Source organism: Chrysoperla carnea, assembly GCF_905475395.1.
Source record: "Chrysoperla carnea chromosome X unlocalized genomic scaffold, inChrCarn1.1 SUPER_X_unloc_6, whole genome shotgun sequence".
Lineage (NCBI taxonomy): Eukaryota > Metazoa > Arthropoda > Insecta > Neuroptera > Chrysopidae > Chrysoperla > Chrysoperla carnea.
Genome location: NW_025408189.1, coordinates 80,361 through 152,449, shown reverse-complemented (window position 1 = coordinate 152,449; position 72,089 = coordinate 80,361). Strand labels below are relative to the sequence as shown.

The following is a 72,089-nucleotide window of genomic DNA, read 5'->3' as shown; positions in this document are numbered from 1 at the left end:
TTTATTAATATGTATCAAAAGAAGAGAGTAACGTATTGATATAATATCAAAGGATACTGATTATTTAAATAACGAATACGTCATATATTGTTTGTGTAACGAAGTTCACTTGGCCATCTAGTTTAAAATAACATTTTCAATAGAAAGTTTATATGCTTTGTTTTTTTTTTTTCTTTAATTATTAAAAAAATAAATTGAAATTTAATTCAATCAAATTTTATAATAATTTTAAAAAAATTTTTCCTTTTAAAAAATATTTTGTGATGTTGTGATAATATGTATTAATACAAGTGCATCCTGATACTTTTATCTCTAGTAAAGGTATGAGTATCATGAACAGTTTTGTTATCTAATGATATTATTTTGATAATATTTTGTGTATATTCTTATAATATTTTGTCTAAATATCATCATAATACAATATTATTTTGATAATATTTTATGAATATTCTTATAATATGTTACCTAAATGTCATCATAATATGATGAATTATTTCCATAATAACATATAAAAAAAGAAAAAAAAAAAAGAATCATTAATTTATAATTATTTAAATTGATTCTTTAAAAAAATATTATAATATATTATTTATAAAAATAATTTTTACTCTTATTTTAAATAAATTTGTGGCCTTTTATTAAAAGGCCTATGATCGATGTATTATTATTATAAAAATTAATGCAATGTTTTTAATTTATGCTTTCTTTTCAGTTTTCTTTGGTAATAACACTGCTTGAATGTTTGGTAATACACCACCTTGAGCAATTGTTACACCAGATAATAATTTATTTAATTCTTCATCATTACGAATTGCCAATTGTAAATGACGTGGAATGATACGTGTTTTTTTGTTATCACGGGCAGCATTACCAGCTAACTCGAGAACTTCTGCAGCCAAATATTCCATAACAGCAGCCAAATATACTGGGGCACCAGCACCTACTCGTTCAGCATAATTTCCTTTTCGTAATAATCTGTGAATTCTTCCAACAGGAAATTGTAATCCTGCTCGGCTTGATCTTGACTTTGCCTTTCCCTTTACTTTACCACCTTTACCTCGTCCAGACATAGCGAATAAATTTATTTAATTAATACTTTTTTTTGTAAATATAATCACACAGATGTGTACGTTACGGGGATTGTAACATAAATGTTTAAAATGTTATTTGGGTATTTTAATTTATAATATTTATAAAATATAAAACTTTAAAAATAAACCAATCACCTTATAGTATTATTTTCAGCCAATCAGAGAGTAGTATTCATTTTTATTGTTATATCCATCTTCGCGTATATAATACGCTAGTTGTATACACGACACGCTCATACATATACTGACTGGTGTTCTGTAACTATCTGTGTATATTAATTGTTTGTAACAATGCCACCAAAAACAAGTGGAAAAGCAGCAAAAAAAGCTGGCAAAGCTCAAAAAAATATATCAAAGAGTGATAAGAAAAAGAAGAGGAAGCGCAAGGAATCATATGCAATTTACATTTACAAAGTATTAAAACAAGTGCATCCTGATACTGGTATCTCTAGTAAAGCTATGAGTATCATGAACAGTTTTGTTAATGATATTTTTGAACGTATTGCTGCTGAAGCATCACGTTTAGCACATTATAATAAACGTTCAACAATCACAAGTCGGGAAATTCAAACCGCAGTTCGATTATTATTACCTGGTGAATTGGCAAAGCACGCTGTTAGTGAAGGTACTAAAGCTGTTACAAAATATACAAGTTCAAAATAAATAAATCGAAAATATTATTTAATTGATAACATAAAAATACATCAACATATAAAAACGGCTCTCTTTTTAAGAGAGCCATCAAATTTTTTAAATAAGAGTAAATTATTTTTATATATACAAAAAAATAAAATAAACAATTATTAATATCATATTTAATATAAAATTTTATATATTAATAGCTTGAATATATCTATTATTAGTATATCAATATTATTAATTTTAAATATAATAAAGGATATCGCGGAATATATATCGTAAATCAGTGTAATGCAAATGCATTACATTACCTTTATTATTTTCATTTTACATTTACTACTTGTTTATGTACGCTTATAATTATTAGAAAAATATTTTTAATAATTTTAAAAAATAAATGAAATAATAAAAATTTAATAATAAATTATTTATTGAAAGTATAAAAAATGGTATAGCAAAATCTTTATTTTCTTTGATTAAGGCGAAATGTTTTATTAGTTATAAATTCGATAATCTCCTATCGATACTTGTTACTCTTAACTTATATATATAAAAAATATAATAGTATATTAATTTATAATAAAATTTTTTCAAAAATTCAATAAGTTATTGTAAAATAAAATAGATAATATACAAATTATAAGTTATTATTGCAGATATATTACAATAAAAAAAAAAAATAAATAAAAATATTTGGTAATGTATGTTATAAACAAAATAATTTGTTGTAAACAAATTATATAATATGTTATATTTATTAACAAATTTATTTACTCTTATATAAATAAAATTAGTGGCTTCCCAAAAAGGAAAGCCTGTTTAAATTTATCGGATGTATTAAATATTCTTTAATAAATTTACTAAATATTTTAAGTAAATTATTATATTTTCTTAACCTCCAAAACCATACAAAGTACGACCTTGTCGTTTTAATGCATATACAACATCCATAGCTGTAACTGTTTTACGTTTTGCGTGTTCAGTATATGTAACAGCATCCCGAATAACATTTTCAAGGAATACTTTAAGTACACCACGTGTTTCTTCATAAATTAAACCAGAGATACGTTTTACTCCACCTCGTCGTGCTAAACGACGAATTGCAGGTTTTGTAATACCTTGGATATTATCACGCAAAACTTTTCTATGACGTTTTGCACCCCCTTTTCCAAGACCCTTTCCACCTTTTCCTCTGCCAGTCATTTTAATAAAAAATTATTTACAATATTTTAACGAACGGATAACACGTGTGTTAACCTCACAAGTATTGTAATGTATGTGAGCGCCGGTACAATTGTGCCTTTTTATATAAAGCATTAAAGATTTTTTAAGCCACGCCTATACAATTTGATTAGTCCATACTCTGATAGCTATCCAATAGGATATGACAACAAAAATTTTGAAATTTCATATAAATATAAATACAACACATTTATTTCGCATTTAAACATTTGACTTTGTAGTATCAAATTGTCGAATATAATTTTTAAAATTGTGTGTTTTTTTGTAAAAACATTATTATTTGAAAATGGCTAGAACCAAGCAAACTGCACGTAAATCAACTGGTGGTAAAGCACCAAGAAAACAATTAGCAACGAAAGCTGCACGTAAAAGTGCACCAGCAACTGGTGGAGTAAAAAAACCACACAGATATCGTCCTGGTACAGTAGCTTTACGAGAAATTCGTCGTTATCAAAAAAGTACTGAATTGTTAATTCGTAAATTACCATTCCAACGTTTAGTACGTGAAATTGCACAAGATTTTAAAACCGATTTACGTTTTCAAAGTTCAGCTGTTATGGCATTACAAGAAGCTAGTGAAGCCTATTTAGTAGGTTTATTTGAAGATACCAATTTATGCGCAATTCATGCAAAGCGTGTTACAATTATGCCTAAGGATATACAATTGGCAAGACGTATTCGTGGAGAACGTGCATAAGCGTTTTAAATGACAATTTAAAAAAAAAAAAACAAATAAGAAATATTTTCGGTCCTATATATAGGACCAACATATATTATTAAATAAGAGTATATTATTTTTATTAAAAAATATATATATATATATATATATATAAATTATTGAAATAAAATTAAACATTATTAAAATTTTGTTATAATTATAAGCGATTGCTATTTCTAAAAATAAATAAATTTCATAAAATTTATATTATTTTATATTCATTTGAAATATTAAAAAAACTTCTCGCTTTAAAGTAACCATGATATGAGTTATAAATGCAATAAAATTTTATACAAAAAATAATATTTATTTGTTGACGAATAATATAAAAGGTTTACATTTCTAAATAACATATATTTATATATGGTGTGTAAAAAAAAAGAAAAGAAGAAAAATAATATATATTTTTAATATAAAAAGGCAACCGCACACAGTGTTCCCAAGCGGTCACCCATCCAAGTACTGACTGTGCCCAATGTTGCTTAACTTCGGTGATCGGACGAGAACCGGTGTTTTCAACGTGGTATGGCTGTTGCCAGTAATAAATGAAAATTTTTACAAATATATATTTTTCATAAATATCATTAATATTAAAGTATATTATTAAAATTTTCAATGAAGTAATCAATTTAAATATATACTTATTTATTATACCATATATTTTAAATAAAAATGCAACCGCACACAGTATTCTCAAGTGGCCACCCATCCGTGGTACTGACTGTGGCAAATGTTTCTAAACTATTATTTTATAAAATATTTATACAAAAAATAATTTACTCTTATCAAATATTAATTTGTGGCCTGTATTAAGGCCTATGTTATTTTCATTTTTTAGCAAAAATAATGAAATATTTCAATATATTATTAAAGTAACAGATCATTTCTTTTTTGGTGCTGCTTTTTTAATTTTTGTAGGAGATGATTTGGCAACAGAAGCTTTCTTAGCTTTTGGTGCTTTCGGTTTACGAGCAGGGCTACTTTTGGCAGCGGATTTTGTACTTTTTGCTGGTTTTGCTTTAACTGGTGCTTTTTTTGATGCCGCTGATGATTTTGCAGTAACTTTTTTAGCAGCAGTTGATGATGATGGAGTCGCTTTTTTTGCTTTAGGCTTTTTGGCTGCCAATGATGTAGTTGTGGCTTTCTTTTCTTTTGGTGCCCGTTTACTTTTAGCACTCTTTGCTGAACCTTTTGCTCCACTTTCTTTTTTGGATACTTTTGATTTAGCTGAAGAATTAGATGAAGCGGAAGCAGCCAATTTGAATGAACCAGATGCACCTTTACCTTTAGTTTGTACCAAGGCTCCCTCAGTTACAGCAGCTTTTAAATATTTTTTAATAAATGGTGAAATTTTATCAGAATCCACTTTATAATTTGCAGCTAAATATTTTTTAATTGCTTGTAATGATGAACCACCACGTTCTTTTAAATTTTTAATTGCGTTAACAACCATTTCTGATGTACGTGGATGTGTTGGTTTTGAATGTTGTTTTGTACGTTTAGCACCAGAAGCTGTTGCTTTTTTTGTTGGTGTTGTAGAAGCAGCAGTAACCGCAGTTGCTGCAACAGCTGTAGAATTTTCTTCGGCCATATTTTTTTACTTTATAAAAATAATGTATTTATTATAAATATTTAAATGATAAAATATAATAATTCTATCAAATAAAAAATAAAGGTTTTCAATTATATCATTATTCACAATAATATAAGTCCCTATGTAAGTCAAAGTACCATGTAGAAAACACATAAAAATTAAATAGTATTTCTAATTTACTGTCGTAGTAAACATGATTTATTTTTTCAATTTCTATAATATATAAAATAATAAATTATAAATTTAATAATAATATTTATTTTATAAATTAAAATATATTTAATTTTTTTATTAACAATTATTAATAAACATAGTTTAATATTAATTATTTCAATCATACAAAACAATAATATTTTTAAGGTAAACTTAAAAAGTATATATTTTTATTTTTTATTTAATATCGATTTATTATAAATTATTAGTATATAAATAATTAAAAAATTTAATATATAAATATATATATTATAGTATAAGATTTCATTTTTAGAAAAACTTTTTTTGTCAATAATGAAAACGTATTATTATGAAATGTGTTAATCGAACATTGACAAAATATATTTCATTAGAAAATACTTTTATTTATGCATTAATATCAATAATTAACTATTAAATTAATTTTTTCATAATTATATAAAGAAATTTTATACTGATATAAGTATTTATATATTATAATATTTATTTTAAATATAAAAAAATTTATGACAAAATATATTATTAGAGTATTTGTTGAGATTAATATAAGATTATTTTAAATAAGAATTAATTTATATAATTATTAAAATATTATTAATTTTATGTTATGTAATTTTAATAAAAATAAATAATAATAATAATAAATATACAAATTTTTTAACAATTTAAATTTTATATGATCTAAATAATTTTGTTAAGTACGATATGAGAAATCATTGTAAGCTTCGTTAAGAAACTTTGTAATATAAAATAATAATAATAATATTAAATATATAAATAAATAAAATAAATTTGATATATATTTTTAGTTCATTCTGTGTATAAATCAAAGGATACCGAATAATTGGTAACGGATGCGATATATTATAGTATCGAGTATTAAAACATAATATATAAATTTATCTTGTTATTCAAATTTTTTGTTACTTAACTTATGTATTTAGAAAATTTATAATATTATTTATATAATTGACATAAAATCTTATAAATTGAAATTTTATTAATATGTATCAAAAGAAGAGAGTAACGTATTGATATAATATCAAAGGATACTGATTATTTAAATAACGAATACGTCATATATTGTTTGTGTAACGAAGTTCACTTGGCCATCTAGTTTAAAATAACATTTTCAATAGAAAGTTTATATGCTTTTTTTTTTTTTTTCTTTAATTATTAAAAAAATAAATTGAAATTTAATTCAATCAAATTTTATAATAATTTTAAAAAAATTTTTCCTTTTAAAAAATATTTTGTGATGTTGTGATAATATGTATTAATACAAGTGCATCCTGATACTTTTATCTCTAGTAAAGGTATGAGTATCATGAACAGTTTTGTTATCTAATGATATTATTTTGATAATATTTTGTGTATATTCTTATAATATTTTGTCTAAATATCATCATAATACAATATTATTTTGATAATATTTTATGAATATTCTTATAATATGTTACCTAAATGTCATCATAATATGATGAATTATTTCCATAATAACATATAAAAAAAAAAAAAAAAAAAAGAATCATTAATTTATAATTATTTAAATTGATTCTTTAAAAAAATATTATAATATATTATTTATAAAAATAATTTTTACTCTTATTTTAAATAAATTTGTGGCCTTTTATTAAAAGGCCTATGATCGATGTATTATTATTATAAAAATTAATGCAATGTTTTTAATTTATGCTTTCTTTTCAGTTTTCTTTGGTAATAACACTGCTTGAATGTTTGGTAATACACCACCTTGAGCAATTGTTACACCAGATAATAATTTATTTAATTCTTCATCATTACGAATTGCCAATTGTAAATGACGTGGAATGATACGTGTTTTTTTGTTATCACGGGCAGCATTACCAGCTAACTCGAGAACTTCTGCAGCCAAATATTCCATAACAGCAGCCAAATATACTGGGGCACCAGCACCTACTCGTTCAGCATAATTTCCTTTTCGTAATAATCTGTGAATTCTTCCAACAGGAAATTGTAATCCTGCTCGGCTTGATCTTGACTTTGCCTTTCCCTTTACTTTACCACCTTTACCTCGTCCAGACATAGCGAATAAATTTATTTAATTAATACTTTTTTTTGTAAATATAATCACACAGATGTGTACGTTACGGGGATTGTAACATAAATGTTTAAAATGTTATTTGGGTATTTTAATTTATAATATTTATAAAATATAAAACTTTAAAAATAAACCAATCACCTTATAGTATTATTTTCAGCCAATCAGAGAGTAGTATTCATTTTTATTGTTATATCCATCTTCGCGTATATAATACGCTAGTTGTATACACGACACGCTCATACATATACTGACTGGTGTTCTGTAACTATCTGTGTATATTAATTGTTTGTAACAATGCCACCAAAAACAAGTGGAAAAGCAGCAAAAAAAGCTGGCAAAGCTCAAAAAAATATATCAAAGAGTGATAAGAAAAAGAAGAGGAAGCGCAAGGAATCATATGCAATTTACATTTACAAAGTATTAAAACAAGTGCATCCTGATACTGGTATCTCTAGTAAAGCTATGAGTATCATGAACAGTTTTGTTAATGATATTTTTGAACGTATTGCTGCTGAAGCATCACGTTTAGCACATTATAATAAACGTTCAACAATCACAAGTCGGGAAATTCAAACCGCAGTTCGATTATTATTACCTGGTGAATTGGCAAAGCACGCTGTTAGTGAAGGTACTAAAGCTGTTACAAAATATACAAGTTCAAAATAAATAAATCGAAAATATTATTTAATTGATAACATAAAAATACATCAACATATAAAAACGGCTCTCTTTTTAAGAGAGCCATCAAATTTTTTAAATAAGAGTAAATTATTTTTATATATACAAAAAAATAAAATAAACAATTATTAATATCATATTTAATATAAAATTTTATATATTAATAGCTTGAATATATCTATTATTAGTATATCAATATTATTAATTTTAAATATAATAAAGGATATCGCGGAATATATATCGTAAATCAATGTAATGCATTTGCATTACATTACCTTTATTATTTTCATTTTACATTTACTACTTGTTTATGTACGCTTATAATTATTAGAAAAATATTTTTAATAATTTTAAAAAATAAATGAAATAATAAAAATTTAATAATAAATTATTTATTGAAAGTATAAAAAATGGTATAGCAAAATCTTTATTTTCTTTGATTAAGGCGAAATGTTTTATTAGTTATAAATTCGATAATCTCCTATCGATACTTGTTACTCTTAACTTATATATATAAAAAATATAATAGTATATTAATTTATAATAAAATTTTTTCAAAAATTCAATAAGTTATTGTAAAATAAAATAGATAATATACAAATTATAATTTATTATTGCAGATATATTACAATAAAAAAAAAAAATAAATAAAAATATTTGGTAATGTATGTTATAAACAAAATAATTTGTTGTAAACAAATTATATAATATGTTATATTTATTAACAAATTTATTTACTCTTATATAAATAAAATTAGTGGCTTCCCAAAAAGGAAAGCCTGTTTAAATTTATCGGATGTATTAAATATTCTTTAATAAATTTACTAAATATTTTAAGTAAATTATTATATTTTCTTAACCTCCAAAACCATACAAAGTACGACCTTGTCGTTTTAATGCATATACAACATCCATAGCTGTAACTGTTTTACGTTTTGCGTGTTCAGTATATGTAACAGCATCCCGAATAACATTTTCAAGGAATACTTTAAGTACACCACGTGTTTCTTCATAAATTAAACCAGAGATACGTTTTACTCCACCTCGTCGTGCTAAACGACGAATTGCAGGTTTTGTAATACCTTGGATATTATCACGCAAAACTTTTCTATGACGTTTTGCACCCCCTTTTCCAAGACCCTTTCCACCTTTTCCTCTGCCAGTCATTTTAATAAAAAATTATTTACAATATTTTAACGAACGGATAACACGTGTGTTAACCTCACAAGTATTGTAATGTATGTGAGCGCCGGTACAATTGTGCCTTTTTATATAAAGCATTAAAGATTTTTTAAGCCACGCCTATACAATTTGATTAGTCCATACTCTGATAGCTATCCAATAGGATATGACAACAAAAATTTTGAAATTTCATATAAATATAAATACAACACATTTATTTCGCATTTAAACATTTGACTTTGTAGTATCAAATTGTCGAATATAATTTTTAAAATTGTGTGTTTTTTTGTAAAAACATTATTATTTGAAAATGGCTAGAACCAAGCAAACTGCACGTAAATCAACTGGTGGTAAAGCACCAAGAAAACAATTAGCAACGAAAGCTGCACGTAAAAGTGCACCAGCAACTGGTGGAGTAAAAAAACCACACAGATATCGTCCTGGTACAGTAGCTTTACGAGAAATTCGTCGTTATCAAAAAAGTACTGAATTGTTAATTCGTAAATTACCATTCCAACGTTTAGTACGTGAAATTGCACAAGATTTTAAAACCGATTTACGTTTCCAAAGTTCAGCTGTTATGGCATTACAAGAAGCTAGTGAAGCCTATTTAGTAGGTTTATTTGAAGATACCAATTTATGCGCAATTCATGCAAAGCGTGTTACAATTATGCCTAAGGATATACAATTGGCAAGACGTATTCGTGGAGAACGTGCATAAGCGTTTTAAATGACAATTAAAAAAAAAAAAAACAAATAAGAAATATTTTCGGTCCTATATATAGGACCAACATATATTATTAAATAAGAGTATATTATTTTTATTAAAAAATATATATATATATATATATATATAAATTATTGAAATAAAATTAAACATTATTAAAATTTTGTTATAATTATAAGCGATTGCTATTTCTAAAAATAAATAAATTTCATAAAATTTATATTATTTTATATTCATTTGAAATATTAAAAAAACTTCTCGCTTTAAAGTAACCATGATATGAGTTATAAATGCAATAAAATTTTATACAAAAAATAATATTTATTTGTTGACGAATAATATAAAAGGTTTACATTTCTAAATAACATATATTTATATATGGTGTGTAAAAAAAAAGAAAAGAAGAAAAATAATATATATTTTTAATATAAAAAGGCAACCGCACACAGTGTTCCCAAGCGGTCACCCATCCAAGTACTGACTGTGCCCAATGTTGCTTAACTTCGGTGATCGGACGAGAACCGGTGTTTTCAACGTGGTATGGCTGTTGCCAGTAATAAATGAAAATTTTTACAAATATATATTTTTCATAAATATCATTAATATTAAAGTATATTATTAAAATTTTCAATGAAGTAATCAATTTAAATATATACTTATTTATTATACCATATATTTTAAATAAAAATGCAACCGCACACAGTATTCTCAAGTGGCCACCCATCCGTGGTACTGACTGTGGCAAATGTTTCTAAACTATTATTTTATAAAATATTTATACAAAAAATAATTTACTCTTATCAAATATTAATTTGTGGCCTGTATTAAGGCCTATGTTATTTTCATTTTTTAGCAAAAATAATGAAATATTTCAATATATTATTAAAGTAACAGATCATTTCTTTTTTGGTGCTGCTTTTTTAATTTTTGTAGGAGATGATTTGGCAACAGAAGCTTTCTTAGCTTTTGGTGCTTTCGGTTTACGAGCAGGGCTACTTTTGGCAGCGGATTTTGTACTTTTTGCTGGTTTTGCTTTAACTGGTGCTTTTTTTGATGCCGCTGATGATTTTGCAGTAACTTTTTTAGCAGCAGTTGATGATGATGGAGTCGCTTTTTTTGCTTTAGGCTTTTTGGCTGCCAATGATGTAGTTGTGGCTTTCTTTTCTTTTGGTGCCCGTTTACTTTTAGCACTCTTTGCTGAACCTTTTGCTCCACTTTCTTTTTTGGATACTTTTGATTTAGCTGAAGAATTAGATGAAGCGGAAGCAGCCAATTTGAATGAACCAGATGCACCTTTACCTTTAGTTTGTACCAAGACTCCCTCAGTTACAGCAGCTTTTAAATATTTTTTAATAAATGGTGAAATTTTATCAGAATCCACTTTATAATTTGCAGCTAAATATTTTTTAATTGCTTGTAATGATGAACCACCACGTTCTTTTAAATTTTTAATTGCGTTAACAACCATTTCTGATGTACGTGGATGTGTTGGTTTTGAATGTTGTTTTGTACGTTTAGCACCAGAAGCTGTTGCTTTTTTTGTTGGTGTTGTAGAAGCAGCAGTAACCGCAGTTGCTGCAACAGCTGTAGAATTTTCTTCGGCCATATTTTTTTACTTTATAAAAATAATGTATTTATTATAAATATTTAAATGATAAAATATAATAATTCTATCAAATAAAAAATAAAGGTTTTCAATTATATCATTATTCACAATAATATAAGTCCCTATGTAAGTCAAAGTACCATGTAGAAAACACATAAAAATTAAATAGTATTTCTAATTTACTGTCGTAGTAAACATGATTTATTTTTTCAATTTCTATAATATATAAAATAATAAATTATAAATTTAATAATAATATTTATTTTATAAATTAAAATATATTTAATTTTTTTATTAACAATTATTAATAAACATAGTTTAATATTAATTATTTCAATCATACAAAACAATAATATTTTTAAGGTAAACTTAAAAAGTATATATTTTTATTTTTTATTTAATATCGATTTATTATAAATTATTAGTATATAAATAATTAAAAAATTTAATATATAAATATATATATTATAGTATAAGATTTCATTTTTAGAAAAACTTTTTTTGTCAATAATGAAAACGTATTATTATGAAATGTGTTAATCGAACATTGACAAAATATATTTCATTAGAAAATACTTTTATTTATGCATTAATATCAATAATTAACTATTAAATTAATTTTTTCATAATTATATAAAGAAATTTTATACTGATATAAGTATTTATATATTATAATATTTATTTTAAATATAAAAAAATTTATGACAAAATATATTATTAGAGTATTTGTTGAGATTAATATAAGATTATTTTAAATAAGAATTAATTTATATAATTATTAAAATATTATTAATTTTATGTTATGTAATTTTAATAAAAATAAATAATAATAATAATAAATATACAAATTTTTTAACAATTTAAATTTTATATGATCTAAATAATTTTGTTAAGTACGATATGAGAAATCATTGTAAGCTTCGTTAAGAAACTTTGTAATATAAAATAATAATAATAATATTAAATATATAAATAAATAAAATAAATTTGATATATATTTTTAGTTCATTCTGTGTATAAATCAAAGGATACCGAATAATTGGTAACGGATGCGATATATTATAGTATCGAGTATTAAAACATAATATATAAATTTATCTTGTTATTCAAATTTTTTGTTACTTAACTTATGTATTTAGAAAATTTATAATATTATTTATATAATTGACATAAAATCTTATAAATTGAAATTTTATTAATATGTATCAAAAGAAGAGAGTAACGTATTGATATAATATCAAAGGATACTGATTATTTAAATAACGAATACGTCATATATTGTTTGTGTAACGAAGTTCACTTGGCCATCTAGTTTAAAATAACATTTTCAATAGAAAGTTTATATGCTTTTTTTTTTTTTTTTTTTAATTATTAAAAAAATAAATTGAAATTTAATTCAATCAAATTTTATAATAATTTTAAAAAAATTTTTCCTTTTAAAAAATATTTTGTGATGTTGTGATAATATGTATTAATACAAGTGCATCCTGATACTTTTATCTCTAGTAAAGGTATGAGTATCATGAACAGTTTTGTTATCTAATGATATTATTTTGATAATATTTTGTGTATATTCTTATAATATTTTGTCTAAATATCATCATAATACAATATTATTTTGATAATATTTTATGAATATTCTTATAATATGTTACCTAAATGTCATCATAATATGATGAATTATTTCCATAATAACATATAAAAAAAAAAAAAAAAAAAAGAATCATTAATTTATAATTATTTAAATTGATTCTTTAAAAAAATATTATAATATATTATTTATAAAAATAATTTTTACTCTTATTTTAAATAAATTTGTGGCCTTTTATTAAAAGGCCTATGATCGATGTATTATTATTATAAAAATTAATGCAATGTTTTTAATTTATGCTTTCTTTTCAGTTTTCTTTGGTAATAACACTGCTTGAATGTTTGGTAATACACCACCTTGAGCAATTGTTACACCAGATAATAATTTATTTAATTCTTCATCATTACGAATTGCCAATTGTAAATGACGTGGAATGATACGTGTTTTTTTGTTATCACGGGCAGCATTACCAGCTAACTCGAGAACTTCTGCAGCCAAATATTCCATAACAGCAGCCAAATATACTGGGGCACCAGCACCTACTCGTTCAGCATAATTTCCTTTTCGTAATAATCTGTGAATTCTTCCAACAGGAAATTGTAATCCTGCTCGGCTTGATCTTGACTTTGCCTTTCCCTTTACTTTACCACCTTTACCTCGTCCAGACATAGCGAATAAATTTATTTAATTAATACTTTTTTTTGTAAATATAATCACACAGATGTGTACGTTACGGGGATTGTAACATAAATGTTTAAAATGTTATTTGGGTATTTTAATTTATAATATTTATAAAATATAAAACTTTAAAAATAAACCAATCACCTTATAGTATTATTTTCAGCCAATCAGAGAGTAGTATTCATTTTTATTGTTATATCCATCTTCGCGTATATAATACGCTAGTTGTATACACGACACGCTCATACATATACTGACTGGTGTTCTGTAACTATCTGTGTATATTAATTGTTTGTAACAATGCCACCAAAAACAAGTGGAAAAGCAGCAAAAAAAGCTGGCAAAGCTCAAAAAAATATATCAAAGAGTGATAAGAAAAAGAAGAGGAAGCGCAAGGAATCATATGCAATTTACATTTACAAAGTATTAAAACAAGTGCATCCTGATACTGGTATCTCTAGTAAAGCTATGAGTATCATGAACAGTTTTGTTAATGATATTTTTGAACGTATTGCTGCTGAAGCATCACGTTTAGCACATTATAATAAACGTTCAACAATCACAAGTCGGGAAATTCAAACCGCAGTTCGATTATTATTACCTGGTGAATTGGCAAAGCACGCTGTTAGTGAAGGTACTAAAGCTGTTACAAAATATACAAGTTCAAAATAAATAAATCGAAAATATTATTTAATTGATAACATAAAAATACATCAACATATAAAAATGGCTCTCTTTTTAAGAGAGCCATCAAATTTTTTAAATAAGAGTAAATTATTTTTATATATACAAAAAAATAAAATAAACAATTATTAATATCATATTTAATATAAAATTTTATATATTAATAGCTTGAATATATCTATTATTAGTATATCAATATTATTAATTTTAAATATAATAAAGGATATCGCGGAATATATATCGTAAATCAGTGTAATGCAAATGCATTACATTACCTTTATTATTTTCATTTTACATTTACTACTTGTTTATGTACGCTTATAATTATTAGAAAAATATTTTTAATAATTTTAAAAAATAAATGAAATAATAAAAATTTAATAATAAATTATTTATTGAAAGTATAAAAAATGGTATAGCAAAATCTTTATTTTCTTTGATTAAGGCGAAATGTTTTATTAGTTATAAATTCGATAATCTCCTATCGATACTTGTTACTCTTAACTTGTATATATAAAAAATATAATAGTATATTAATTTATAATAAAATTTTTTCAAAAATTCAATAAGTTATTGTAAAATAAAATAGATAATATACAAATTATAAGTTATTATTGCAGATATATTACAATAAAAAAAAAAAATAAATAAAAATATTTGGTAATGTATGTTATAAACAAAATAATTTGTTGTAAACAAATTATATAATATGTTATATTTATTAACAAATTTATTTACTCTTATATAAATAAAATTAGTGGCTTCCCAAAAAGGAAAGCCTGTTTAAATTTATCGGATGTATTAAATATTCTTTAATAAATTTACTAAATATTTTAAGTAAATTATTATATTTTCTTAACCTCCAAAACCATACAAAGTACGACCTTGTCGTTTTAATGCATATACAACATCCATAGCTGTAACTGTTTTACGTTTTGCGTGTTCAGTATATGTAACAGCATCCCGAATAACATTTTCAAGGAATACTTTAAGTACACCACGTGTTTCTTCATAAATTAAACCAGAGATACGTTTTACTCCACCTCGTCGTGCTAAACGACGAATTGCAGGTTTTGTAATACCTTGGATATTATCACGCAAAACTTTTCTATGACGTTTTGCACCCCCTTTTCCAAGACCCTTTCCACCTTTTCCTCTGCCAGTCATTTTAATAAAAAATTATTTACAATATTTTAACGAACGGATAACACGTGTGTTAACCTCACAAGTATTGTAATGTATGTGAGCGCCGGTACAATTGTGCCTTTTTATATAAAGCATTAAAGATTTTTTAAGCCACGCCTATACAATTTGATTAGTCCATACTCTGATAGCTATCCAATAGGATATGACAACAAAAATTTTGAAATTTCATATAAATATAAATACAACACATTTATTTCGCATTTAAACATTTGACTTTGTAGTATCAAATTGTCGAATATAATTTTTAAAATTGTGTGTTTTTTTGTAAAAACATTATTATTTGAAAATGGCTAGAACCAAGCAAACTGCACGTAAATCAACTGGTGGTAAAGCACCAAGAAAACAATTAGCAACGAAAGCTGCACGTAAAAGTGCACCAGCAACTGGTGGAGTAAAAAAACCACACAGATATCGTCCTGGTACAGTAGCTTTACGAGAAATTCGTCGTTATCAAAAAAGTACTGAATTGTTAATTCGTAAATTACCATTCCAACGTTTAGTACGTGAAATTGCACAAGATTTTAAAACCGATTTACGTTTTCAAAGTTCAGCTGTTATGGCATTACAAGAAGCTAGTGAAGCCTATTTAGTAGGTTTATTTGAAGATACCAATTTATGCGCAATTCATGCAAAGCGTGTTACAATTATGCCTAAGGATATACAATTGGCAAGACGTATTCGTGGAGAACGTGCATAAGCGTTTTAAATGACAATTTAAAAAAAAAAAAACAAATAAGAAATATTTTCGGTCCTATATATAGGACCAACATATATTATTAAATAAGAGTATATTATTTTTATTAAAAAATATATATATATATATATATATATAAATTATTGAAATAAAATTAAACATTATTAAAATTTTGTTATAATTATAAGCGATTGCTATTTCTAAAAATAAATAAATTTCATAAAATTTATATTATTTTATATTCATTTGAAATATTAAAAAAACTTCTCGCTTTAAAGTAACCATGATATGAGTTATAAATGCAATAAAATTTTATACAAAAAATAATATTTATTTGTTGACGAATAATATAAAAGGTTTACATTTCTAAATAACATATATTTATATATGGTGTGTAAAAAAAAAGAAAAGAAGAAAAATAATATATATTTTTAATATAAAAAGGCAACCGCACACAGTGTTCCCAAGCGGTCACCCATCCAAGTACTGACTGTGCCCAATGTTGCTTAACTTCGGTGATCGGACGAGAACCGGTGTTTTCAACGTGGTATGGCTGTTGCCAGTAATAAATGAAAATTTTTACAAATATATATTTTTCATAAATATCATTAATATTAAAGTATATTATTAAAATTTTCAATGAAGTAATCAATTTAAATATATACTTATTTATTATACCATATATTTTAAATAAAAATGCAACCGCACACAGTATTCTCAAGTGGCCACCCATCCGTGGTACTGACTGTGGCAAATGTTTCTAAACTATTATTTTATAAAATATTTATACAAAAAATAATTTACTCTTATCAAATATTAATTTGTGGCCTGTATTAAGGCCTATGTTATTTTCATTTTTTAGCAAAAATAATGAAATATTTCAATATATTATTAAAGTAACAGATCATTTCTTTTTTGGTGCTGCTTTTTTAATTTTTGTAGGAGATGATTTGGCAACAGAAGCTTTCTTAGCTTTTGGTGCTTTCGGTTTACGAGCAGGGCTACTTTTGGCAGCGGATTTTGTACTTTTTGCTGGTTTTGCTTTAACTGGTGCTTTTTTTGATGCCGCTGATGATTTTGCAGTAACTTTTTTAGCAGCAGTTGATGATGATGGAGTCGCTTTTTTTGCTTTAGGCTTTTTGGCTGCCAATGATGTAGTTGTGGCTTTCTTTTCTTTTGGTGCCCGTTTACTTTTAGCACTCTTTGCTGAACCTTTTGCTCCACTTTCTTTTTTGGATACTTTTGATTTAGCTGAAGAATTAGATGAAGCGGAAGCAGCCAATTTGAATGAACCAGATGCACCTTTACCTTTAGTTTGTACCAAGGCTCCCTCAGTTACAGCAGCTTTTAAATATTTTTTAATAAATGGTGAAATTTTATCAGAATCCACTTTATAATTTGCAGCTAAATATTTTTTAATTGCTTGTAATGATGAACCACCACGTTCTTTTAAATTTTTAATTGCGTTAACAACCATTTCTGATGTACGTGGATGTGTTGGTTTTGAATGTTGTTTTGTACGTTTAGCACCAGAAGCTGTTGCTTTTTTTGTTGGTGTTGTAGAAGCAGCAGTAACCGCAGTTGCTGCAACAGCTGTAGAATTTTCTTCGGCCATATTTTTTTACTTTATAAAAATAATGTATTTATTATAAATATTTAAATGATAAAATATAATAATTCTATCAAATAAAAAATAAAGGTTTTCAATTATATCATTATTCACAATAATATAAGTCCCTATGTAAGTCAAAGTACCATGTAGAAAACACATAAAAATTAAATAGTATTTCTAATTTACTGTCGTAGTAAACATGATTTATTTTTTCAATTTCTATAATATATAAAATAATAAATTATAAATTTAATAATAATATTTATTTTATAAATTAAAATATATTTAATTTTTTTATTAACAATTATTAATAAACATAGTTTAATATTAATTATTTCAATCATACAAAACAATAATATTTTTAAGGTAAACTTAAAAAGTATATATTTTTATTTTTTATTTAATATCGATTTATTATAAATTATTAGTATATAAATAATTAAAAAATTTAATATATAAATATATATATTATAGTATAAGATTTCATTTTTAGAAAAACTTTTTTTGTCAATAATGAAAACGTATTATTATGAAATGTGTTAATCGAACATTGACAAAATATATTTCATTAGAAAATACTTTTATTTATGCATTAATATCAATAATTAACTATTAAATTAATTTTTTCATAATTATATAAAGAAATTTTATACTGATATAAGTATTTATATATTATAATATTTATTTTAAATATAAAAAAATTTATGACAAAATATATTATTAGAGTATTTGTTGAGATTAATATAAGATTATTTTAAATAAGAATTAATTTATATAATTATTAAAATATTATTAATTTTATGTTATGTAATTTTAATAAAAATAAATAATAATAATAATAAATATACAAATTTTTTAACAATTTAAATTTTATATGATCTAAATAATTTTGTTAAGTACGATATGAGAAATCATTGTAAGCTTCGTTAAGAAACTTTGTAATATAAAATAATAATAATAATATTAAATATATAAATAAATAAAATAAATTTGATATATATTTTTAGTTCATTCTGTGTATAAATCAAAGGATACCGAATAATTGGTAACGGATGCGATATATTATAGTATCGAGTATTAAAACATAATATATAAATTTATCTTGTTATTCAAATTTTTTGTTACTTAACTTATGTATTTAGAAAATTTATAATATTATTTATATAATTGACATAAAATCTTATAAATTGAAATTTTATTAATATGTATCAAAAGAAGAGAGTAACGTATTGATATAATATCAAAGGATACTGATTATTTAAATAACGAATACGTCATATATTGTTTGTGTAACGAAGTTCACTTGGCCATCTAGTTTAAAATAACATTTTCAATAGAAAGTTTATATGCTTTTTTTTTTTTTTTCTTTAATTATTAAAAAAATAAATTGAAATTTAATTCAATCAAATTTTATAATAATTTTAAAAAAATTTTTCCTTTTAAAAAATATTTTGTGATGTTGTGATAATATGTATTAATACAAGTGCATCCTGATACTTTTATCTCTAGTAAAGGTATGAGTATCATGAACAGTTTTGTTATCTAATGATATTATTTTGATAATATTTTGTGTATATTCTTATAATATTTTGTCTAAATATCATCATAATACAATATTATTTTGATAATATTTTATGAATATTCTTATAATATGTTACCTAAATGTCATCATAATATGATGAATTATTTCCATAATAACATATAAAAAAAAAAAAAAAAAAAAGAATCATTAATTTATAATTATTTAAATTGATTCTTTAAAAAAATATTATAATATATTATTTATAAAAATAATTTTTACTCTTATTTTAAATAAATTTGTGGCCTTTTATTAAAAGGCCTATGATCGATGTATTATTATTATAAAAATTAATGCAATGTTTTTAATTTATGCTTTCTTTTCAGTTTTCTTTGGTAATAACACTGCTTGAATGTTTGGTAATACACCACCTTGAGCAATTGTTACACCAGATAATAATTTATTTAATTCTTCATCATTACGAATTGCCAATTGTAAATGACGTGGAATGATACGTGTTTTTTTGTTATCACGGGCAGCATTACCAGCTAACTCGAGAACTTCTGCAGCCAAATATTCCATAACAGCAGCCAAATATACTGGGGCACCAGCACCTACTCGTTCAGCATAATTTCCTTTTCGTAATAATCTGTGAATTCTTCCAGCAGGAAATTGTAATCCTGCTCGGCTTGATCTTGACTTTGCCTTTCCCTTTACTTTACCACCTTTACCTCGTCCAGACATAGCGAATAAATTTATTTAATTAATAATTTTTTTTGTAAATATAATCACACAGATGTGTACGTTACGGGGATTGTAACATAAATGTTTAAAATGTTATTTGGGTATTTTAATTTATAATATTTATAAAATATAAAACTTTAAAAATAAACCAATCACCTTATAGTATTATTTTCAGCCAATCAGAGAGTAGTATTCATTTTTATTGTTATATCCATCTTCGCGTATATAATACGCTAGTTGTATACACGACACGCTCATACATATACTGACTGGTGTTCTGTAACTATCTGTGTATATTAATTGTTTGTAACAATGCCACCAAAAACAAGTGGAAAAGCAGAAAAAAAAGCTGGCAAAGCTCAAAAAAATATATCAAAGAGTGATAAGAAAAAGAAGAGGAAGCGCAAGGAATCATATGCAATTTACATTTACAAAGTATTAAAACAAGTGCATCCTGATACTGGTATCTCTAGTAAAGCTATGAGTATCATGAACAGTTTTGTTAATGATATTTTTGAACGTATTGCTGCTGAAGCATCACGTTTAGCACATTATAATAAACGTTCAACAATCACAAGTCGGGAAATTCAAACCGCAGTTCGATTATTATTACCTGGTGAATTGGCAAAGCACGCTGTTAGTGAAGGTACTAAAGCTGTTACAAAATATACAAGTTCAAAATAAATAAATCGAAAATATTATTTAATTGATAACATAAAAATACATCAACATATAAAAATGGCTCTCTTTTTAAGAGAGCCATCAAATTTTTTAAATAAGAGTAAATTATTTTTATATATACAAAAAAATAAAATAAACAATTATTAATATCATATTTAATATAAAATTTTATATATTAATAGCTTGAATATATCTATTATTAGTATATCAATATTATTAATTTTAAATATAATAAAGGATATCGCGGAATATATATCGTAAATCAGTGTAATGCAAATGCATTACATTACCTTTATTATTTTCATTTTACATTTACTACTTGTTTATGTACGCTTATAATTATTAGAAAAATATTTTTAATAATTTTAAAAAATAAATGAAATAATAAAAATTTAATAATAAATTATTTATTGAAAGTATAAAAAATGGTATAGCAAAATCTTTATTTTCTTTGATTAAGGCGAAATGTTTTATTAGTTATAAATTCGATAATCTCCTATCGATACTTGTTACTCTTAACTTGTATATATAAAAAATATAATAGTATATTAATTTATAATAAAATTTTTTCAAAAATTCAATAAGTTATTGTAAAATAAAATAGATAATATACAAATTATAAGTTATTATTGCAGATATATTACAATAAAAAAAAAAAATAAATAAAAATATTTGGTAATGTATGTTATAAACAAAATAATTTGTTGTAAACAAATTATATAATATGTTATATTTATTAACAAATTTATTTACTCTTATGTAAATAAAATTAGTGGCTTCCCAAAAAGGAAAGCCTGTTTAAATTGATCGGATGTATTAAATATTCTTTAATAAATTTACTAAATATTTTAAGTAAATTATTATATTTTCTTAACCTCCAAAACCATACAAAGTACGACCTTGTCGTTTTAATGCATATACAACATCCATAGCTGTAACTGTTTTACGTTTTGCGTGTTCAGTATATGTAACAGCATCCCGAATAACATTTTCAAGGAATACTTTAAGTACACCACGTGTTTCTTCATAAATTAAACCAGAGATACGTTTTACTCCACCTCGTCGTGCTAAACGACGAATTGCAGGTTTTGTAATACCTTGGATATTATCACGCAAAACTTTTCTATGACGTTTTGCACCCCCTTTTCCAAGACCCTTTCCACCTTTTCCTCTGCCAGTCATTTTAATAAAAAATTATTTACAATATTTTAACGAACGGATAACACGTGTGTTAACCTCACAAGTATTGTAATGTATGTGAGCGCCGGTACAATTGTGCCTTTTTATATAAAGCATTAAAGATTTTTTAAGCCACGCCTATACAATTTGATTAGTCCATACTCTGATAGCTATCCAATAGGATATGACAACAAAAATTTTGAAATTTCATATAAATATAAATACAACACATTTATTTCGCATTTAAACATTTGACTTTGTAGTATCAAATTGTCGAATATAATTTTTAAAATTGTGTGTTTTTTTGTAAAAACATTATTATTTGAAAATGGCTAGAACCAAGCAAACTGCACGTAAATCAACTGGTGGTAAAGCACCAAAAAAACAATTAGCAACGAAAGCTGCACGTAAAAGTGCACCAGCAACTGGTGGAGTAAAAAAACCACACAGATATCGTCCTGGTACAGTAGCTTTACGAGAAATTCGTCGTTATCAAAAAAGTACTGAATTGTTAATTCGTAAATTACCATTCCAACGTTTAGTACGTGAAATTGCACAAGATTTTAAAACCGATTTACGTTTCCAAAGTTCAGCTGTTATGGCATTACAAGAAGCTAGTGAAGCCTATTTAGTAGGTTTATTTGAAGATACCAATTTATGCGCAATTCATGCAAAGCGTGTTACAATTATGCCTAAGGATATACAATTGGCAAGACGTATTCGTGGAGAACGTGCATAAGCGTTTTAAATGACAATTTAAAAAAAAAAAAACAAATAAGAAATATTTTCGGTCCTATATATAGGACCAACATATATTATTAAATAAGAGTATATTATTTTTATTAAAAAATATATATATATATATATATATATAAATTATTGAAATAAAATTAAACATTATTAAAATTTTGTTATAATTATAAGCGATTGCTATTTCTAAAAATAAATAAATTTCATAAAATTTATATTATTTTATATTCATTTGAAATATTAAAAAAACTTCTCGCTTTAAAGTAACCATGATATGAGTTATAAATGCAATAAAATTTTATACAAAAAATAATATTTATTTGTTGACGAATAATATAAAAGGTTTACATTTCTAAATAACATATATTTATATATGGTGTGTAAAAAAAAAGAAAAGAAGAAAAATAATATATATTTTTAATATAAAAAGGCAACCGCACACAGTGTTCCCAAGCGGTCACCCATCCAAGTACTGACTGTGCCCAATGTTGCTTAACTTCGGTGATCGGACGAGAACCGGTGTTTTCAACGTGGTATGGCTGTTGCCAGTAATAAATGAAAATTTTTACAAATATATATTTTTCATAAATATCATTAATATTAAAGTATATTATTAAAATTTTCAATGAAGTAATCAATTTAAATATATACTTATTTATTATACCATATATTTTAAATAAAAATGCAACCGCACACAGTATTCTCAAGTGGCCACCCATCCGTGGTACTGACTGTGGCAAATGTTTCTAAACTATTATTTTATAAAATATTTATACAAAAAATAATTTACTCTTATCAAATATTAATTTGTGGCCTGTATTAAGGCCTATGTTATTTTCATTTTTTAGCAAAAATAATGAAATATTTCAATATATTATTAAAGTAACAGATCATTTCTTTTTTGGTGCTGCTTTTTTAATTTTTGTAGGAGATGATTTGGCAACAGAAGCTTTCTTAGCTTTTGGTGCTTTCGGTTTACGAGCAGGGCTACTTTTGGCAGCGGATTTTGTACTTTTTGCTGGTTTTGCTTTAACTGGTGCTTTTTTTTATGCCGCTGATGATTTTGCAGTAACTTTTTTAGCAGCAGTTGATGATGATGGAGTCGCTTTTTTTGCTTTAGGCTTTTTGGCTGCCAATGATGTAGTTGTGGCTTTCTTTTCTTTTGGTGCCCGTTTACTTTTAGCACTCTTTGCTGAACCTTTTGCTCCACTTTCTTTTTTGGATACTTTTGATTTAGCTGAAGAATTAGATGAAGCGGAAGCAGCCAATTTGAATGAACCAGATGCACCTTTACCTTAAGTTTGTACCAAGGCTCCCTCAGTTACAGCAGCTTTTAAATATTTTTTAATAAATGGTGAAATTTTATCAGAATCCACTTTATAATTTGCAGCTAAATATTTTTTAATTGCTTGTAATGATGAACCACCACGTTCTTTTAAATTTTTAATTGCGTTAACAACCATTTCTGATGTACGTGGATGTGTTGGTTTTGAATGTTGTTTTGTACGTTTAGCACCAGAAGCTGTTGCTTTTTTTGTTGGTGTTGTAGATGCAGCAGTAACCGCAGTTGCTGCAACAGCTGTAGAATTTTCTTCGGCCATATTTTTTTACTTTATAAAAATAATGTATTTATTATAAATATTTAAATGATAAAATATAATAATTCTATCAAATAAAAAATAAAGGTTTTCAATTATATCATTATTCACAATAATATAAGTCCCTATGTAAGTCAAAGTACCATGTAGAAAACACATAAAAATTAAATAGTATTTCTAATTTACTGTCGTAGTAAACATGATTTATTTTTTCAATTTCTATAATATATAAAATAATAAATTATAAATTTAATAATAATATTTATTTTATAAATTAAAATATATTTAATTTTTTTATTAACAATTATTAATAAACATAGTTTAATATTAATTATTTCAATCATACAAAACCATAATATTTTTAAGGTAAACTTAAAAAGTATATATTTTTATTTTTTATTTAATATCGATTTATTATAAATTATTAGTATATAAATAATTAAAAAATTTAATATATAAATATATATATTATAGTATAAGATTTCATTTTTAGAAAAACTTTTTTTGTCAATAATGAAAACGTATTATTATGAAATGTGTTAATCGAACATTGACAAAATATATTTCATTAGAAAATACTTTTATTTATGCATTAATATCAATAATTAACTATTAAATTAATTTTTTCATAATTATATAAAGAAATTTTATACTGATATAAGTATTTATATATTATAATATTTATTTTAAATATAAAAAAATTTATGACAAAATATATTATTAGAGTATTTGTTGAGATTAATATAAGATTATTTTAAATAAGAATTAATTTATATAATTATTAAAATATTATTAATTTTATGTTATGTAATTTTAATAAAAATAAATAATAATAATAATAAATATACAAATTTTTTAACAATTTAAATTTTATATGATCTAAATAATTTTGTTAAGTACGATATGAGAAATCATTGTAAGCTTCGTTAAGAAACTTTGTAATATAAAATAATAATAATAATATTAAATATATAAATAAATAAAATAAATTTGATATATATTTTTAGTTCATTCTGTGTATAAATCAAAGGATACCGAATAATTGGTAACGGATGCGATATATTATAGTATCGAGTATTAAAACATAATATATAAATTTATCTTGTTATTCAAATTTTTTGTTACTTAACTTATGTATTTAGAAAATTTATAATATTATTTATATAATTGACATAAAATCTTATAAATTGAAATTTTATTAATATGTATCAAAAGAAGAGAGTAACGTATTGATATAATATCAAAGGATACTGATTATTTAAATAACGAATACGTCATATATTGTTTGTGTAACGAAGTTCACTTGGCCATCTAGTTTAAAATAACATTTTCAATAGAAAGTTTATATGCTTTTTTTTTTTTTTTCTTTAATTATTAAAAAAATAAATTGAAATTTAATTCAATCAAATTTTATAATAATTTTAAAAAAATTTTTCCTTTTAAAAAATATTTTGTGATGTTGTGATAATATGTATTAATACAAGTGCATCCTGATACTTTTATCTCTAGTAAAGGTATGAGTATCATGAACAGTTTTGTTATCTAATGATATTATTTTGATAATATTTTGTGTATATTCTTATAATATTTTGTCTAAATATCATCATAATACAATATTATTTTGATAATATTTTATGAATATTCTTATAATATGTTACCTAAATGTCATCATAATATGATGAATTATTTCCATAATAACATATAAAAAAAAAAAAAAAAAAAAGAATCATTAATTTATAATTATTTAAATTGATTCTTTAAAAAAATATTATAATATATTATTTATAAAAATAATTTTTACTCTTATTTTAAATAAATTTGTGGCCTTTTATTAAAAGGCCTATGATCGATGTATTATTATTATAAAAATTAATGCAATGTTTTTAATTTATGCTTTCTTTTCAGTTTTCTTTGGTAATAACACTGCTTGAATGTTTGGTAATACACCACCTTGAGCAATTGTTACACCAGATAATAATTTATTTAATTCTTCATCATTACGAATTGCCAATTGTAAATGACGTGGAATGATACGTGTTTTTTTGTTATCACGGGCAGCATTACCAGCTAACTCGAGAACTTCTGCAGCCAAATATTCCATAACAGCAGCCAAATATACTGGGGCACCAGCACCTACTCGTTCAGCATAATTTCCTTTTCGTAATAATCTGTGAATTCTTCCAACAGGAAATTGTAATCCTGCTCGGCTTGATCTTGACTTTGCCTTTCCCTTTACTTTACCACCTTTACCTCGTCCAGACATAGCGAATAAATTTATTTAATTAATACTTTTTTTTGTAAATATAATCACACAGATGTGTACGTTACGGGGATTGTAACATAAATGTTTAAAATGTTATTTGGGTATTTTAATTTATAATATTTATAAAATATAAAACTTTAAAAATAAACCAATCACCTTATAGTATTATTTTCAGCCAATCAGAGAGTAGTATTCATTTTTATTGTTATATCCATCTTCGCGTATATAATACGCTAGTTGTATACACGACACGCTCATACATATACTGACTGGTGTTCTGTAACTATCTGTGTATATTAATTGTTTGTAACAATGCCACCAAAAACAAGTGGAAAAGCAGCAAAAAAAGCTGGCAAAGCTCAAAAAAATATATCAAAGAGTGATAAGAAAAAGAAGAGGAAGCGCAAGGAATCATATGCAATTTACATTTACAAAGTATTAAAACAAGTGCATCCTGATACTGGTATCTCTAGTAAAGCTATGAGTATCATGAACAGTTTTGTTAATGATATTTTTGAACGTATTGCTGCTGAAGCATCACGTTTAGCACATTATAATAAACGTTCAACAATCACAAGTCGGGAAATTCAAACCGCAGTTCGATTATTATTACCTGGTGAATTGGCAAAGCACGCTGTTAGTGAAGGTACTAAAGCTGTTACAAAATATACAAGTTCAAAATAAATAAATCGAAAATATTATTTAATTGATAACATAAAAATACATCAACATATAAAAATGGCTCTCTTTTTAAGAGAGCCATCAAATTTTTTAAATAAGAGTAAATTATTTTTATATATACAAAAAAATAAAATAAACAATTATTAATATCATATTTAATATAAAATTTTATATATTAATAGCTTGAATATATCTATTATTAGTATATCAATATTATTAATTTTAAATATAATAAAGGATATCGCGGAATATATATCGTAAATCAGTGTAATGCAAATGCATTACATTACCTTTATTATTTTCATTTTACATTTACTACTTGTTTATGTACGCTTATAATTATTAGAAAAATATTTTTAATAATTTTAAAAAATAAATGAAATAATAAAAATTTAATAATAAATTATTTATTGAAAGTATAAAAAATGGTATAGCAAAATCTTTATTTTCTTTGATTAAGGCGAAATGTTTTATTAGTTATAAATTCGATAATCTCCTATCGATACTTGTTACTCTTAACTTGTATATATAAAAAATATAATAGTATATTAATTTATAATAAAATTTTTTCAAAAATTCAATAAGTTATTGTAAAATAAAATAGATAATATACAAATTATAATTTATTATTGCAGATATATTACAATAAAAAAAAAAAATAAATAAAAATATTTGGTAATGTATGTTATAAACAAAATAATTTGTTGTAAACAAATTATATAATATGTTATATTTATTAACAAATTTATTTACTCTTATATAAATAAAATTAGTGGCTTCCCAAAAAGGAAAGCCTGTTTAAATTTATCGGATGTATTAAATATTCTTTAATAAATTTACTAAATATTTTAAGTAAATTATTATATTTTCTTAACCTCCAAAACCATACAAAGTACGACCTTGTCGTTTTAATGCATATACAACATCCATAGCTGTAACTGTTTTACGTTTTGCGTGTTCAGTATATGTAACAGCATCCCGAATAACATTTTCAAGGAATACTTTAAGTACACCACGTGTTTCTTCATAAATTAAACCAGAGATACGTTTTACTCCACCTCGTCGTGCTAAACGACGAATTGCAGGTTTTGTAATACCTTGGATATTATCACGCAAAACTTTTCTATGACGTTTTGCACCCCCTTTTCCAAGACCCTTTCCACCTTTTCCTCTGCCAGTCATTTTAATAAAAAATTATTTACAATATTTTAACGAACGGATAACACGTGTGTTAACCTCACAAGTATTGTAATGTATGTGAGCGCCGGTACAATTGTGCCTTTTTATATAAAGCATTAAAGATTTTTTAAGCCACGCCTATACAATTTGATTAGTCCATACTCTGATAGCTATCCAATAGGATATGACAACAAAAATTTTGAAATTTCATATAAATATAAATACAACACATTTATTTCGCATTTAAACATTTGACTTTGTAGTATCAAATTGTCGAATATAATTTTTAAAATTGTGTGTTTTTTTGTAAAAACATTATTATTTGAAAATGGCTAGAACCAAGCAAACTGCACGTAAATCAACTGGTGGTAAAGCACCAAGAAAACAATTAGCAACGAAAGCTGCACGTAAAAGTGCACCAGCAACTGGTGGAGTAAAAAAACCACACAGATATCGTCCTGGTACAGTAGCTTTACGAGAAATTCGTCGTTATCAAAAAAGTACTGAATTGTTAATTCGTAAATTACCATTCCAACGTTTAGTACGTGAAATTGCACAAGATTTTAAAACCGATTTACGTTTCCAAAGTTCAGCTGTTATGGCATTACAAGAAGCTAGTGAAGCCTATTTAGTAGGTTTATTTGAAGATACCAATTTATGCGCAATTCATGCAAAGCGTGTTACAATTATGCCTAAGGATATACAATTGGCAAGACGTATTCGTGGAGAACGTGCATAAGCGTTTTAAATGACAATTTAAAAAAAAAAAAACAAATAAGAAATATTTTCGGTCCTATATATAGGACCAACATATATTATTAAATAAGAGTATATTATTTTTATTAAAAAATATATATATATATATATATATATAAATTATTGAAATAAAATTAAACATTATTAAAATTTTGTTATAATTATAAGCGATTGCTATTTCTAAAAATAAATAAATTTCATAAAATTTATATTATTTTATATTCATTTGAAATATTAAAAAAACTTCTCGCTTTAAAGTAACCATGATATGAGTTATAAATGCAATAAAATTTTATACAAAAAATAATATTTATTTGTTGACGAATAATATAAAAGGTTTACATTTCTAAATAACATATATTTATATATGGTGTGTAAAAAAAAAGAAAAGAAGAAAAATAATATATATTTTTAATATAAAAAGGCAACCGCACACAGTGTTCCCAAGCGGTCACCCATCCAAGTACTGACTGTGCCCAATGTTGCTTAACTTCGGTGATCGGACGAGAACCGGTGTTTTCAACGTGGTATGGCTGTTGCCAGTAATAAATGAAAATTTTTACAAATATATATTTTTCATAAATATCATTAATATTAAAGTATATTATTAAAATTTTCAATGAAGTAATCAATTTAAATATATACTTATTTATTATACCATATATTTTAAATAAAAATGCAACCGCACACAGTATTCTCAAGTGGCCACCCATCCGTGGTACTGACTGTGGCAAATGTTTCTAAACTATTATTTTATAAAATATTTATACAAAAAATAATTTACTCTTATCAAATATTAATTTGTGGCCTGTATTAAGGCCTATGTTATTTTCATTTTTTAGCAAAAATAATGAAATATTTCAATATATTATTAAAGTAACAGATCATTTCTTTTTTGGTGCTGCTTTTTTAATTTTTGTAGGAGATGATTTGGCAACAGAAGCTTTCTTAGCTTTTGGTGCTTTCGGTTTACGAGCAGGGCTACTTTTGGCAGCGGATTTTGTACTTTTTGCTGGTTTTGCTTTAACTGGTGCTTTTTTTGATGCCGCTGATGATTTTGCAGTAACTTTTTTAGCAGCAGTTGATGATGATGGAGTCGCTTTTTTTGCTTTAGGCTTTTTGGCTGCCAATGATGTAGTTGTGGCTTTCTTTTCTTTTGGTGCCCGTTTACTTTTAGCACTCTTTGCTGAACCTTTTGCTCCACTTTCTTTTTTGGATACTTTTGATTTAGCTGAAGAATTAGATGAAGCGGAAGCAGCCAATTTGAATGAACCAGATGCACCTTTACCTTTAGTTTGTACCAAGGCTCCCTCAGTTACAGCAGCTTTTAAATATTTTTTAATAAATGGTGAAATTTTATCAGAATCCACTTTATAATTTGCAGCTAAATATTTTTTAATTGCTTGTAATGATGAACCACCACGTTCTTTTAAATTTTTAATTGCGTTAACAACCATTTCTGATGTACGTGGATGTGTTGGTTTTGAATGTTGTTTTGTACGTTTAGCACCAGAAGCTGTTGCTTTTTTTGTTGGTGTTGTAGAAGCAGCAGTAACCGCAGTTGCTGCAACAGCTGTAGAATTTTCTTCGGCCATATTTTTTTACTTTATAAAAATAATGTATTTATTATAAATATTTAAATGATAAAATATAATAATTCTATCAAATAAAAAATAAAGGTTTTCAATTATATCATTATTCACAATAATATAAGTCCCTATGTAAGTCAAAGTACCATGTAGAAAACACATAAAAATTAAATAGTATTTCTAATTTACTGTCGTAGTAAACATGATTTATTTTTTCAATTTCTATAATATATAAAATAATAAATTATAAATTTAATAATAATATTTATTTTATAAATTAAAATATATTTAATTTTTTTATTAACAATTATTAATAAACATAGTTTAATATTAATTATTTCAATCATACAAAACAATAATATTTTTAAGGTAAACTTAAAAAGTATATATTTTTATTTTTTATTTAATATCGATTTATTATAAATTATTAGTATATAAATAATTAAAAAATTTAATATATAAATATATATATTATAGTATAAGATTTCATTTTTAGAAAAACTTTTTTTGTCAATAATGAAAACGTATTATTATGAAATGTGTTAATCGAACATTGACAAAATATATTTCATTAGAAAATACTTTTATTTATGCATTAATATCAATAATTAACTATTAAATTAATTTTTTCATAATTATATAAAGAAATTTTATACTGATATAAGTATTTATATATTATAATATTTATTTTAAATATAAAAAAATTTATGACAAAATATATTATTAGAGTATTTGTTGAGATTAATATAAGATTATTTTAAATAAGAATTAATTTATATAATTATTAAAATATTATTAATTTTATGTTATGTAATTTTAATAAAAATAAATAATAATAATAATAAATATACAAATTTTTTAACAATTTAAATTTTATATGATCTAAATAATTTTGTTAAGTACGATATGAGAAATCATTGTAAGCTTCGTTAAGAAACTTTGTAATATAAAATAATAATAATAATATTAAATATATAAATAAATAAAATAAATTTGATATATATTTTTAGTTCATTCTGTGTATAAATCAAAGGATACCGAATAATTGGTAACGGATGCGATATATTATAGTATCGAGTATTAAAACATAATATATAAATTTATCTTGTTATTCAAATTTTTTGTTACTTAACTTATGTATTTAGAAAATTTATAATATTATTTATATAATTGACATAAAATCTTATAAATTGAAATTTTATTAATATGTATCAAAAGAAGATAGTAACGTATTGATATAATATCAAAGGATACTGATTATTTAAATAACGAATACGTCATATATTGTTTGTGTAACGAAGTTCACTTGGCCATCTAGTTTAAAATAACATTTTCAATAGAAAGTTTATATGCTTTTTTTTTTTTTTTCTTTAATTATTAAAAAAATAAATTGAAATTTAATTCAATCAAATTTTATAATAATTTTAAAAAAATTTTTCCTTTTAAAAAATATTTTGTGATGTTGTGATAATATGTATTAATACAAGTGCATCCTGATACTTTTATCTCTAGTAAAGGTATGAGTATCATGAACAGTTTTGTTATCTAATGATATTATTTTGATAATATTTTGTGTATATTCTTATAATATTTTGTCTAAATATCATCATAATACAATATTATTTTGATAATATTTTATGAATATTCTTATAATATGTTACCTAAATGTCATCATAATATGATGAATTATTTCCATAATAACATATAAAAAAAAAAAAAAAAAAAAGAATCATTAATTTATAATTATTTAAATTGATTCTTTAAAAAAATATTATAATATATTATTTATAAAAATAATTTTTACTCTTATTTTAAATAAATTTGTGGCCTTTTATTAAAAGGCCTATGATCGATGTATTATTATTATAAAAATTAATGCAATGTTTTTAATTTATGCTTTCTTTTCAGTTTTCTTTGGTAATAACACTGCTTGAATGTTTGGTAATACACCACCTTGAGCAATTGTTACACCAGATAATAATTTATTTAATTCTTCATCATTACGAATTGCCAATTGTAAATGACGTGGAATGATACGTGTTTTTTTGTTATCACGGGCAGCATTACCAGCTAACTCGAGAACTTCTGCAGCCAAATATTCCATAACAGCAGCCAAATATACTGGGGCACCAGCACCTACTCGTTCAGCATAATTTCCTTTTCGTAATAATCTGTGAATTCTTCCAACAGGAAATTGTAATCCTGCTCGGCTTGATCTTGACTTTGCCTTTCCCTTTACTTTACCACCTTTACCTCGTCCAGACATAGCGAATAAATTTATTTAATTAATACTTTTTTTTGTAAATATAATCACACAGATGTGTACGTTACGGGGATTGTAACATAAATGTTTAAAATGTTATTTGGGTATTTTAATTTATAATATTTATAAAATATAAAACTTTAAAAATAAACCAATCACCTTATAGTATTATTTTCAGCCAATCAGAGAGTAGTATTCATTTTTATTGTTATATCCATCTTCGCGTATATAATACGCTAGTTGTATACACGACACGCTCATACATATACTGACTGGTGTTCTGTAACTATCTGTGTATATTAATTGTTTGTAACAATGCCACCAAAAACAAGTGGAAAAGCAGCAAAAAAAGCTGGCAAAGCTCAAAAAAATATATCAAAGAGTGATAAGAAAAAGAAGAGGAAGCGCAAGGAATCATATGCAATTTACATTTACAAAGTATTAAAACAAGTGCATCCTGATACTGGTATCTCTAGTAAAGCTATGAGTATCATGAACAGTTTTGTTAATGATATTTTTGAACGTATTGCTGCTGAAGCATCACGTTTAGCACATTATAATAAACGTTCAACAATCACAAGTCGGGAAATTCAAACCGCAGTTCGATTATTATTACCTGGTGAATTGGCAAAGCACGCTGTTAGTGAAGGTACTAAAGCTGTTACAAAATATACAAGTTCAAAATAAATAAATCGAAAATATTATTTAATTGATAACATAAAAATACATCAACATATAAAAATGGCTCTCTTTTTAAGAGAGCCATCAAATTTTTTAAATAAGAGTAAATTATTTTTATATATACAAAAAAATAAAATAAACAATTATTAATATCATATTTAATATAAAATTTTATATATTAATAGCTTGAATATATCTATTATTAGTATATCAATATTATTAATTTTAAATATAATAAAGGATATCGCGGAATATATATCGTAAATCAGTGTAATGCAAATGCATTACATTACCTTTATTATTTTCATTTTACATTTACTACTTGTTTATGTACGCTTATAATTATTAGAAAAATATTTTTAATAATTTTAAAAAATAAATGAAATAATAAAAATTTAATAATAAATTATTTATTGAAAGTATAAAAAATGGTATAGCAAAATCTTTATTTTCTTTGATTAAGGCGAAATGTTTTATTAGTTATAAATTCGATAATCTCCTATCGATACTTGTTACTCTTAACTTGTATATATAAAAAATATAATAGTATATTAATTTATAATAAAATTTTTTCAAAAATTCAATAAGTTATTGTAAAATAAAATAGATAATATACAAATTATAAGTTATTATTGCAGATATATTACAATAAAAAAAAAAATAAATAAAAATATTTGGTAATGTATGTTATAAACAAAATAATTTGTTGTAAACAAATTATATAATATGTTATATTTATTAACAAATTTATTTACTCTTATATAAATAAAATTAGTGGCTTCCCAAAAAGGAAAGCCTGTTTAAATTTATCGGATGTATTAAATATTCTTTAATAAATTTACTAAATATTTTAAGTAAATTATTATATTTTCTTAACCTCCAAAACCATACAAAGTACGACCTTGTCGTTTTAATGCATATACAACATCCATAGCTGTAACTGTTTTACGTTTTGCGTGTTCAGTATATGTAACAGCATCCCGAATAACATTTTCAAGGAATACTTTAAGTACACCACGTGTTTCTTCATAAATTAAACCAGAGATACGTTTTACTCCACCTCGTCGTGCTAAACGACGAATTGCAGGTTTTGTAATACCTTGGATATTATCACGCAAAACTTTTCTATGACGTTTTGCACCCCCTTTTCCAAGACCCTTTCCACCTTTTCCTCTGCCAGTCATTTTAATAAAAAATTATTTACAATATTTTAACGAACGGATAACACGTGTGTTAACCTCACAAGTATTGTAATGTATGTGAGCGCCGGTACAATTGTGCCTTTTTATATAAAGCATTAAAGATTTTTTAAGCCACGCCTATACAATTTGATTAGTCCATACTCTGATAGCTATCCAATAGGATATGACAACAAAAATTTTGAAATTTCATATAAATATAAATACAACACATTTATTTCGCATTTAAACATTTGACTTTGTAGTATCAAATTGTCGAATATAATTTTTAAAATTGTGTGTTTTTTTGTAAAAACATTATTATTTGAAAATGGCTAGAACCAAGCAAACTGCACGTAAATCAACTGGTGGTAAAGCACCAAGAAAACAATTAGCAACGAAAGCTGCACGTAAAAGTGCACCAGCAACTGGTGGAGTAAAAAAACCACACAGATATCGTCCTGGTACAGTAGCTTTACGAGAAATTCGTCGTTATCAAAAAAGTACTGAATTGTTAATTCGTAAATTACCATTCCAACGTTTAGTACGTGAAATTGCACAAGATTTTAAAACCGATTTACGTTTCCAAAGTTCAGCTGTTATGGCATTACAAGAAGCTAGTGAAGCCTATTTAGTAGGTTTATTTGAAGATACCAATTTATGCGCAATTCATGCAAAGCGTGTTACAATTATGCCTAAGGATATACAATTGGCAAGACGTATTCGTGGAGAACGTGCATAAGCGTTTTAAATGACAATTAAAAAAAAAAAAAACAAATAAGAAATATTTTCGGTCCTATATATAGGACCAACATATATTATTAAATAAGAGTATATTATTTTTATTAAAAAATATATATATATATATATATATATATAAATTATTGAAATAAAATTAAACATTATTAAAATTTTGTTATAATTATAAGCGATTGCTATTTCTAAAAATAAATAAATTTCATAAAATTTATATTATTTTATATTCATTTGAAATATTAAAAAAACTTCTCGCTTTAAAGTAACCATGATATGAGTTATAAATGCAATAAAATTTTATACAAAAAATAATATTTATTTGTTGACGAATAATATAAAAGGTTTACATTTCTAAATAACATATATTTATATATGGTGTGTAAAAAAAAAGAAAAGAAGAAAAATAATATATATTTTTAATATAAAAAGGCAACCGCACACAGTGTTCCCAAGCGGTCACCCATCCAAGTACTGACTGTGCCCAATGTTGCTTAACTTCGGTGATCGGACGAGAACCGGTGTTTTCAACGTGGTATGGCTGTTGCCAGTAATAAATGAAAATTTTTACAAATATATATTTTTCATAAATATCATTAATATTAAAGTATATTATTAAAATTTTCAATGAAGTAATCAATTTAAATATATACTTATTTATTATACCATATATTTTAAATAAAAATGCAACCGCACACAGTATTCTCAAGTGGCCACCCATCCGTGGTACTGACTGTGGCAAATGTTTCTAAACTATTATTTTATAAAATATTTATACAAAAAATAATTTACTCTTATCAAATATTAATTTGTGGCCTGTATTAAGGCCTATGTTATTTTCATTTTTTAGCAAAAATAATGAAATATTTCAATATATTATTAAAGTAACAGATCATTTCTTTTTTGGTGCTGCTTTTTTAATTTTTGTAGGAGATGATTTGGCAACAGAAGCTTTCTTAGCTTTTGGTGCTTTCGGTTTACGAGCAGGGCTACTTTTGGCAGCGGATTTTGTACTTTTTGCTGGTTTTGCTTTAACTGGTGCTTTTTTTGATGCCGCTGATGATTTTGCAGTAACTTTTTTAGCAGCAGTTGATGATGATGGAGTCGCTTTTTTTGCTTTAGGCTTTTTGGCTGCCAATGATGTAGTTGTGGCTTTCTTTTCTTTTGGTGCCCGTTTACTTTTAGCACTCTTTGCTGAACCTTTTGCTCCACTTTCTTTTTTGGATACTTTTGATTTAGCTGAAGAATTAGATGAAGCGGAAGCAGCCAATTTGAATGAACCAGATGCACCTTTACCTTTAGTTTGTACCAAGGCTCCCTCAGTTACAGCAGCTTTTAAATATTTTTTAATAAATGGTGAAATTTTATCAGAATCCACTTTATAATTTGCAGCTAAATATTTTTTAATTGCTTGTAATGATGAACCACCACGTTCTTTTAAATTTTTAATTGCGTTAACAACCATTTCTGATGTACGTGGATGTGTTGGTTTTGAATGTTGTTTTGTACGTTTAGCACCAGAAGCTGTTGCTTTTTTTGTTGGTGTTGTAGAAGCAGCAGTAACCGCAGTTGCTGCAACAGCTGTAGAATTTTCTTCGGCCATATTTTTTTACTTTATAAAAATAATGTATTTATTATAAATATTTAAATGATAAAATATAATAATTCTATCAAATAAAAAATAAAGGTTTTCAATTATATCATTATTCACAATAATATAAGTCCCTATGTAAGTCAAAGTACCATGTAGAAAACACATAAAAATTAAATAGTATTTCTAATTTACTGTCGTAGTAAACATGATTTATTTTTTCAATTTCTATAATATATAAAATAATAAATTATAAATTTAATAATAATATTTATTTTATAAATTAAAATATATTTAATTTTTTTATTAACAATTATTAATAAACATAGTTTAATATTAATTATTTCAATCATACAAAACAATAATATTTTTAAGGTAAACTTAAAAAGTATATATTTTTATTTTTTATTTAATATCGATTTATTATAAATTATTAGTATATAAATAATTAAAAAATTTAATATATAAATATATATATTATAGTATAAGATTTCATTTTTAGAAAAACTTTTTTTGTCAATAATGAAAACGTATTATTATGAAATGTGTTAATCGAACATTGACAAAATATATTTCATTAGAAAATACTTTTATTTATGCATTAATATCAATAATTAACTATTAAATTAATTTTTTCATAATTATATAAAGAAATTTTATACTGATATAAGTATTTATATATTATAATATTTATTTTAAATATAAAAAAATTTATGACAAAATATATTATTAGAGTATTTGTTGAGATTAATATAAGATTATTTTAAATAAGAATTAATTTATATAATTATTAAAATATTATTAATTTTATGTTATGTAATTTTAATAAAAATAAATAATAATAATAATAAATATACAAATTTTTTAACAATTTAAATTTTATATGATCTAAATAATTTTGTTAAGTACGATATGAGAAATCATTGTAAGCTTCGTTAAGAAACTTTGTAATATAAAATAATAATAATAATATTAAATATATAAATAAATAAAATAAATTTGATATATATTTTTAGTTCATTCTGTGTATAAATCAAAGGATACCGAATAATTGGTAACGGATGCGATATATTATAGTATCGAGTATTAAAACATAATATATAAATTTATCTTGTTATTCAAATTTTTTGTTACTTAACTTATGTATTTAGAAAATTTATAATATTATTTATATAATTGACATAAAATCTTATAAATTGAAATTTTATTAATATGTATCAAAAGAAGAGAGTAACGTATTGATATAATATCAAAGGATACTGATTATTTAAATAACGAATACGTCATATATTGTTTGTGTAACGAAGTTCACTTGGCCATCTAGTTTAAAATAACATTTTCAATAGAAAGTTTATATGCTTTTTTTTTTTTTTTCTTTAATTATTAAAAAAATAAATTGAAATTTAATTCAATCAAATTTTATAATAATTTTAAAAAAATTTTTCCTTTTAAAAAATATTTTGTGATGTTGTGATAATATGTATTAATACAAGTGCATCCTGATACTTTTATCTCTAGTAAAGGTATGAGTATCATGAACAGTTTTGTTATCTAATGATATTATTTTGATAATATTTTGTGTATATTCTTATAATATTTTGTCTAAATATCATCATAATACAATATTATTTTGATAATATTTTATGAATATTCTTATAATATGTTACCTAAATGTCATCATAATATGATGAATTATTTCCATAATAACATATAAAAAAAAAAAAAAAAAAAAGAATCATTAATTTATAATTATTTAAATTGATTCTTTAAAAAAATATTATAATATATTATTTATAAAAATAATTTTTACTCTTATTTTAAATAAATTTGTGGCCTTTTATTAAAAGGCCTATGATCGATGTATTATTATTATAAAAATTAATGCAATGTTTTTAATTTATGCTTTCTTTTCAGTTTTCTTTGGTAATAACACTGCTTGAATGTTTGGTAATACACCACCTTGAGCAATTGTTACACCAGATAATAATTTATTTAATTCTTCATCATTACGAATTGCCAATTGTAAATGACGTGGAATGATACGTGTTTTTTTGTTATCACGGGCAGCATTACCAGCTAACTCGAGAACTTCTGCAGCCAAATATTCCATAACAGCAGCCAAATATACTGGGGCACCAGCACCTACTCGTTCAGCATAATTTCCTTTTCGTAATAATCTGTGAATTCTTCCAACAGGAAATTGTAATCCTGCTCGGCTTGATCTTGACTTTGCCTTTCCCTTTACTTTACCACCTTTACCTCGTCCAGACATAGCGAATAAATTTATTTAATTAATACTTTTTTTTGTAAATATAATCACACAGATGTGTACGTTACGGGGATTGTAACATAAATGTTTAAAATGTTATTTGGGTATTTTAATTTATAATATTTATAAAATATAAAACTTTAAAAATAAACCAATCACCTTATAGTATTATTTTCAGCCAATCAGAGAGTAGTATTCATTTTTATTGTTATATCCATCTTCGCGTATATAATACGCTAGTTGTATACACGACACGCTCATACATATACTGACTGGTGTTCTGTAACTATCTGTGTATATTAATTGTTTGTAACAATGCCACCAAAAACAAGTGGAAAAGCAGCAAAAAAAGCTGGCAAAGCTCAAAAAAATATATCAAAGAGTGATAAGAAAAAGAAGAGGAAGCGCAAGGAATCATATGCAATTTACATTTACAAAGTATTAAAACAAGTGCATCCTGATACTGGTATCTCTAGTAAAGCTATGAGTATCATGAACAGTTTTGTTAATGATATTTTTGAACGTATTGCTGCTGAAGCATCACGTTTAGCACATTATAATAAACGTTCAACAATCACAAGTCGGGAAATTCAAACCGCAGTTCGATTATTATTACCTGGTGAATTGGCAAAGCACGCTGTTAGTGAAGGTACTAAAGCTGTTACAAAATATACAAGTTCAAAATAAATAAATCGAAAATATTATTTAATTGATAACATAAAAATACATCAACATATAAAAATGGCTCTCTTTTTAAGAGAGCCATCAAATTTTTTAAATAAGAGTAAATTATTTTTATATATACAAAAAAATAAAATAAACAATTATTAATATCATATTTAATATAAAATTTTATATATTAATAGCTTGAATATATCTATTATTAGTATATCAATATTATTAATTTTAAATATAATAAAGGATATCGCGGAATATATATCGTAAATCAGTGTAATGCAAATGCATTACATTACCTTTATTATTTTCATTTTACATTTACTACTTGTTTTTGTACGCTTATAATTATTAGAAAAATATTTTTAATAATTTTAAAAAATAAATGAAATAATAAAAATTTAATAATAAATTATTTATTGAAAGTATAAAAAATGGTATAGCAAAATCTTTATTTTCTTTGATTAAGGCGAAATGTTTTATTAGTTATAAATTCGATAATCTCCTATCGATACTTGTTACTCTTAACTTGTATATATAAAAAATATAATAGTATATTAATTTATAATAAATTTTTTCAAAAAATTCAATAAGTTATTGTAAAATAAAATAGATAATATACAAATTATAAGTTATTATTGCAGATATATTACAATAAAAAAAAAAAATAAATAAAAATATTTGGTAATGTATGTTATAAACAAAATAATTTGTTGTAAACAAATTATATAATATGTTATATTTATTAACAAATTTATTTACTCTTATATAAATAAAATTAGTGGCTTCCCAAAAAGGAAAGCCTGTTTAAATTTATCGGATGTATTAAATATTCTTTAATAAATTTACTAAATATTTTAAGTAAATTATTATATTTTCTTAACCTCCAAAACCATACAAAGTACGACCTTGTCGTTTTAATGCATATACAACATCCATAGCTGTAACTGTTTTACGTTTTGCGTGTTCAGTATATGTAACAGCATCCCGAATAACATTTTCAAGGAATACTTTAAGTACACCACGTGTTTCTTCATAAATTAAACCAGAGATACGTTTTACTCCACCTCGTCGTGCTAAACGACGAATTGCAGGTTTTGTAATACCTTGGATATTATCACGCAAAACTTTTCTATGACGTTTTGCACCCCCTTTTCCAAGACCCTTTCCACCTTTTCCTCTGCCAGTCATTTTAATAAAAAATTATTTACAATATTTTAACGAACGGATAACACGTGTGTTAACCTCACAAGTATTGTAATGTATGTGAGCGCCGGTAAAATCAAAATCAAAATCAAAATCAAAATCAATTTATTTGTCAGTTTATGAATACAATATTTTTAACACATTACAGTGATATTTTTGATATAAGATTATATAGGTTCCTTACTACCCTAATATAAAAGAAAAATATATTTAAGATGATACATAATTTTTTTTTTTAGTTTAAATGAGTTTTAGTTGAGGAAAAATTTTCAAAAACCTCATGAACATTATATAACTTACAACTAACTTATAGACTAAAACTTAAAACTAGTTAACAAAGTAAAAATCTTAAAGAATAACAAAAATAAAATTTTTAATAATAAAATTAACAATTTAAGCAAAACTTAGAAATTTGAACTAAATCTATTGTGGGATTTTTGGTGATGAATCTTTATTGTTCCCACATATAGATTTTACATAAATTACTTAATTATTTCGAAAGGTAGTAAATTTTTTAATTCGTTCTTAGACCTGTTTGTTTTATTTTTTAATGTATTTAATAGAGGATTTGAGTGTTTAGATAATTTATTCTTAGTGTTAAAAACTCTTTGTTTGATTAGATCTTCAATCTTGTCAATGCTAGTGAGTGAGTGGTAGGTGTCGCTGTCATGTTGAGTGTCGCCACCCACCATCAACCTGAGCCACCTATTTTGGTAAGTTTGTAATCTTTTTATTGTTGTTTGCTTGGTTATGGGTCCCCACAAATCGATGGCATATGACAGTGTGCCAACTATACAAGCTTTGTACAGTTGAATTTTCCTGGGAAGAGGAAGGTGAGCGCTTGTCAGAAGTGGTCGTAATTTATTTGCAATTGCTTTAGTCTTGTTAAATCTGTTTTGGGCAGCAGTATGAAAGTTTAATTTTGCATCTAGTTCAATTCCAAGGTATTTAATACATTTCTTAGATTTTATGTTTTTGTCCATGAATTTAATTTGGAGTTGAGGAGTAAATTTTTCTTTGGAGAAAACTATGGCTTCCGTTTTAGCTGAATTAACTTGAATATTATTGTTTTTAAAGTATTTTGAGAGCATATTTAGGGAGTTTTCGATATGAGTTTTAGCACTACTATCTTTTGATCTGTAAAAGCTTGTATAGATGGCAGTGTCATCTGCAAACATACTAATATTGGTTTTAGTAGATTTTGGTATATCGTTTATGAAAATATTGAATAGCGTCGGACCCAAAACCGAGCCCTGAGGGACACCAGCAGGTATTTGTTTTAGATTGGACTTGGTATCATTGATCTTTACATAATAACACCTATTCCTGATATAATTATTGATGATATTTGTTAGATATGATGGTAGATTGAGGTTATGTAGTTTAACAATGAGTTTGTCGTGCCAGACAGAGTCAAAAGCCTTCTCTATGTCCAGGCAAACCATCGCAGTAGACCTTTTCTTTTTAAAATTTGAGAGGATGTGATGTGTAATACGATGTAATTGATGAACAGTGGCATGGCTTCTTTTGAAACCAAATTGTTCGTTTATAATTGTATTGTTGATGTCAAGATGGCGTTGAAGACGTTCTAAAATAATTTTTTCAAATATTTTACCTATCGTTGATAGTAAACTTATGGGACGATAGTTTTGAGGTATATGCGATGGTTTACCTGGTTTAGGTAAAGCAATGACAGTGGCCTCTTTCCATTTCGTTGGAAAATAATTGTTTATAAAACAGAAATTGAATATTATTTTTAAGAGTCTAATAGCTTGAATTGGTAAATTTTTTAGATGGTAATTTTGAATCTGATCATCACCCGATGATTTTTTGTTTTTTAAACGTTTGATTATATTTTTTATTTCGGTATTAGACACAAGATCTATGTCCTCAGGAGAGGTTTCGATTAACAAGATGTCTTGTGCAATGTTTTGAATTTTGTTTTGTACGACTTTTGGGGCTAGATTAGAACTAAGGAGGAATGCACTCTGGAAGGCTTCAGCTAAGAGGTTTGCTTTGTCAGTGTTGTTGTTTACTGGTCGTCCGTTTTCGTCCGCTAATGTGGGGATGTTTTGGCTCGATTTTTTGAATTTTTTTAATTCATTCCAAATCGTAAGGTGATCGAGTTTTTTTAATTTGTCGTTTTTGTCTAGTATATTAATGTCGGCTATTTTTGCTTCTAGAGTTTTTTGTAATGTTTTACGCGTGTTGAGATAAGCACTTTGGGCAGTTTTTTGATATCGATGCCTACAGTATTTTATTAGTTTTTGGAGATGTCTAACTTCGTTATTGATAATTAGTTTGAGTTTGTTGTTTAATGGTTTTTTAGGGATGTATAGACTGTCTGCTTGTAATATGGAGTTTGTGAGTATGGAGATGTATTTGTCAATGTCGGAGTTAGTCAGTATGTTAATTTGCTTGGGAATGTCATTTTGAATATATTTTCTGAATTCCTTCCAGTTTGCACCCTCCAAGTTTGCAATCATACGATGTTGTGGTTTGGGGAGCGTATGTTTGATAATATTTAGCACCGGGAGATGATCAGATTCAGGACCATCTATTATTGAGCAAGTTGGGGTTAGAGTATTTGTGATGGTGACGTCTAACATGGCATCGGGATTAAGTCTGGTGTAGCTACCGGGAATGTTGAATGAAAAATTTAAATTTTCATCAAACCATTCCCCTAGCACAATGCCATTTTTGTTATTTTTTTTGGAATTGGTTAAATTTTTGTTATGTGCATTTAAATCACCCATCATATATAGTTTTGGAATATTATGTGTTATTATGTAAAGATCGTTTTTGTCAAGTACCTGTGATGGTGTGTATACTGCGTATAGGTTGGCTTCCAGGCTGTCAATGTAGATGGCGACACTTTCGATTGTTGTGGTTTGTGGCACTGGTAGTAGATGGTGCTGAATGTTATTTTTGATAATGATAGCGACACCTCCCGCGTTGCCAGTGATTCTGTCATTTCTGTACGTGGTAAAACCTCTAATGGAGAATTTGTGTTTGGGTTTTAGCCACGTTTCTGTAAGAACTAAAATGTCCACTTTTTCACTCACTAGCATTGCTTTAATTGAGTTGATCTTGTTTTTAACACTGCGAATATTGAGGTTCACTATCCTCATTTTAGGTTTGCAGCGAAACTAGCTAGGGCTTGAATTCTAGCCATAGGGTCTGTATTAGCACGCATGATTGATGTTAATTCACGCACTTGAATAATTAGTTGTTTTATGTCACATACACTATTTAAAATATTAAGTTCACTCATTAGAGTTGTAAAGTCACTGTGAGCACTGTTTGAATTTAATGTTGGTTGCTGTGGGTTAATTCCAATATTTGAAGTTGTTTGATGGTTTTGCATTTCCTCTCTTTGGGCAGTACGTTGAGCCCACACGTTGAATTTGGGTGCTGGAGCAGGTATAAATCTTTGTGAATTTTTTAAGCGACGTTCTTCTAATTTTTTCAAGTAACCTACGTATGTAGGACATTTTTTAAAATTGGCCGGATGATCACCCTGACAATTTATACATTTAGGTGTTGTTTGGGTATCTTTTGTGCAATCCTTTGTTTCGTGTTCACCTAAACATTTGACACATTTTGGTTTGAGAAAACAATTTGAGGCACTGTGTCCGAATGCCTGGCAATGAAAACATTGAGTTGGGCCGCTTCCTCTTTGATATTTTGCCCAATAAATTTTAGTTGATAGTAACGTGCTGATACGACGTATTTGTTGGAATGATGTTGTAGATGGAAAATCCACTTTGTATAGATGCTTGTTTTGATTTTTTATGTTCATCTTGAACACATTAGTGGTTGGAACGTTTAGGTCCTCGAGTTCCTCTTGGATTTCTTCGATTGATGCGTTATATAAACCATGTAATACGCAAGAAAATGGTTTATCACTCTTCATTGTATAAGTGTGAAACGGTAATTTTTCGTTTATCAACTGATTTTTGATGTTTAAAAAATCATCGTTAGAATATGTGTGGATTTGTGTTGTTGTACCGACGTTCTTGAGGTGGAAGCCGTTTGGGCAAAATTGTTTAATAAGCTCGGCGAATTTTTTTGGTTTAGGAACCGTTCTGTGTAAAATTATTGGTGGAGGTTTTGGAGCCTTTTTCTCCTTTTTTTCTGGATTTGTTTTAGATGCTGATGGTGTTGCGTTGTTTGGTGTTTGATTATTAATTACTGGATGGCCAACCTTACCTTGCGGTAATTTTGGAAGGCCATCATTAATGTCATCATCATCCGATAGTAATGCCGCGAATTTATTATGTAGTGTTACTTCTTCAGGTGTTGAAGGACGTGGTCTTTTTGATCCTGAACTTGCATTTGAATTTGTACGTATTCTTGAATCACTGTTGTTTTTGGATGTGTTTTTGTTGCGTTTTTCGACAACTTGCCAGTCTGGCGATGTGGAAGCACTCCCACCAGGGAGGCTTTCGTCGTCGTCCATCTGGACGATGTTATGAATTGGTACTTGGTGCACTTTCACAATTGTTCTAGTGGTGTACCTTTACTCTTATTTAAATAAAAAATAAAAATTACTCACAAAAAGTAAAAAATTTTTTATAAAAAATAAGTTACTCTTTTGTATTTTATCAAATACTAGAATAGTATTTATTTCCACTGACTTTGAATTTTACACTTGAAAAATTAAAACTGATCACTTCACTTGATAACATTATATGTGCACTGAACGGTGTTCACTGAACGAGCTGAGCGCCGGTACAATTGTGCCTTTTTATATAAAGCATTAAAGATTTTTTAAGCCACGCCTATACAATTTGATTAGTCCATACTCTGATAGCTATCCAATAGGATATGACAACAAAAATTTTGAAATTTCATATAAATATAAATACAACACATTTATTTCGCATTTAAACATTTGACTTTGTAGTATCAAATTGTCGAATATAATTTTTAAAATTGTGTGTTTTTTTGTAAAAACATTATTATTTGAAAATGGCTAGAACCAAGCAAACTGCACGTAAATCAACTGGTGGTAAAGCACCAAGAAAACAATTAGCAACGAAAGCTGCACGTAAAAGTGCACCAGCAACTGGTGGAGTAAAAAAACCACACAGATATCGTCCTGGTACAGTAGCTTTACGAGAAATTCGTCGTTATCAAAAAAGTACTGAATTGTTAATTCGTAAATTACCATTCCAACGTTTAGTACGTGAAATTGCACAAGATTTTAAAACCGATTTACGTTTCCAAAGTTCAGCTGTTATGGCATTACAAGAAGCTAGTGAAGCCTATTTAGTAGGTTTATTTGAAGATACCAATTTATGCGCAATTCATGCAAAGCGTGTTACAATTATGCCTAAGGATATACAATTGGCAAGACGTATTCGTGGAGAACGTGCATAAGCGTTTTAAATGACAATTTAAAAAAAAAAAAACAAATAAGAAATATTTTCGGTCCTATATATAGGACCAACATATATTATTAAATAAGAGTATATTATTTTTATTAAAAAATATATATATATATATATATATATAAATTATTGAAATAAAATTAAACATTATTAAAATTTTGTTATAATTATAAGCGATTGCTATTTCTAAAAATAAATAAATTTCATAAAATTTATATTATTTTATATTCATTTGAAATATTAAAAAAACTTCTCGCTTTAAAGTAACCATGATATGAGTTATAAATGCAATAAAATTTTATACAAAAAATAATATTTATTTGTTGACGAATAATATAAAAGGTTTACATTTCTAAATAACATATATTTATATATGGTGTGTAAAAAAAAAGAAAAGAAGAAAAATAATATATATTTTTAATATAAAAAGGCAACCGCACACAGTGTTCCCAAGCGGTCACCCATCCAAGTACTGACTGTGCCCAATGTTGCTTAACTTCGGTGATCGGACGAGAACCGGTGTTTTCAACGTGGTATGGCTGTTGCCAGTAATAAATGAAAATTTTTACAAATATATATTTTTCATAAATATCATTAATATTAAAGTATATTATTAAAATTTTCAATGAAGTAATCAATTTAAATATATACTTATTTATTATACCATATATTTTAAATAAAAATGCAACCGCACACAGTATTCTCAAGTGGCCACCCATCCGTGGTACTGACTGTGGCAAATGTTTCTAAACTATTATTTTATAAAATATTTATACAAAAAATAATTTACTCTTATCAAATATTAATTTGTGGCCTGTATTAAGGCCTATGTTATTTTCATTTTTTAGCAAAAATAATGAAATATTTCAATATATTATTAAAGTAACAGATCATTTCTTTTTTGGTGCTGCTTTTTTAATTTTTGTAGGAGATGATTTGGCAACAGAAGCTTTCTTAGCTTTTGGTGCTTTCGGTTTACGAGCAGGGCTACTTTTGGCAGCGGATTTTGTACTTTTTGCTGGTTTTGCTTTAACTGGTGCTTTTTTTGATGCCGCTGATGATTTTGCAGTAACTTTTTTAGCAGCAGTTGATGATGATGGAGTCGCTTTTTTTGCTTTAGGCTTTTTGGCTGCCAATGATGTAGTTGTGGCTTTCTTTTCTTTTGGTGCCCGTTTACTTTTAGCACTCTTTGCTGAACCTTTTGCTCCACTTTCTTTTTTGGATACTTTTGATTTAGCTGAAGAATTAGATGAAGCGGAAGCAGCCAATTTGAATGAACCAGATGCACCTTTACCTTTAGTTTGTACCAAGGCTCCCTCAGTTACAGCAGCTTTTAAATATTTTTTAATAAATGGTGAAATTTTATCAGAATCCACTTTATAATTTGCAGCTAAATATTTTTTAATTGCTTGTAATGATGAACCACCACGTTCTTTTAAATTTTTAATTGCGTTAACAACCATTTCTGATGTACGTGGATGTGTTGGTTTTGAATGTTGTTTTGTACGTTTAGCACCAGAAGCTGTTGCTTTTTTTGTTGGTGTTGTAGAAGCAGCAGTAACCGCAGTTGCTGCAACAGCTGTAGAATTTTCTTCGGCCATATTTTTTTACTTTATAAAAATAATGTATTTATTATAAATATTTAAATGATAAAATATAATAATTCTATCAAATAAAAAATAAAGGTTTTCAATTATATCATTATTCACAATAATATAAGTCCCTATGTAAGTCAAAGTACCATGTAGAAAACACATAAAAATTAAATAGTATTTCTAATTTACTGTCGTAGTAAACATGATTTATTTTTTCAATTTCTATAATATATAAAATAATAAATTATAAATTTAATAATAATATTTATTTTATAAATTAAAATATATTTAATTTTTTTATTAACAATTATTAATAAACATAGTTTAATATTAATTATTTCAATCATACAAAACAATAATATTTTTAAGGTAAACTTAAAAAGTATATATTTTTATTTTTTATTTAATATCGATTTATTATAAATTATTAGTATATAAATAATTAAAAAATTTAATATATAAATATATATATTATAGTATAAGATTTCATTTTTAGAAAAACTTTTTTTGTCAATAATGAAAACGTATTATTATGAAATGTGTTAATCGAACATTGACAAAATATATTTCATTAGAAAATACTTTTATTTATACATTAATATCAATAATTAACTATTAAATTAATTTTTTCATAATTATATAAAGAAATTTTATACTGATATAAGTATTTATATATTATAATATTTATTTTAAATATAAAAAAATTTATGACAAAATATATTATTAGAGTATTTGTTGAGATTAATATAAGATTATTTTAAATAAGAATTAATTTATATAATTATTAAAATATTATTAATTTTATGTTATGTAATTTTAATAAAAATAAATAATAATAATAATAAATATACAAATTTTTTAACAATTTAAATTTTATATGATCTAAATAATTTTGTTAAGTACGATATGAGAAATCATTGTAAGCTTCGTTAAGAAACTTTGTAATATAAAATAATAATAATAATATTAAATATATAAATAAATAAAATAAATTTGATATATATTTTTAGTTCATTCTGTGTATAAATCAAAGGATACCGAATAATTGGTAACGGATGCGATATATTATAGTATCGAGTATTAAAACATAATATATAAATTTATCTTGTTATTCAAATTTTTTGTTACTTAACTTATGTATTTAGAAAATTTATAATATTATTTATATAATTGACATAAAATCTTATAAATTGAAATTTTATTAATATGTATCAAAAGAAGAGAGTAACGTATTGATATAATATCAAAGGATACTGATTATTTAAATAACGAATACGTCATATATTGTTTGTGTAACGAAGTTCACTTGGCCATCTAGTTTAAAATAACATTTTCAATAGAAAGTTTATATGCTTTTTTTTTTTTTTTCTTTAATTATTAAAAAAATAAATTGAAATTTAATTCAATCAAATTTTATAATAATTTTAAAAAAATTTTTCCTTTTAAAAAATATTTTGTGATGTTGTGATAATATGTATTAATACAAGTGCATCCTGATACTTTTATCTCTAGTAAAGGTATGAGTATCATGAACAGTTTTGTTATCTAATGATATTATTTTGATAATATTTTGTGTATATTCTTATAATATTTTGTCTAAATATCATCATAATACAATATTATTTTGATAATATTTTATGAATATTCTTATAATATGTTACCTAAATGTCATCATAATATGATGAATTATTTCCATAATAACATATAAAAAAAAAAAAAAAAAAAAGAATCATTAATTTATAATTATTTAAATTGATTCTTTAAAAAAATATTATAATATATTATTTATAAAAATAATTTTTACTCTTATTTTAAATAAATTTGTGGCCTTTTATTAAAAGGCCTATGATCGATGTATTATTATTATAAAAATTAATGCAATGTTTTTAATTTATGCTTTCTTTTCAGTTTTCTTTGGTAATAACACTGCTTGAATGTTTGGTAATACACCACCTTGAGCAATTGTTACACCAGATAATAATTTATTTAATTCTTCATCATTACGAATTGCCAATTGTAAATGACGTGGAATGATACGTGTTTTTTTGTTATCACGGGCAGCATTACCAGCTAACTCGAGAACTTCTGCAGCCAAATATTCCATAACAGCAGCCAAATATACTGGGGCACCAGCACCTACTCGTTCAGCATAATTTCCTTTTCGTAATAATCTGTGAATTCTTCCAACAGGAAATTGTAATCCTGCTCGGCTTGATCTTGACTTTGCCTTTCCCTTTACTTTACCACCTTTACCTCGTCCAGACATAGCGAATAAATTTATTTAATTAATACTTTTTTTTGTAAATATAATCACACAGATGTGTACGTTACGGGGATTGTAACATAAATGTTTAAAATGTTATTTGGGTATTTTAATTTATAATATTTATAAAATATAAAACTTTAAAAATAAACCAATCACCTTATAGTATTATTTTCAGCCAATCAGAGAGTAGTATTCATTTTTATTGTTATATCCATCTTCGCGTATATAATACGCTAGTTGTATACACGACACGCTCATACATATACTGACTGGTGTTCTGTAACTATCTGTGTATATTAATTGTTTGTAACAATGCCACCAAAAACAAGTGGAAAAGCAGAAAAAAAAGCTGGCAAAGCTCAAAAAAATATATCAAAGAGTGATAAGAAAAAGAAGAGGAAGCGCAAGGAATCATATGCAATTTACATTTACAAAGTATTAAAACAAGTGCATCCTGATACTGGTATCTCTAGTAAAGCTATGAGTATCATGAACAGTTTTGTTAATGATATTTTTGAACGTATTGCTGCTGAAGCATCACGTTTAGCACATTATAATAAACGTTCAACAATCACAAGTCGGGAAATTCAAACCGCAGTTCGATTATTATTACCTGGTGAATTGGCAAAGCACGCTGTTAGTGAAGGTACTAAAGCTGTTACAAAATATACAAGTTCAAAATAAATAAATCGAAAATATTATTTAATTGATAACATAAAAATACATCAACATATAAAAATGGCTCTCTTTTTAAGAGAGCCATCAAATTTTTTAAATAAGAGTAAATTATTTTTATATATACAAAAAAATAAAATAAACAATTATTAATATCATATTTAATATAAAATTTTATATATTAATAGCTTGAATATATCTATTATTAGTATATCAATATTATTAATTTTAAATATAATAAAGGATATCGCGGAATATATATCGTAAATCAATGTAATGCATTTGCATTACATTACCTTTATTATTTTCATTTTACATTTACTACTTGTTTATGTACGCTTATAATTATTAGAAAAATATTTTTAATAATTTTAAAAAATAAATGAAATAATAAAAATTTAATAATAAATTATTTATTGAAAGTATAAAAAATGGTATAGCAAAATCTTTATTTTCTTTGATTAAGGCGAAATGTTTTATTAGTTATAAATTCGATAATCTCCTATCGATACTTGTTACTCTTAACTTGTATATATAAAAAATATAATAGTATATTAATTTATAATAAAATTTTTTCAAAAATTCAATAAGTTATTGTAAAATAAAATAGATAATATACAAATTATAATTTATTATTGCAGATATATTACAATAAAAAAAAAAAATAAATAAAAATATTTGGTAATGTATGTTATAAACAAAATAATTTGTTGTAAACAAATTATATAATATGTTATATTTATTAACAAATTTATTTACTCTTATATAAATAAAATTAGTGGCTTCCCAAAAAGGAAAGCCTGTTTAAATTTATCGGATGTATTAAATATTCTTTAATAAATTTACTAAATATTTTAAGTAAATTATTATATTTTCTTAACCTCCAAAACCATACAAAGTACGACCTTGTCGTTTTAATGCATATACAAGTAACTGTTTTTACGTTTTGCGTGTTCAGTATATGTAACAGCATCCCGAATAACATTTTCAAGGAATACTTTAAGTACACCACGTGTTTCTTCATAAATTAAACCAGAGATACGTTTTACTCCACCTCGTCGTGCTAAACGACGAATTGCAGGTTTTGTAATACCTTGGATATTATCACGCAAAACTTTTCTATGACGTTTTGCACCCCCTTTTCCAAGACCCTTTCCACCTTTTCCTCTGCCAGTCATTTTAATAAAAAATTATTTACAATATTTTAACGAACGGATAACACGTGTGTTAACCTCACAAGTATTGTAATGTATGTGAGCGCCGGTACAATTGTGCCTTTTTATATAAAGCATTAAAGATTTTTTAAGCCACGCCTATACAATTTGATTAGTCCATACTCTGATAGCTATCCAATAGGATATGACAACAAAAATTTTGAAATTTCATATAAATATAAATACAACACATTTATTTCGCATTTAAACATTTGACTTTGTAGTATCAAATTGTCGAATATAATTTTTAAAATTGTGTGTTTTTTTGTAAAAACATTATTATTTGAAAATGGCTAGAACCAAGCAAACTGCACGTAAATCAACTGGTGGTAAAGCACCAAGAAAACAATTAGCAACGAAAGCTGCACGTAAAAGTGCACCAGCAACTGGTGGAGTAAAAAAACCACACAGATATCGTCCTGGTACAGTAGCTTTACGAGAAATTCGTCGTTATCAAAAAGTACTGAATTGTTAATTCGTAAATTACCATTCCAACGTTTAGTACGTGAAATTGCACAAGATTTTAAAACCGATTTACGTTTCCAAAGTTCAGCTGTTATGGCATTACAAGAAGCTAGTGAAGCCTATTTAGTAGGTTTATTTGAAGATACCAATTTATGCGCAATTCATGCAAAGCGTGTTACAATTATGCCTAAGGATATACAATTGGCAAGACGTATTCGTGGAGAACGTGCATAAGCGTTTTAAATGACAATTTAAAAAAAAAAAAACAAATAAGAAATATTTTCGGTCCTATATATAGGACCAACATATATTATTAAATAAGAGTATATTATTTTTATTAAAAAATATATATATATATATATATATAAATTATTGAAATAAAATTAAACATTATTAAAATTTTGTTATAATTATAAGCGATTGCTATTTCTAAAAATAAATAAATTTCATAAAATTTATATTATTTTATATTCATTTGAAATATTAAAAAAACTTCTCGCTTTAAAGTAACCATGATATGAGTTATAAATGCAATAAAATTTTATACAAAAAATAATATTTATTTGTTGACGAATAATATAAAAGGTTTACATTTCTAAATAACATATATTTATATATGGTGTGTAAAAAAAAAGAAAAGAAGAAAAATAATTTATATTTTTAATATAAAAAGGCAACCGCACACAGTGTTCCCAAGCGGTCACCCATCCAAGTACTGACTGTGCCAATGTTGCTTAACTTCGGTGATCGGACGAGAACCGGTGTTTTCAACGTGGTATGGCTGTTGCCAGTAATAAATGAAAATTTTTACAAATATATATTTTTCATAAATATCATTAATATTAAAGTATATTATTAAAATTTTCAATGAAGTAATCAATTTAAATATATACTTATTTATTATACCATATATTTTAAATAAAAATGCAACCGCACACAGTATTCTCAAGTGGCCACCCATCCGTGGTACTGACTGTGGCAAATGTTTCTTAACTATTATTTTATAAAATATTTATACAAAAAATAATTTACTCTTATCAAATATTAATTTGTGGCCTGTATTAAGGCCTATGTTATTTTCATTTTTTAGCAAAAATAATGAAATATTTCAATATATTATTAAAGTAACAGATCATTTCTTTTTTGGTGCTGCTTTTTTAATTTTTGTAGGAGATGATTTGGCAACAGAAGCTTTCTTAGCTTTTGGTGCTTTCGGTTTACGAGCAGGGCTACTTTTGGCAGCGGATTTTGTACTTTTTGCTGGTTTTGCTTTAACTGGTGCTTTTTTTGATGCCGCTGATGATTTTGCAGTAACTTTTTTAGCAGCAGTTGATGATGATGGAGTCGCTTTTTTTGCTTTAGGCTTTTTGGCTGCCAATGATGTAGTTGTGGCTTTCTTTTCTTTTGGTGCCCGTTTACTTTTAGCACTCTTTGCTGAACCTTTTGCTCCACTTTCTTTTTTGGATACTTTTGATTTAGCTGAAGAATTAGATGAAGCGGAAGCAGCCAATTTGAATGAACCAGATGCACCTTTACCTTTAGTTTGTACCAAGGCTCCCTCAGTTACAGCAGCTTTTAAATATTTTTTAATAAATGGTGAAATTTTATCAGAATCCACTTTATAATTTGCAGCTAAATATTTTTTAATTGCTTGTAATGATGAACCACCACGTTCTTTTAAATTTTTAATTGCGTTAACAACCATTTCTGATGTACGTGGATGTGTTGGTTTTGAATGTTGTTTTGTACGTTTAGCACCAGAAGCTGTTGCTTTTTTTGTTGGTGTTGTAGAAGCAGCAGTAACCGCAGTTGCTGCAACAGCTGTAGAATTTTCTTCGGCCATATTTTTTTACTTTATAAAAATAATGTATTTATTATAAATATTTAAATGATAAAATATAATAATTCTATCAAATAAAAAATAAAGGTTTTCAATTATATCATTATTCACAATAATATAAGTCCCTATGTAAGTCAAAGTACCATGTAGAAAACACATAAAAATTAAATAGTATTTCTAATTTACTGTCGTAGTAAACATGATTTATTTTTTCAATTTCTATAATATATAAAATAATAAATTATAAATTTAATAATAATATTTATTTTATAAATTAAAATATATTTAATTTTTTTATTAACAATTATTAATAAACATAGTTTAATATTAATTATTTCAATCATACAAAACAATAATATTTTTAAGGTAAACTTAAAAAGTATATATTTTTATTTTTTATTTAATATCGATTTATTATAAATTATTAGTATATAAATAATTAAAAAATTTAATATATAAATATATATATTATAGTATAAGATTTCATTTTTAGAAAAACTTTTTTTGTCAATAATGAAAACGTATTATTATGAAATGTGTTAATCGAACATTGACAAAATATATTTCATTAGAAAATACTTTTATTTATGCATTAATATCAATAATTAACTATTAAATTAATTTTTTCATAATTATATAAAGAAATTTTATACTGATATAAGTATTTATATATTATAATATTTATTTTAAATATAAAAAAATTTATGACAAAATATATTATTAGAGTATTTGTTGAGATTAATATAAGATTATTTTAAATAAGAATTAATTTATATAATTATTAAAATATTATTAATTTTATGTTATGTAATTTTAATAAAAATAAATAATAATAATAATAAATATACAAATTTTTTAACAATTTAAATTTTATATGATCTAAATAATTTTGTTAAGTACGATATGAGAAATCATTGTAAGCTTCGTTAAGAAACTTTGTAATATAAAATAATAATAATAATATTAAATATATAAATAAATAAAATAAATTTGATATATATTTTTAGTTCATTCTGTGTATAAATCAAAGGATACCGAATAATTGGTAACGGATGCGATATATTATAGTATCGAGTATTAAAACATAATATATAAATTTATCTTGTTATTCAAATTTTTTGTTACTTAACTTATGTATTTAGAAAATTTATAATATTATTTATATAATTGACATAAAATCTTATAAATTGAAATTTTATTAATATGTATCAAAAGAAGAGAGTAACGTATTGATATAATATCAAAGGATACTGATTATTTAAATAACGAATACGTCATATATTGTTTGTGTAACGAAGTTCACTTGGCCATCTAGTTTAAAATAACATTTTCAATAGAAAGTTTATATGTTTTTTTTTTTTTTTTTCTTTAATTATTAAAAAAATAAATTGAAATTTAATTCAATCAAATTTTATAATAATTTTAAAAAAATTTTTCCTTTTAAAAAATATTTTGTGATGTTGTGATAATATGTATTAATACAAGTGCATCCTGATACTTTTATCTCTAGTAAAGGTATGAGTATCATGAACAGTTTTGTTATCTAATGATATTATTTTGATAATATTTTGTGTATATTCTTATAATATTTTGTCTAAATATCATCATAATACAATATTATTTTGATAATATTTTATGAATATTCTTATAATATGTTACCTAAATGTCATCATAATATGATGAATTATTTCCATAATAACATATAAAAAAAAAAAAAAAAAAAAAGAATCATTAATTTATAATTATTTAAATTGATTCTTTAAAAAAATATTATAATATATTATTTATAAAAATAATTTTTACTCTTATTTTAAATAAATTTGTGGCCTTTTATTAAAAGGCCTATGATCGATGTATTATTATTATAAAAATTAATGCAATGTTTTTAATTTATGCTTTCTTTTCAGTTTTCTTTGGTAATAACACTGCTTGAATGTTTGGTAATACACCACCTTGAGCAATTGTTACACCAGATAATAATTTATTTAATTCTTCATCATTACGAATTGCCAATTGTAAATGACGTGGAATGATACGTGTTTTTTTGTTATCACGGGCAGCATTACCAGCTACCTCGAGAACTTCTGCAGCCAAATATTCCATAACAGCAGCCAAATATACTGGGGCACCAGCACCTACTCGTTCAGCATAATTTCCTTTTCGTAATAATCTGTGAATTCTTCCAACAGGAAATTGTAATCCTGCTCGGCTTGATCTTGACTTTGCCTTTCCCTTTACTTTACCACCTTTACCTCGTCCAGACATAGCGAATAAATTTATTTAATTAATATTTTTTTTTGTAAATATAATCACACAGATGTGTACGTTACGGGGATTGTAACATAAATGTTTAAAATGTTATTTGGGTATTTTAATTTATAATATTTATAAAATATAAAACTTTAAAAATAAACCAATCACCTTATAGTATTATTTTTAGCCAATCAGAGAGTAGTATTCATTTTTATTGTTATATCCATCTTCGCGTATATAATACGCTAGTTGTATACACGACACGCTCATACATATACTGACTGGTGTTCTGTAACTATCTGTGTATATTAATTGTTTGTAACAATGCCACCAAAAACAAGTGGAAAAGCAGCAAAAAAAGCTGGCAAAGCTCAAAAAAATATATCAAAGAGTGATAAGAAAAAGAAGAGGAAGCGCAAGGAATCATATGCAATTTACATTTACAAAGTATTAAAACAAGTGCATCCTGATACTGGTATCTCTAGTAAAGCTATGAGTATCATGAACAGTTTTGTTAATGATATTTTTGAACGTATTGCTGCTGAAGCATCACGTTTAGCACATTATAATAAACGTTCAACAATCACAAGTCGGGAAATTCAAACCGCAGTTCGATTATTATTACCTGGTGAATTGGCAAAGCACGCTGTTAGTGAAGGTACTAAAGCTGTTACAAAATATACAAGTTCAAAATAAATAAATCGAAAATATTATTTAATTGATAACATAAAAATACATCAACATATAAAAACGGCTCTCTTTTTAAGAGAGCCATCAAATTTTTTAAATAAGAGTAAATTATTTTTATATATACAAAAAAATAAAATAAACAATTATTAATATCATATTTAATATAAAATTTTATATATTAATAGCTTGAATATATCTATTATTAGTATATCAATATTATTAATTTTAAATATAATAAAGGATATCGCGGAATATATATCGTAAATCAGTGTAATGCAAATGCATTACATTACCTTTATTATTTTCATTTTACATTTACTACTTGTTTATGTACGCTTATAATTATTAGAAAAATATTTTTAATAATTTTAAAAAATAAATGAAATAATAAAAATTTAATAATAAATTATTTATTGAAAGTATAAAAAATGGTATAGCAAAATCTTTATTTTCTTTGATTAAGGCGAAATGTTTTATTAGTTATAAATTCGATAATCTCCTATCGATACTTGTTACTCTTAACTTGTATATATAAAAAATATAATAGTATATTAATTTATAATAAAATTTTTTCAAAAATTCAATAAGTTATTGTAAAATAAAATAGATAATATACAAATTATAAGTTATTATTGCAGATATATTACAATAAAAAAAAAAAAATAAATAAAAATATTTGGTAATGTATGTTATAAACAAAATAATTTGTTGTAAACAAATTATATAATATGTTATATTTATTAACAAATTTATTTACTCTTATATAAATAAAATTAGTGGCTTCCCAAAAAGGAAAGCCTGTTTAAATTTATCGGATGTATTAAATATTCTTTAATAAATTTACTAAATATTTTAAGTAAATTATTATATTTTCTTAACCTCCAAAACCATACAAAGTACGACCTTGTCGTTTTAATGCATATACAACATCCATAGCTGTAACTGTTTTACGTTTTGCGTGTTCAGTATATGTAACAGCATCCCGAATAACATTTTCAAGGAATACTTTAAGTACACCACGTGTTTCTTCATAAATTAAACCAGAGATACGTTTTACTCCACCTCGTCGTGCTAAACGACGAATTGCAGGTTTTGTAATACCTTGGATATTATCACGCAAAACTTTTCTATGACGTTTTGCACCCCCTTTTCCAAGACCCTTTCCACCTTTTCCTCTGCCAGTCATTTTAATAAAAAATTATTTACAATATTTTTTACAACGCCCACTCGGGAAGTAGACTTTTCGAGCGCTGTATGTCACCTTCAAAATACACAATAATCGCATACTTAACTATATGTGTTTCATAAACGCACATGTTCGGTTATAGGTGTTTCATAAACGCACATGTTCGGTTATAGACTACATAATTGTATGTACTACTGACACGACATCTGTACTAAAAAAAAATAAGTAATCAATCTTAACCTTAATTTATTAAAGTTACCACACTGATTGTGTCAAACGCGAGTGTTACATACAAAAAAACAAAATTAAAAATTGAAATTAAAATGAACGAGCAATAAAAATTTGCATGCAATAAAATTTAAATTTAAAATAAGTAAATAAATCATTTCTCAAATTGATAAATTTCTCTCAAAGTCAACTTCCCGAGCGATTGTTGTAAAAAGTATTGAATGCTACTTGCGGAATAACTAGCAAATATGACAGTCGTGATTACGGCATTCGCTCTAAGGTTATGAGACATTCTTATGAAGACTCGTGTGGTTGTCGCAACTCGCCTACGGCTCGTAGCGACATCTACCACACTCGTCTTCATAAGAATGTCTCATAACCTTACGCTCATGCCGCAACACCACGACTGTCAGATTATTTGCTAGTTATCCCACTTGTAGCATTAATAACTATTAACGAACGGATAACACGTGTGTTAACCTCACAAGTATTGTAATGTATGTGAGCGCCGGTACAATTGTGCCTTTTTATATAAAGCATTAAAGATTTTTTAAGCCACGCCTATACAATTTGATTAGTCCATACTCTGATAGCTATCCAATAGGATATGACAACAAAAATTTTGAAATTTCATATAAATATAAATACAACACATTTATTTCGCATTTAAACATTTGACTTTGTAGTATCAAATTGTCGAATATAATTTTTAAAATTGTGTGTTTTTTTGTAAAAACATTATTATTTGAAAATGGCTAGAACCAAGCAAACTGCACGTAAATCAACTGGTGGTAAAGCACCAAGAAAACAATTAGCAACGAAAGCTGCACGTAAAAGTGCACCAGCAACTGGTGGAGTAAAAAAACCACACAGATATCGTCCTGGTACAGTAGCTTTACGAGAAATTCGTCGTTATCAAAAAAGTACTGAATTGTTAATTCGTAAATTACCATTCCAACGTTTAGTACGTGAAATTGCACAAGATTTTAAAACCGATTTACGTTTCCAAAGTTCAGCTGTTATGGCATTACAAGAAGCTAGTGAAGCCTATTTAGTAGGTTTATTTGAAGATACCAATTTATGCGCAATTCATGCAAAGCGTGTTACAATTATGCCTAAGGATATACAATTGGCAAGACGTATTCGTGGAGAACGTGCATAAGCGTTTTAAATGACAATTAAAAAAAAAAAAAACAAATAAGAAATATTTTCGGTCCTATATATAGGACCAACATATATTATTAAATAAGAGTATATTATTTTTATTAAAAAATATATATATATATATATATATAAATTATTGAAATAAAATTAAACATTATTAAAATTTTGTTATAATTATAAGCGATTGCTATTTCTAAAAATAAATAAATTTCATAAAATTTATATTATTTTATATTCATTTGAAATATTAAAAAAACTTCTCGCTTTAAAGTAACCATGATATGAGTTATAAATGCAATAAAATTTTATACAAAAAATAATATTTATTTGTTGACGAATAATATAAAAGGTTTACATTTCTAAATAACATATATTTATATATGGTGTGTAAAAAAAAAGAAAAGAAGAAAAATAATTTATATTTTTAATATAAAAAGGCAACCGCACACAGTGTTCCCAAGCGGTCACCCATCCAAGTACTGACTGTGCCCAATGTTGCTTAACTTCGGTGATCGGACGAGAACCGGTGTTTTCAACGTGGTATGGCTGTTGCCAGTAATAAATGAAAATTTTTACAAATATATATTTTTCATAAATATCATTAATATTAAAGTATATTATTAAAATTTTCAATGAAGTAATCAATTTAAATATATACTTATTTATTATACCATATATTTTAAATAAAAATGCAACCGCACACAGTATTCTCAAGTGGCCACCCATCCGTGGTACTGACTGTGGCAAATGTTTCTTAACTATTATTTTATAAAATATTTATACAAAAAATAATTTACTCTTATCAAATATTAATTTGTGGCCTGTATTAAGGCCTATGTTATTTTCATTTTTTAGCAAAAATAATGAAATATTTCAATATATTATTAAAGTAACAGATCATTTCTTTTTTGGTGCTGCTTTTTTAATTTTTGTAGGAGATGATTTGGCAACAGAAGCTTTCTTAGCTTTTGGTGCTTTCGGTTTACGAGCAGGGCTACTTTTGGCAGCGGATTTTGTACTTTTTGCTGGTTTTGCTTTAACTGGTGCTTTTTTTGATGCCGCTGATGATTTTGCAGTAACTTTTTTAGCAGCAGTTGATGATGATGGAGTCGCTTTTTTTGCTTTAGGCTTTTTGGCTGCCAATGATGTAGTTGTGGCTTTCTTTTCTTTTGGTGCCCGTTTACTTTTAGCACTCTTTGCTGAACCTTTTGCTCCACTTTCTTTTTTGGATACTTTTGATTTAGCTGAAGAATTAGATGAAGCGGAAGCAGCCAATTTGAATGAACCAGATGCACCTTTACCTTTAGTTTGTACCAAGGCTCCCTCAGTTACAGCAGCTTTTAAATATTTTTTAATAAATGGTGAAATTTTATCAGAATCCACTTTATAATTTGCAGCTAAATATTTTTTAATTGCTTGTAATGATGAACCACCACGTTCTTTTAAATTTTTAATTGCGTTAACAACCATTTCTGATGTACGTGGATGTGTTGGTTTTGAATGTTGTTTTGTACGTTTAGCACCAGAAGCTGTTGCTTTTTTTGTTGGTGTTGTAGAAGCAGCAGTAACCGCAGTTGCTGCAACAGCTGTAGAATTTTCTTCGGCCATATTTTTTTACTTTATAAAAATAATGTATTTATTATAAATATTTAAATGATAAAATATAATAATTCTATCAAATAAAAAATAAAGGTTTTCAATTATATCATTATTCACAATAATATAAGTCCCTATGTAAGTCAAAGTACCATGTAGAAAACACATAAAAATTAAATAGTATTTCTAATTTACTGTCGTAGTAAACATGATTTATTTTTTCAATTTCTATAATATATAAAATAATAAATTATAAATTTAATAATAATATTTATTTTATAAATTAAAATATATTTAATTTTTTTATTAACAATTATTAATAAACATAGTTTAATATTAATTATTTCAATCATACAAAACAATAATATTTTTAAGGTAAACTTAAAAAGTATATATTTTTATTTTTTATTTAATATCGATTTATTATAAATTATTAGTATATAAATAATTAAAAAATTTAATATATAAATATATATATTATAGTATAAGATTTCATTTTTAGAAAAACTTTTTTTGTCAATAATGAAAACGTATTATTATGAAATGTGTTAATCGAACATTGACAAAATATATTTCATTAGAAAATACTTTTATTTATGCATTAATATCAATAATTAACTATTAAATTAATTTTTTCATAATTATATAAAGAAATTTTATACTGATATAAGTATTTATATATTATAATATTTATTTTAAATATAAAAAAATTTATGACAAAATATATTATTAGAGTATTTGTTGAGATTAATATAAGATTATTTTAAATAAGAATTAATTTATATAATTATTAAAATATTATTAATTTTATGTTATGTAATTTTAATAAAAATAAATAATAATAATAATAAATATACAAATTTTTTAACAATTTAAATTTTATATGATCTAAATAATTTTGTTAAGTACGATATGAGAAATCATTGTAAGCTTCGTTAAGAAACTTTGTAATATAAAATAATAATAATAATATTAAATATATAAATAAATAAAATAAATTTGATATATATTTTTAGTTCATTCTGTGTATAAATCAAAGGATACCGAATAATTGGTAACGGATGCGATATATTATAGTATCGAGTATTAAAACATAATATATAAATTTATCTTGTTATTCAAATTTTTTGTTACTTAACTTATGTATTTAGAAAATTTATAATATTATTTATATAATTGACATAAAATCTTATAAATTGAAATTTTATTAATATGTATCAAAAGAAGAGAGTAACGTATTGATATAATATCAAAGGATACTGATTATTTAAATAACGAATACGTCATATATTGTTTGTGTAACGAAGTTCACTTGGCCATCTAGTTTAAAATAACATTTTCAATAGAAAGTTTATATGTTTTTTTTTTTTTTTTTCTTTAATTATTAAAAAAATAAATTGAAATTTAATTCAATCAAATTTTATAATAATTTTAAAAAAATTTTTCCTTTTAAAAAATATTTTGTGATGTTGTGATAATATGTATTAATACAAGTGCATCCTGATACTTTTATCTCTAGTAAAGGTATGAGTATCATGAACAGTTTTGTTATCTAATGATATTATTTTGATAATATTTTGTGTATATTCTTATAATATTTTGTCTAAATATCATCATAATACAATATTATTTTGATAATATTTTATGAATATTCTTATAATATGTTACCTAAATGTCATCATAATATGATGAATTATTTCCATAATAACATATAAAAAAAAAAAAAAAAAAAAAGAATCATTAATTTATAATTATTTAAATTGATTCTTTAAAAAAATATTATAATATATTATTTATAAAAATAATTTTTACTCTTATTTTAAATAAATTTGTGGCCTTTTATTAAAAGGCCTATGATCGATGTATTATTATTATAAAAATTAATGCAATGTTTTTAATTTATGCTTTCTTTTCAGTTTTCTTTGGTAATAACACTGCTTGAATGTTTGGTAATACACCACCTTGAGCAATTGTTACACCAGATAATAATTTATTTAATTCTTCATCATTACGAATTGCCAATTGTAAATGACGTGGAATGATACGTGTTTTTTTGTTATCACGGGCAGCATTACCAGCTAACTCGAGAACTTCTGCAGCCAAATATTCCATAACAGCAGCCAAATATACTGGGGCACCAGCACCTACTCGTTCAGCATAATTTCCTTTTCGTAATAATCTGTGAATTCTTCCAACAGGAAATTGTAATCCTGCTCGGCTTGATCTTGACTTTGCCTTTCCCTTTACTTTACCACCTTTACCTCGTCCAGACATAGCGAATAAATTTATTTAATTAATATTTTTTTTTGTAAATATAATCACACAGATGTGTACGTTACGGGGATTGTAACATAAATGTTTAAAATGTTATTTGGGTATTTTAATTTATAATATTTATAAAATATAAAACTTTAAAAATAAACCAATCACCTTATAGTATTATTTTTAGCCAATCAGAGAGTAGTATTCATTTTTATTGTTATATCCATCTTCGCGTATATAATACGCTAGTTGTATACACGACACGCTCATACATATACTGACTGGTGTTCTGTAACTATCTGTGTATATTAATTGTTTGTAACAATGCCACCAAAAACAAGTGGAAAAGCAGCAAAAAAAGCTGGCAAAGCTCAAAAAAATATATCAAAGAGTGATAAGAAAAAGAAGAGGAAGCGCAAGGAATCATATGCAATTTACATTTACAAAGTATTAAAACAAGTGCATCCTGATACTGGTATCTCTAGTAAAGCTATGAGTATCATGAACAGTTTTGTTAATGATATTTTTGAACGTATTGCTGCTGAAGCATCACGTTTAGCACATTATAATAAACGTTCAACAATCACAAGTCGGGAAATTCAAACCGCAGTTCGATTATTATTACCTGGTGAATTGGCAAAGCACGCTGTTAGTGAAGGTACTAAAGCTGTTACAAAATATACAAGTTCAAAATAAATAAATCGAAAATATTATTTAATTGATAACATAAAAATACATCAACATATAAAAATGGCTCTCTTTTTAAGAGAGCCATCAAATTTTTTAAATAAGAGTAAATTATTTTTATATATACAAAAAAATAAAATAAACAATTATTAATATCATATTTAATATAAAATTTTATATATTAATAGCTTGAATATATCTATTATTAGTATATCAATATTATTAATTTTAAATATAATAAAGGATATCGCGGAATATATATCGTAAATCAGTGTAATGCAAATGCATTACATTACCTTTATTATTTTCATTTTACATTTACTACTTGTTTATGTACGCTTATAATTATTAGAAAAATATTTTTAATAATTTTAAAAAATAAATGAAATAATAAAAATTTAATAATAAATTATTTATTGAAAGTATAAAAAATGGTATAGCAAAATCTTTATTTTCTTTGATTAAGGCGAAATGTTTTATTAGTTATAAATTCGATAATCTCCTATCGATACTTGTTACTCTTAACTTGTATATATAAAAAATATAATAGTATATTAATTTATAATAAAATTTTTTCAAAAATTCAATAAGTTATTGTAAAATAAAATAGATAATATACAAATTATAATTTATTATTGCAGATATATTACAATAAAAAAAAAAAAATAAATAAAAATATTTGGTAATGTATGTTATAAACAAAATAATTTGTTGTAAACAAATTATATAATATGTTATATTTATTAACAAATTTATTTACTCTTATATAAATAAAATTAGTGGCTTCCCAAAAAGGAAAGCCTGTTTAAATTTATCGGATGTATTAAATATTCTTTAATAAATTTACTAAATATTTTAAGTAAATTATTATATTTTCTTAACCTCCAAAACCATACAAAGTACGACCTTGTCGTTTTAATGCATATACAACATCCATAGCTGTAACTGTTTTACGTTTTGCGTGTTCAGTATATGTAACAGCATCCCGAATAACATTTTCAAGGAATACTTTAAGTACACCACGTGTTTCTTCATAAATTAAACCAGAGATACGTTTTACTCCACCTCGTCGTGCTAAACGACGAATTGCAGGTTTTGTAATACCTTGGATATTATCACGCAAAACTTTTCTATGACGTTTTGCACCCCCTTTTCCAAGACCCTTTCCACCTTTTCCTCTGCCAGTCATTTTAATAAAAAATTATTTACAATATTTTAACGAACGGATAACACGTGTGTTAACCTCACAAGTATTGTAATGTATGTGAGCGCCGGTACAATTGTGCCTTTTTATATAAAGCATTAAAGATTTTTTAAGCCACGCCTATACAATTTGATTAGTCCATACTCTGATAGCTATCCAATAGGATATGACAACAAAAATTTTGAAATTTCATATAAATATAAATACAACACATTTATTTCGCATTTAAACATTTGACTTTGTAGTATCAAATTGTCGAATATAATTTTTAAAATTGTGTGTTTTTTTGTAAAAACATTATTATTTGAAAATGGCTAGAACCAAGCAAACTGCACGTAAATTTACTGGTGGTAAAGCACCAAGAAAACAATTAGCAACGAAAGCTGCACGTAAAAGTGCACCAGCAACTGGTGGAGTAAAAAAACCACACAGATATCGTCCTGGTACAGTAGCTTTACGAGAAATTCGTCGTTATCAAAAAAGTACTGAATTGTTAATTCGTAAATTACCATTCCAACGTTTAGTACGTGAAATTGCACAAGATTTTAAAACCGATTTACGTTTCCAAAGTTCAGCTGTTATGGCATTACAAGAAGCTAGTGAAGCCTATTTAGTAGGTTTATTTGAAGATACCAATTTATGCGCAATTCATGCAAAGCGTGTTACAATTATGCCTAAGGATATACAATTGGCAAGACGTATTCGTGGAGAACGTGCATAAGCGTTTTAAATGACAATTTTAAAAAAAAAAAAACAAATAAGAAATATTTTCGGTCCTATATATAGGACCAACATATATTATTAAATAAGAGTATATTATTTTTATTAAAAAATATATATATATATATATATATAAATTATTGAAATAAAATTAAACATTATTAAAATTTTGTTATAATTATAAGCGATTGCTATTTCTAAAAATAAATAAATTTCATAAAATTTATATTATTTTATATTCATTTGAAATATTAAAAAAACTTCTCGCTTTAAAGTAACCATGATATGAGTTATAAATGCAATAAAATTTTATACAAAAAATAATATTTATTTGTTGACGAATAATATAAAAGGTTTACATTTCTAAATAACATATATTTATATATGGTGTGTAAAAAAAAAGAAAAGAAGAAAAATAATTTATATTTTTAATATAAAAAGGCAACCGCACACAGTGTTCCCAAGCGGTCACCCATCCAAGTACTGACTGTGCCCAATGTTGCTTAACTTCGGTGATCGGACGAGAACCTTTTAACTTTAAAATAAATCTTTATTGTCACAAAATTAACAAACGTTATACAATTAATATACAATGCAAAATTATATATAATGTACATTTTAAATATTTTATTTTGTTTTCTAGGTTATTAGCTTGCGCTTTCATCCTAAATTTGTTTTGGATTTGCATGGCTTTTATTAGTTTGGAGGATTTGGGGGTGGTTAGGTTTTGAGTTACTTTATTTTTATTTATTGTTTGTTTGCTACAGAAAAAGTTGGTAAAAAAACTGTTTATATATTAAACTGACTTGTCAGTATAGGCTGTTGTTGTATTTTATTGCTATGTTGTGGTAGGTCGTGTTGTTTTTATTTTATTTTTATATTTTATTGCAGTCCGGGTTCCAGCGTGTGATATATTAATTTATGTTTTGCTGGTGCTGGCAGGTCTATTATCATATTTTTTGTCAGATTGCTTTTGTGTATTTGATGTTTATAAAATTTTTCTGACATAGTTTTGATTACTTCTTTTATTGTTTTTGCGTCGGTTGTGCTGTGTAATTTTTTGATTGTGATGAGTCTGTCTGCGTTTGCTACTAGTCTAAGGCATTTATTTTGAATTCGTTGTAGTTTAATAAATTGCGTTTTGGATGCACTGCACCAGACCGGTGCTGCGTTTGTTATAACTGGTTTTATTATTGCATCGTACAGCAACTTTTTTGTTTTTAGCGTTAGTGCACTGTACCTGTTAAGCAATGGATACAGTGTACGCACTACCCCGTGACCCTTGGCCACCAGGTGGTTTATTTGAGGCACAAACGACATGCCCTTATCCAGATATACACCCAGATATTTCACCTTGTTGCTGGTTGAGATACTCATCCCGTTCACCTTAAGGGGGCTTGTGATTTTGATGTTAGTGAATTTTTTGGTGAACAGGATGTGTTCGGTTTTTGAGTCGTTTATTTTAATTTTCCAGTCATTGGCGAATTTTAGGATCATATCCAGGTGTATCTGGACTTGTTTTGTCGCCACCTGGGCGTTAAATGAGTGCGCGTATATGGCGGTGTCGTCCGCATATACGGCCAGGTTTGTTTTGGCGAATTTGGGCATGTCGTTTATGTAGATATTGAAGACGATTGGTCCCAAAACTGATCCCTGTGGGACTCCTGCCCTTATTTCCCTTACAGTTGATTTTTTGGTTTTTATTTTCAGCCGAAAGTTTCGATTTTGGAGATAGCAGGCCATCAGCCTGCTGAGTTGGGTTGGAATACCAGTTTTGTAGATTTTGTGAATAGCCCCTTCTATCCAGACCGTGTCGAATGCTTTTTCGACATCCAGGAGGACCATGGAAGTGACGTTTCCTTTGTTGAAGTTTTTAGTTATTGAATCCGCGATTCTTGCCACTTGCATGGTGGTTCCGTGACCCTCCCGGAAGCCGAATTGCTCGTCGATTAGTATATTTTTTTGTGTAATGACTTTGTTCAGTCTAGATAGAATGAGCTTTTCGACCACTTTAGATAGCGAGCTCAGCAGACTAATTGGCCTGTAGCTTGCTGGGTCTGTTGGGTTTTTGTTGGGCTTCAGTATTGGGACCACCAACGCTGTTTTCCAGGACTCGGGATAGTACCCCAATGCAAACATTGCGTTAACAATGTATGTAAGTTGCACTAACGCTTTTGTTGAGAGGTTTTTGACGTCTTTGTTTTGTATATTGTCTTGTCCGGGGGCTTTGTTGTTAGGTAATTTTCTGATTGTTTGTTTTATTTCCTGTGGCGACGTCAGTTTGATTCGTTTCTTTGGGCGATCGTTTTTGTTTTGTAGTTTTATTACGGACTGACGGACTGTGTTGTCAAGGGGTGATATGTTGTTGTTTTGTTGTACGGCTTCAATTGAGTCAGCAATGAGATCCGCCTTTTGTTTGTCGCTCATGTAGTTAGTGTTGTCTTTTATCAATGTGGGAATATTTTCCTTTTTGTGCCTAAATGATTTCGTTATTCTCCACAATGATTTGTCCCCTGGCTTGAGGGATTTAAGGGTGTCTTCCCATTGCTGATTCAACTGTTGCCTTATTTTTTGTCTTATCACCTTGTTTAGTTTGTTGATGTCGGGTTTGATTGTTTGTATTACTCGTCTGTGGTCCAGTCTACGTAGAGCGTTACGCGCTTTGATAAGGTTTATAATTTCTTGACTAAGGTCAAGTTTAGAAAAATTTATTTTAATTTGCTTTGTGTGTTTGTTTTTGGTGTTTATTATTGCACTTGTTAATTCGGCTAGCGCCATGTCAACATCACTGTTTGTTTTTATTTTTTTATTTATGTTTATGTTATTATTTAGTGTTTTTCTAAACTTGACCCAGTCAGTTGTTTTATATGATGTACACTTTGTTGTTGTGTTGTCTGTGTGTTGATCGTTTAATGTAAACATGATTGGGTTATGGTCTGATGTCAGTTCTGTGTGTGTTGTGAGTTTAGTTATTTTGTTTACGTTTTTGTTTATGACGATGTCAATGTACGTTGGTGTTGCGTTGTTGTGTGGGAAGTGTGTAGGCTCTTCTGTGTGTAGTACGATCATGTTTTTGTCTGTTATGTGTTTGTATAAAGTACGTCCGTTTGTGTTTGTTATGTGGTTTTTCCAGGTGTGATGTCGAGCGTTCAAGTCTCCTATTATCAATGTTTTTGTTCCTATGTCGGTCAGTGTCTTTAGGTCAAGGTCCGTGAATATGTTGCGTGGGTTGTTGTACGCTGCAACAATAAAAATGTTATTAATTAGCTTGATGGCAAGATGTTCAATAGATGTTCTATTTTGAACGTCAACTGTTATGTACGGGATGTTGTTTTTTATTAGAATAGCCACACCACCTCCGTGTGCAGTGCGATCCCTTCTCAAAATGTTAAAATTTTTTATTTTTATTTTTATGTCCGGTGTCAGTTTTGTCTCGTTTATTGTCATTATATGTATATTGTGTTTTTCAACGTAATGTCTAAGTTCTTGGACGTTATGCCTTAGACCGCACGCATTCCATGATCCAATGTTTATGGGCATTGGGCAAACTTGGCACGGAGAAAATTATTGAATGTTATGAACTTTTCCAGTTCGCTTTTGCAGTTTCTTAGGGCTGAGTTTAGTTGCCTTACGAGTTCCAGCATTTGATCGATGTTTATCAAGTTATTGAGGTTTTGTATTTCCGCTGTTAATTCATTTAGGTTGCCCATAGGGTTTTGTAAGTTTTGACGCGGTTGTTGTGGTTGAATGTTTTGTTGTACCGGTGGAGTTTGTGCCGGTTGTGTTGGTTGGAGGTGTATGTTTCTGTTCCAGGGATTTGTTGTTGGGGGAGGAGCTGGGACGTATTTTACTTTTTTCAATTCCAGTTTTTTTATGTATACTGGGCATTCTTTGTGGAATGCTAGGTGTTTACCCTGGCAGTTAACACATTTGATGTTTTTGGCGGTTGTCGGGTCCTCTTTGCGCACTTTGTCGCATTCTCTGGTCCAATGTCCTTCTGCGCATTTGAGGCAGTGTGGAGCCGCGCGGCAGTGGGTAGTACTATGGCCCCAGGACTGGCACCGCCTACATTGGATGATTTCGGGCGTGTTGTGCCGCATTTCCCAGGATATTTTTGTCCTGTTCACGTATTGTATGTTTTTGTTGAGATATTTAAGGTTTATTGTGCTATCACAGATTACCAGAAAGAGTCCTTTTTTGGTGTTTTTCAGTTTGAATACCTTTTCGACGTTTAATTTATATTTTTCTTCTAGATCTTCGATGATTTCTTCGGTGTCAGTGCTGTTGTCTAGCCCTCTTAAGATAAAGGCGTGTTTTCTGTCCGCTTTTGGGGTGTATGTGTGGTATTCCACTTTGCCTTCATTTAGAATTTCTTTGTACTTTTTGTATTCTTCATGATCATAAATGTACAAGTTTGTGTTGTTTGCGGTGTATTTGATGTGGAATCCTTTGTTTATTTCGTTTTCGAGTGATTTTACATATGTTTTGTGGTCGGTAGTTTTGGCGTGTATAACAAGTGGTGGTGGCTTTTTTGGTTTGTTTTGACCCAGTTCAATTGAGTCATTGTCGTCGTCTTCTTCATTTTCATCGTTTTCTAAAGGCGCAAATCGGTTTTTTAGCGGTATTGTTGGGGGTTTTGGTGTGGGCTTGCCGGTTCCCCTTGAGGTCGATGGCTTGACGAACATTGAGCTTAAATCCATATTTTTGGTTGTGTTGTCATCAACGATCATTTCGGTTGTCGTTGTTGTATTATTGTTTTCAACATTCACTTGATTTAGTTTAATGTTTACTGTACCTTTATTATTTGTGTCTTTTTCACTGTCGTTAATTTTCGTTTCACACTTTTTTGCGTTCAGTTCACTATTTGTTGTGT

At 25.7% G+C, this 72,089-nt stretch overlaps 1 protein-coding gene and 9 non-coding genes across 10 annotated transcripts in view; all 10 read right to left on the bottom strand.

Annotated features, from left to right (window-relative positions):
* Nucleotides 1–4,108: 4,108 nt before the first annotated feature.
* Nucleotides 4,109–4,227, bottom strand: LOC123304510. The gene has a single exon (XR_006536524.1). It is a non-coding gene; the product is annotated as a 5S ribosomal RNA (ribosomal RNA).
* Nucleotides 4,228–10,579: 6,352 nt separating this feature from the next.
* On the bottom strand, nt 10,580–10,698 carry LOC123304509. Its single transcript, XR_006536523.1, has one exon. It is a non-coding gene; the product is annotated as a 5S ribosomal RNA (ribosomal RNA).
* A 6,352-nt stretch (nt 10,699–17,050) lies between these two features.
* LOC123304507 lies at nt 17,051–17,169 on the bottom strand. Its single transcript, XR_006536521.1, has one exon. It is a non-coding gene; the product is annotated as a 5S ribosomal RNA (ribosomal RNA).
* A 6,352-nt stretch (nt 17,170–23,521) lies between these two features.
* On the bottom strand, nt 23,522–23,640 carry LOC123304505. The gene has a single exon (XR_006536520.1). It is a non-coding gene; the product is annotated as a 5S ribosomal RNA (ribosomal RNA).
* A 6,352-nt stretch (nt 23,641–29,992) lies between these two features.
* LOC123304504 lies at nt 29,993–30,111 on the bottom strand. The gene has a single exon (XR_006536519.1). It is a non-coding gene; the product is annotated as a 5S ribosomal RNA (ribosomal RNA).
* Nucleotides 30,112–36,464: 6,353 nt separating this feature from the next.
* LOC123304503 lies at nt 36,465–36,583 on the bottom strand. The gene has a single exon (XR_006536518.1). It is a non-coding gene; the product is annotated as a 5S ribosomal RNA (ribosomal RNA).
* An 11,016-nt stretch (nt 36,584–47,599) lies between these two features.
* On the bottom strand, nt 47,600–47,718 carry LOC123304502. The gene has a single exon (XR_006536517.1). It is a non-coding gene; the product is annotated as a 5S ribosomal RNA (ribosomal RNA).
* A 6,339-nt stretch (nt 47,719–54,057) lies between these two features.
* LOC123304512 lies at nt 54,058–54,175 on the bottom strand. Its single transcript, XR_006536526.1, has one exon. It is a non-coding gene; the product is annotated as a 5S ribosomal RNA (ribosomal RNA).
* A 7,007-nt stretch (nt 54,176–61,182) lies between these two features.
* LOC123304501 lies at nt 61,183–61,301 on the bottom strand. The gene has a single exon (XR_006536516.1). It is a non-coding gene; the product is annotated as a 5S ribosomal RNA (ribosomal RNA).
* A 9,608-nt stretch (nt 61,302–70,909) lies between these two features.
* LOC123304494 (putative uncharacterized protein DDB_G0289963) overlaps nt 70,910–72,089 on the bottom strand; it is a 1,385-nt gene continuing 205 nt past the window's right edge. Inside the window, exons 1-2 of the mRNA XM_044886362.1 lie at nt 71,437–72,089; nt 70,910–71,020 (exon numbers count right to left, since the gene is read on the bottom strand). The exon at nt 71,437–72,089 is cut by the window's right edge and continues 205 nt beyond it. Of these exons, the coding sequence (XP_044742297.1) occupies nt 70,910–71,020; nt 71,437–72,089 (764 nt within the window). The remainder of the gene's footprint in view (nt 71,021–71,436) is intronic.